Below are 70,931 nucleotides of genomic sequence, written 5' to 3' on the forward strand. Positions count from 1 at the left end.
AAGAAAGCCTTGAGATGGGCCTTGAAGGATGCACAAGCTTTGGATAGGTGGGGAAAGAGCGTTGTCAGGCAGGAGCAGCAGAATGTTCTCTAAGATTTGGTGCAGAAACCAGCCAGGCAGCCCCGTGGAGTCAGGAAGTATCTGTGAATACAAGAATAGAAAAACTCAGTCGCAATTGACTTTAAACGCCAAGCTGAATTATCCTCCAAATGACGGGGAGTCATCAAAGATTTTAGAACAGGAAAATGATGTGTTGGAAGCAATGTTCTTGGCAGATGAATCTGGTGCCCATACATGCTTCAAGGTGGGAGGGGAACTTCGAGGGGACCCAATCAACAGACCAGATGTGAGAGGAAGAGCCTGGCCTGAGGAGGATGGCAGCGAGCAAATAAAGGAACAAATCCAAGAGACATTTTTTTTTTTTTTTTAAAGCCCAGGACTTGAATTTGAGTTTAGAAGCAGCAGAGAGACGGTGAGGTGTCTTGGAGCCTGCTGGTACAGAAATGAGACAATCACCAGGGGAAGCTCATGGAACTGGGGGAGATGATAAATGCATGGGCCATTTTAGGGAGTTTTTACCACATCGTTCATGGTGACTACCTCTATAAGAGGGGTTGGAGGGGCAGGCAAGGTGGCTTTCCCATCTTATGATATATAATCTCCTTTAATGGAGGGATTTTGTATAATTTCTACTTCCTTTTTTGTGCTTTTTGAGATTTCTCAAATAATTATTTTAATTTCATACAGACTCCCAGAGTCTCGTTAACCCTTTGTAACACATCACTTGTGATTTCTTTTTCCCTCTCCCCTTGTGGGGAAGGGGAAGGATGGAATGATCCACAGGATCTGCCGGGGTCTCTGAAAAACACATTGTCGGGGTTCAGTCTCTAGTCCTGAGTCTGTGGGTTTCCCCGTGAGCGGGGGAGGGCTCTTCAATTTACCTCTTTCTGCGTCTCCCTCCTTCTCTCCTTACTGGCTCAAATAGCATCAGATAGCCGTCTGTCCCTGTCAGATAGCAATGCCAGGCTGGGAAAGACTGACCTTGGGATTTTTACAGCTGAGATCAGCCCAGCCCGGCCCAGCCCGGGGACTAAAACAACAGGCAGCAGGACCAAACCTGGAAGAGGACGAGCCTTGCACGCACAGGCATCTGTGTCCAAATCCCAGCTCTATCACCGGTTACCTCACCTCTCAGTATGTCAATCTTCTCATCTTGAAAATTGGAGATAATAATAGTATTTATTTCCTAGAGGCATTAAGTGGATCAAAGCATGATGAAAGGCATTTAATAAGCATGCCCTATCATTAGTATTAATATGAACAATAAAATAATAAAACTTTATGACCAAACTCTGTTGCCTGGAGACAAAGATAACCTTAACACACTTCCATCTTGGTTCCACTGGTAGCATGGATCTGCTTCTCCCCATCTCCATGCCGACTGGAATTTTCTTATGCCAAACCGACAACGAACGGAGAGAAAAACCTAAATCGGGGCCCAAGTTGCACGGTGGTCTGCTCTGCCCCTTGAAGATGTGTGTGACATTCGACAGATTCCTTAATCTCATGAGCCCCAATTCCCTCCTGTATAAAACAGGTATGACCATACCGACCTCACAGTGTGGGTCAAGAAGCCAGATAGTTCCTGGCACACAGCAGTCTTTCGGCTCAAGATGGTTCTCTGTCAGGGCTCCCGGGAGGAGCCGGTTCTTTCCTGCTGGCCCACCCCAGACCCTCTTTGGTGTGAGTCCCTGATGGTTTGGAGGGAATCTTCCCAATTACACCATAAGCTCCTGAGGGCACAAGCAGGGCCCAGGTCTCCTGAACAGTAAGGAGCCATCTTCTTCCCAGGCCTTGGTCCCAGCCAGCCTCCTGGGGCAGCCAGGAAGAGGGAGAGGACTGCCAGCCCTCTACAGGTCCAGAACCAGATGCACAAACTCAACAGCCTCCCTTTCTTCCCTTTTTCTCTCCGCTTTCCAAACCGCAGCACTGAGGTTGCTCGAAAAGAACTGGTCCTATTTAACAAGGGCCTAGAAGCAAAGTTGGCCCCATGTACCCTCAGGGTACATTCGGCTTGGTCAAAGAAGGTAAAATGTATCAGATCCAATCACCCAGCTTCTATGCTCCATTCCCATCCCTCTCCGATGCAAAGGCCTCTGGACAAAGGCAAAGGTCTCCCTTCACCACCCCCTGCCACCAGAGTCCATCCATCATCCAGTCGTGATCCAATGGTCAACTCTCCATTCACCTACGAGCCTCTCCAGCTGCCCATAGAACAGAGGTCCTGGAGTTCAGCTCTCACAGAATTTCAGTTCTGGGCTGGGTCCAACACCAAGGCAGGCCCCCCTTGTTCCTTCACCCAAGTAATGGCTCTGAAGAGGTACCTCTCAGCCTTCTCCATTGTTCCCCTTCCCCCACCCTCCACCTCCTCCAATCAAAGGAAGCAGTGTAAGAGGAGGACACACATCTCAGCCAATGAGGAAAGGGAGAGAAAGGGAAGCGGCAGTGCAGTTCTCTGGGCTGGTGGGTGAGACTGAGCAGGAGGGGAGGATGGAAAAAGAAAGAGCCCTGCCCAGAAGGGAGACTAGAAGGACACTTGGGACCCCAGACCCAGAGAGAACAGCCTGGGCAGTGAGAGCTCTCAGAGGCTACAAAGCCTTAAGTTTGCTAGGGTCCTGGAGGGCCTCACCCACTGACAGGTTCATGGAGTCATAATGGCTCACGTTTGCATCTTGGGACCCACACAGTGGAACTAACCTCTTTTCCAGAAACGAGTAGAAAGATCTCTCCTGAGTCACAGCTTTCTGTCTCTTTGTCTAACTATCTTTCTCAGGATTTGAGGCTTTGTCTCTGTCTCCCTGTATCTGCGTCATGTTGTCTTATCTTGTCTCTTCTCTTTCTCCCTCTGCCCCCATCTCTGTCTCAGATCGTTTCTTGGGGACTCTGCCTTGGGGCTCCCGCTCTCCAGTGTGTAGGAAACCTGACCTTCATCATCTGTTTTTTATATTTTGGAAAGTCAGCTTCACTTCCTACCTGAGGGAAGTGGGGGTGGGAGAGCCAGCTGCCTGACTCCACCCCTTTCCCTCCCCTCTCCTCTCCTGAATCCATCCCCTCCCCCAGCTTCTTGCCCCAGAGAGGCCTATCCTGCTCTCAGTCACTTTGGCATCAGTCAGTCCCTGATTCCTGGTCTTCTCCCCATAGCTCACTGTGGGGCCGGCAAGGCAGGGAAGCCTCTTCTGATCAATTGACCACTGGTTTGCTGATTTGGAAAAAAGTGAAAATTCCAGGCACAGTGAAAACCCAGGAGGCTGAGGGATTTCACCAGTGGAAGCCAGAATGGAAGTCAAGTCCTTTCTGCCTCTGGGCAGAGTTACAGCCAGCCAGGCAATGTGGTCACAGATGTTTATTTGTTTGATATGACTGTGAATCCTAGCAATAGATCACACATACTGAGAGCCGGGCACTTTACATGTCTTTGCGTTTCATCATTCAACAACTTCACATGGTAGGTACCAGAATTTTCTCCCATTTTCTTCATGAGAAAGCTCGACACAGAGAGGTCAACTGTCTTGCCCAAGGTAACTCAGCTAATGAGATTTGAACCCCGGTTTCTCTGACTCCAAGTCCCAAGTTCTTGACTCTACATCAAAGTTTCCGAGACCAGAGAGATGTGTTTTGTACATTTCCTTTTAAAGGAAATAAATCCACAGAACTCTGAGGATACACCGTCAAGGTCCCAGGGACCCAGGCACCACTGTTGAAGAAGTGTTATAACTTGCTACTTTCTGGGAGGCCTAGAAGAACCAGCTAGCAAAGACTACACGGAGAGGCTAAAAGAGAGCACTTCAGGAAGGAGGAGCTGGGAGGGCAACCTGGGAAAACACGGAGAATGGCTGCAAGTCAGGACACAGAGCAGGCACTGGGCTGGGGAAGTCTGGCTCTGAGCAGGGAAATAAAAAGGGGCCAACAGCACTGGAGGGAGGGCTGGGGAACCTCACAGAGGCCCAGCGGCCCAGTTCAGTGTATCCTCCAAGTTTTCAAGCAGGAGCAGAATACTCCAAAAGAGGTGTTTGAGATCTGGGCTGGAGGTTAAAGGGAGACGATGGAGAGGGCTTCTGAGAGGTTGGTATCACAATCCTGGCAGCCTGACAAAACATGCAGTTAGGAGCTATCTAAAAGACATTTCCAGAGAAATCTAGCATTTTGGAGTCTGAACTCTCTGCCTCCTTCCCAAGGATTGCTCTCCAAGTGAGCCTTTGGGTTGGGTAGGGGTGTGGCAGGCAGAGGGAGAATCAGGAAGACAGGGCCTGTCTGCAGCCCTGAGCCTTCACAAGAGCAGACACTCTGGTCTATGGGTGGCTGTGGCCCTGAGAGACAGTTGGAGGAAGACTCTTGTAAAGATGACATTCAGTGCTCAGAGTTGGACACTGGCCTGAAGAGGAGACTGGCCCTGCCAGCTCTCCAAGAGCAGGGGGGGGGGGGGGGGGGGGGGGGGGGGAGACACACTATAGGTGCTGAGCTTGAAACAGTATTTTGTGCCTTTTTCAACTCTTTGAAAGGATGGTTCTTCTCCCTGGGTGGCAAAAAAGAAAAAAGAAAAAGAAAAAGCAAACAAGCAGATTTTGGTTAAGAACTCAAGAACAGCCAATTCAGAAACTCTAATCTGTCCAAAAGTGCAATCCCTTTTTTTCAGAGGCCAAAAACCTATTTCCATCAAAGATTGTATATGTCTGTGTGTCTGAGGGCTGGCGGGGAGACAGAGTGGGTGTGAGGAGAGAGTTGAAATGCCTTTGTTCCTGTGTGTGGAGCTACTGCTCTGTGGGCTTCTACATGTGTGTTGTATGTACGTTTGTGCCTGCTTCTCAGGCCCCTGTGTGCACTGAACTTTCAAACCGTGATAGAAACACTGAAGCTTGGCAAAGATATCATAGGAATAATTATCTAATTTCAGAACATGTTATTATAATACCTACTTGATGTGTAACAAACTTAACAATGTTCGCTTTATATGCACCAACTCTAAGTCAGAGACTCACGATGCCAAGTCTTATCTCAGGGGCTTCTCCAAGACCCTAGAGCAGAGCAGGCCCCAAAGAAAGCTCTTAGGAATATCTCCCCCCCCCCATCCCCCATTCCCCACTCCATGGTGTCCTCCTGGATGTAGAGGTTTGGCTGGGGAGATATGAGGAGATGGCTGGAAGAGAGGCAGAGCCTATCTTGGGAGGCAACCCTGTTCTTCCCAGAATCCCCAGTCTTCACCAGTAGAAGAGAACAGCCTGAAACTGGGAAGAAAACAGCCATTTGGGGGTCACAGAGGCAGAAAGGCTTTCCCTGACTCAGCAGTGGGCGCCAGGGGGGCCTCAGGATCTACAAGCCTCCCTTCTTCCCCAGGGGCTGGGTTGGATTGAGGCTGTGTGAGGAGAATGTTTGCTGTTTGCTGCTGCTCCCTGTTGACTTTAGCCGGTAGCTCTGTTTACAAACCCAGGTTGGTTTTCCCAGCACAGTTAATTAGAACAAAGACATCTGGTGTGAGGGCTGGGGAGGGCATCTGCTCAGAGCATTCCCCCCACCCCCAGCAGCGGTGGGCCAGTAACAGGGCAGAGCAGCTAAACAGGACCAGACGGAACCCACCAAACCCAAGGTTCTCAGGAAAACCGTGGCTTTTCTCACTCTGCCTTTCCCATGCTTGCCAAGTTAGACTGGGCCCCAATGCTCCAGTCTTAGGGGACCCCAAGAGTCAGGCATGGATGCCCCTATGCCGGTAGAATGGCAGACGGGAGCTCAGAGACTCAGTCCTCTCCTGTGCCCTTCCATGTCCAAAAGAATCAGGCAGAGATTCCTGTCCCCTCTCTCTTCACAGGGATTCCCCATTCTGTAGGAATGCCAGACCTCTTCAGCCCCCTGGAGGAAAATCTCCCCTCTCTGACACCCCCTCACGGAGGTGTCCTTTTGACACCTCCCTGACTCCTCTCCAGCCAATCTCTGACACTGCAGGGAGGAAAGAGATTAACCAGCCTAGAACCAGAGGGTGGCAGGAAGGTGCCCAGGAAGGTGAGACGTTCTGGGTGGACAGTTCCAGGGCGGTGGGGAAGTGGAGGGCTGGGATGGGGAGGGGCAGCGGCTTATCTCTCCCAGGAGGGGGGAGCTCACTCCAAACAGCTAATGCACTGGCGTGTGAAAGCCCCTCAATTAGCACTAATGATGCAATCAGGGAGGGAGGAGGAGGGACCAGAAGTTCTGGCGGAGTCAGCACCAGCTTACACACAGGGTACACGCTCCCTTCCTCCGCCACAGTGGCCACTTCAGACACACCAATGCACACACTCCACAGACAGCCCGGACCACGCAAGTCCGTGGGTTACAAATGCACTCTACTAGCATGCATATGGTTCGCGATCCGCAGCTCACTGCGGGGACCCCGAGGAAAGGAGCTCGATCTGGGGCTTCAGAGTCAGGAAAATGAGAAACCAGAAAGACTTGGTGGTTGAGGCTGAGTAGGGCATCTTCGATCCTCTGATCCCAGAGTTCCAGACCCACACAGGCTCGCAGGTGCCGGCCTCTCTACGTCCACCTCCCCACATCACCCCCACCCCTTCGCCCCGGGATCCGGGACTGGGGCGAGGAGCCCTCATCCCCAACCCCACCGGAGGGAGGTCCTGGGCTCCCGGAGAGAGCTCTGAGATCACACGGACCCCCAGCACCCCAGAGCCAGCTGCTCGTCCCCTCCGGAGCTCGTTACCCGCCGGCCTCACCCCTTTATCTTCCCACCCCGCCCGGCCGGCTCCGTTATCCGCCTCCTGGTCCCGCTCTCCGGCAGCCCCGGCCCCGTTATGCGCCCTAGCGCCGGGACCCGAGCTCCCGCGCGTCGAGGGGTCGCCGCCGCCCCCTCCCCCTCTCGCGGCCCGAGTCCGGGGGTGCCCGCGGGCTGGGCAGGGCCGGAGCCGCCTCCGCGCCGCTTCCCAGGCCCGGACGGCCGCGGGAGGAGGTCCCGCTGTCAGTCAGCGGGGAAGGCCGGGCCGGGCGGCCGGAGGGGGCGGCGCCGAGGACGGGCTCCGGCCGGGAGCTGGGAGGCGGAGGCGGAGGGGGCGGGGGCGGGGGTGGGGGCGGCTCCGGGCCTTATAAGCGGCGGGGGCAGGGCGGGAGGGAGGCAAGTGTCAGGCCGATGTGCGGCCCGCGCGGGGCCGGGGTCGGGGCAGCTGGGGCCATGCGCTCGGACTGGGCAGGGGGCCGGAGGGGCGCAGAGCCGAGCCGCCTCGGAGCCTGAGCCTCCCGGGGCCGGGGCCGGGGAGCCGCGCGGGGCCGGCCGGCTGGGGGGAGGGGAGCGATGCGGCGCCGGCGGGCGGCGGTCGCCGCGGGTTTCTGCGCCTCCTTCCTGCTGGGCTCCGTCCTCAACGTGCTCTTCGCACCGGGGTCGGAGCCTCCGCGGCCAGGCCAGTCCCCCGGGCCCTCGCCAGCCCCGGGCCCGGGCCGTCGCGGGGGCCGCGGGGAACTGGCCCGGCAGATCCGAGCGCGCTACGAGGAGGTGCAGCGCTATTCCCGCGGGGGCCCCGGACCCGGGGCCGGCCGGCCGGAGCGGCGGCGCCTGATGGACCTGGCTCCGGGCGGGCCGGGCCTGCAGCGTCCCCGGCCCCCGCGGGCCCGGCCCCTGCCCGACGGCGCCCCGAGCTGGCCCCCGGCTCCCGGCCCGGGCTCCCCCGGCTCGGGCCCGCTCCTGGGCTGCGCCGCGCTCCGCAACGTGTCCGGCGCCCAGTACGTGGGCTCAGGCTACACCAAGGCCGTGTACCGGGTCCGCCTGCCCGGCGGCGCCGCGGTAGCGCTCAAGGCGGTGGACTTCAGCGGCCACGATCTGGGCAGCTGCGTGCGCGAGTTCGGGGCACGGAGGGGCTGCTACCGGCTGGCGGCCCACAAGCTGCTCAAGGAGATGGTGCTGCTGGAGCGGCTGCGGCACCCCAACGTGCTGCAGGTACGACGGCAGGGGTGAGGGGGTGAGGGTGCTGGCTGGACGTGCCCAGGCCCGGTCACTCTGACTGGGAGAGAACCCTCGACTATATAGATAAAGAAACAGAGCTCCGGTGACTGTGCTTAGGTTAAGCTGGGGGCAGAACCCCGACCGCGGCCGCTTCCCACCACACTACCCCTACTCCTGAGTGAGCGGCTCTTTACCTATGGAGGGACTCCTGGGTCTCTCATCTTACATCCCCATATCCTTTGAAGACAGAGGCCAGGACAGAGGGTCCCAAAACTCGAGGTAGGGATGGGAGTCTTTAGTACTTAGGACCCTGCTTCTGGCTGGAGCTGGGGTGTTGAGCACCAGGGAAATGACCCCAAGCCAATACACAGAGGTCATCCCTGAGTCAGGATTCCAACTGCAGTGATAGGGCCCCCTTTCTTGATGGAATCTGAACTCCACTTCTCTCAACTTCCAGTGGCTTGTCTGGCTTTGAAGATGGGATGGGACAGCAACACGGTGGGGAAGGGCCAGAAAGAGACCCTGTATCAGGCTTGATTCCCAGAGAGCATCCCCCATCCCCCATGCAGAAGCCACTGGAAGGACTAGAGGGAATTGGGTAGTAGGCCAGAAAATGGAGAGCCCTTCCCAGAAGTGACCCCACCATTCTCCAGGCCTTAAAAACAGCCCTTGGATCATTGAGGAAGCTTTAGGTTCTTAGCTCAGTGCTCAGGGGACAGACTACATGCCTGAGGGTCTCAGGATCACATTTTCAGAGCAGATTTAGTGGCTGGAAGACTAAAAAGGCCAAATGCCCAGGTTCCTAGTAAATGGGACTCTGTCTTTCCTGTTCACTGGGGGGCGGAGGGGAGAGATGAGACCCCACCTTGTCCCCTCCAGGCTAAACTAAGAGACTGGGCCTCTCACAGCCCCACCACTGCCTTAACACACCCACTTCCACCTCTCCCCCAGCTCTCTGTCCTTGAGTCGGCCCTCGGATTAAACAAACTCTTCCCTTTGCACATGTCTGAGCAGACTGAGAGGGGAATCCCTGACTGGTCTTGGCCCGCTGAACAGAGGGTGCAGGCGGACTCCCCAGCAGAGGAACCTGCCAGCAGAACTGACCAGAAATCTGGGAGTCCCTCCCTCCTTTTGTGAGGACTGAGATAGACCCCCAAGCCTGCGTGGGTATTGCAGAACAAGCCAGAGAGAGGCCAGAGAGCTATTTATATTCCTGCTGACTCCAGGTCTCCCCAGGCTCCCCCAACTACTGTGGGACACTTGTGACCAGGTCCTAGGCCCTGAGCTGGTGGCAGGAGGTCGGCCAGAGCCAACAGTTGCGGGCGACTATGCCTGGTTGCACCGCTGACACTGTGCCTGGAGCTTCAGGGAGTGAGCGACTGGTTACGTGGCCATTCTCACTGGGAGGATCTTGTTCTCTTCGCTTCCCAGGGGCTCTTGGGAACTTTTTGGCAACCCTGGGGTATCAGCCAGACTCTGAGACAGTGGAGAAGCAGGACCTTAAGTGTTAGTTAATTGACTCAAGAGCCCCCCCCCCCCACGCCTTAGGACAGGTTTGAGGTTTTGATGTGCTCTCCTGTCTCTTAAGGAATTTCTCCCTCCCTCCCTCACCCCCCCAAGCTTCCTGACCAGCATCTAGTTAACTGCCCCCATGCATCTCAAGGAATGGTCCTCCACTTTCATGTCAGGCCCCCGCCCGATTCTGAAAGCGCCCCCCAAAAATAACATCTTTATCACATAGGTAATACATACATATTACAGCTGAAGAGTTTTCACCCATTCCCTCACTAGACCAAGGCTGGGTCTGTCTGAGGTAGGCCGTGTGACTCTTACTAGGGACAGTTGCCCTAGGGCACAAATGTTAAAAGGTAGGGAGGGTCCCTGGCCTTCCCATCTGGGGAAAGGTAAGAAGCTACCATCAGCGAGAAGAAAGGGTTCCTGAGTGTGACTTTAGGAATTGTTTCAGGGCGATTTCCCTCATGTATCCTCTGACCGCCAGCCAGGATCCCTCTGGCCTCTTCCGCGGGGCCGACTCTGCTGCCACAGAAGCCTGCTCTGGGGTCTTCTTGCTCAGGAGGCTACAGTGAGGTTGTGCAAGGAACTAGAAATAATGTCTTAATACCTCTTACTCATTTAAAATTTCAAAACCATTCGACTGCTGAACCGGGGAGGAGCCAAAGAATGCTTCTTAGAGTTCTGGCTCCCCCAGGCCACCTGAGGCCCCGTTCCCATCTCTGGCAACTCCGAAGTTGGTTCTGTAAGTTCTAATTGAAACTGTCCAGGTAGATGTTTCACCGTGCACCTCCCAGCACTTTCTCTGGTCTCTGGGGACTGCCTGGGCAAGCTTGCTCTATCCTTCTTCCTTCACCCCCTCACACACACACACACACACACACACACACACACACACTCCTCACATGATAGATGCCTCTATAGCCCAGGGTCAAAGGGCAAAAGGGTCTTCCCTCCCCCCAACCTCCACAATTCCAGGATCTCAGGCCTGAGAGGGGGCCCCAGGCCTGCTTGGGCCCAGATTCTGGCCCTGCTAGAGTATATTTCTTCTCCCAAACGAACAAAAGATGCAACTGAAATGCTCAGCCTCACGCTTCCTGGGGGGGGCGGGGGTTAATGGTGTCTTTTTATTTTTTCCTGAGGGGTGTTGATTAATACCTCGTTAACAGCACATTTAACGACCTCCGGGTGTTTAATAACCTTCAGAAGTTTCCCACAAAGGCTCAGACTCTGGGCAAGAAAATGAGAACCAGGCCCCAGGGCTGCTTCCCTTACCTATCCCCCCCCCAACACACACCGGGGCCTGGGGCCTCCCTGGGCTGATGCGAGGTGGGGGAGCAGAGACAGAGGGAAGAAGAGAGGGTGGCTGGGACTGTCCCCTGATCCCCCAGTTCACAGCCCCAGTGATCTAATGGCGGCCCTGAGCCAGGCCTGCTCTCAGCTGGCTCCAGGAAGGGGGAGCTGAAAGGGCACTCCTGGGACGGAAGGGGGTCTGTGAGGGCCTGGAGTGGATCTGGGAGGGGTGTGAATGATGGTAAGGAGGGTGACAGTATGCAGGGACATCTAGCCTGTGGGCTTGGCTCCCCCCTGCTCCGTAAACCCCCCCACCCCAGCCCCCACATTGTGAAGCTCTTCCCTCTCCCTCCTGTGGCCTGGACAACTCGGCCTTTGTGTTCCTACCCCACATGGTGTTGGTTGTTTTGAGCAGCATCTGATCCCCGGCCGATGTGCAATGTGGAGGAAGCAGGGCTCTCTCTCTGGATGCCAGTTTAGGTGTTAATGACAAAGTCAGGCTGTGCTTCCCAGAAGTCCCTGGCTAACTGAGCTATACCGAGCCCACCCTCCGGCCCCGGCCCTTATGAGCATGCCCCCAAAGAACTGATCTTCCCCAGAAACCATCCCTTAACTACTACTGCCATTGGTGGGTATGACCACCCCCACCGACATATGCAAAGAACACCCAAGGCTGTGCCCCTTAGCTGCTTTGTTCTTATAAATGTTTGTTACCAGGCCTCTAGGGAGCTTCTTTTTCTGCCCACAAGACCAGAGCTGAGAAAAAAATGAAGTTGCCAAAAAGTAGAAATGATAAGGAATAGAGGACTGGGACGCCTGGGTGGCTCAGTTGGTTAAGTGTCCGTCTTTAGCTCAGGTTATATTCCCAAGGTGCTGGGATGGAGTCTTGCATCAGGGTCCTTGCTCAGCAGGGAGCCTACTTCTCCCTCTGCCTGCCTCTCCTGCTGCTTGGGCTCTCTGTCTTTCTCTCTGACAAATAAATAAATAAAATCTTTAAAAAAAAAAAGTTGGTGGGGGGATAGAGGACTAGAGCAGGGGAGGAGGTGTAATACCCATTTGCTGGCTTGTTGATTAACAAATGGTATTAGAAAGAACCAGGCTATGGAATCCAAGTGACATAAATTTGAATGCTAGCTTCTGCATTTATTAGCTGTGTGATGTTATACAAGTTACTTAACTTCTCTGAGTTAGTTTCCTCACCTGTAAATTGGAGAATAATAATAAGTACCTAGTATGTCTGTGTAAGGTTATTATAAGAATCAGGTTATACGTGTAAAACATTTAGCACGGTGCCTGGTACATGGCTGACACGTGGTGTCCGGACCTGCCCATTTACCTGAGTGGCAGGAGGTAAGAGGCAGGTCCATCAGCAGGAGCTATGGCTGCAGGGGCAGAGGGCAGGCTTCCCTGGGCAGTGCTGCTCTTCTCTTCTGGCCAGAGGCGGGTAGTGCAGAGGGAGGGGGGGGACCTCTGACAGCCCAGCCCTTCTCTGTCCCCATCCCGACGCTTTGACCTAATGACCTGCCCTGGGCCTCCCCCAGCTCTATGGCTACTGCTACCAAGACAGCGAGGACATCCCGGACACCCTGACCACCATCACAGAGCTGGGTGCCCCTGTGGAGATGATCCAGCTGCTGCAGACTTCCTGGGAGGATCGCTTCCGAGTGAGCAGGGAGGAGGGCCCAGTGAGCAGGGAGGAGGGCTGGGCCCTGGGCTCCTTGCTGGGATGGTTTTCCCTTAGAAGGCCAGTCCTCCAGAGTAGCTTGGAATCCTCCTCAGTCAGAAAAAAGGAGGGAAAGATGGAGCAATGCTGACTCGGCTATCAGCCAAAGGGTTAAAAAAAAAAAGAAGCAAGACATAGAGGATCCTGGTGTTTTGGTGCTCCTGCTCCCCTTACACACACACACACACACACACACACACACGCACGCACGCTCGTAGCCTGGCTGTAAGAGGGCCAGTGTCCTAGGACTAGAAAAGACCTTAAGGTCATCTTGACCCTCCCTCTATTTCCACGCACTGGACTAAAACCCGCTCAAGATGCAGCTTCAAGGGAAGAGACCCGGTATCCCCAGACTTCCATGCTGCCTGTTTCCTACCACATTACTCTCAGGTTAGGCCAGCCCAGGGTTAATAGAAAGTCACTGGCTTGCTCTGTGAGGCCCCTGGCCCTCAGTCCTTAGTAAGCACTGGAGCCTTTAAGAGAAAAGCCAAAAAAGCCAAAACCAACCCCCGCCCCTTCTCCCTACCCCAAAGGGGTGAGTCCTGGAGTCCCCCAGACCCCCTCCCAGGAGACAAGCCTATGAGCAGCCTTGTGTCTGCCCCTCAGATCTGCCTGAGCCTGGGCCGGCTCCTTCACCACCTGGCCCACTCCCCACTGGGCTCGGTCACTCTGCTGGACTTCCGCCCCCGACAGTTTGTGCTGGTGGATGGGGAGCTGAAGGTGACAGATCTGGACGACGCACGCGTGGAGGAGACACCATGTGCCAGCAGCGCTGACTGCATCCTGGAGTTTCCAGCCAGGAACTTCAGCCTGTCCTGCTCAGCCCAGGGCTGGTGTGAGGGCATGAATGAGAAGCGCAACCTCTACAATGCCTACAGGTGACCTCCGTCCCCCCCCCACCACAGGAAGTCCAGGGAGGGACAGTGGGCCCCAGGAGGGCATGGCAAGGGGAGAGCCCACATGGGGTCCAAGAAGCCAGCCAGGGTGGGGAGACTCGGCCTTGTCCAATGGAGTGGCAGGGGTGGGGAAAGTCTTCCACCCACTTAAGAAGGGAACTTCAGGCTCCTGACGATGATGCTAAAAATAGTCAGCTCCAAGGAGAATCTGGGGTGGGGGTGGCAGCTGGAGGCCTCTTAAAATAGTGTCAGATTCAGAGCGTGGTGCTGGTGGGACTGGCACTACCTCTTCTTCTCCTGGTCCTTCACTTCTGGAAGCTCCTCCCTGGGCCCTAGCTATGGGGCTCTTGTGACAAGGATCAGCTCAGGGGACAGGGTGGTACTGGGTGGTGGGGGAATCCTGGGGAGGTATAGGGCAAATAGACCTCAGATTGCAGCGTGGTGTAAAGTTAAGGGGTGGCCTTAGGATGTGCCCTGATCCCCACCCTGAGTCAAAGTGGACTCCTTGTTATGCTCTGGAGTTATGCCTAGGTGGTAGGCCTGAGGGATCAGGCTCCTTGGCCAGAGTACGGTTCTGTCCCAAGTTGGGGCAGAGGAAGGATGTGTCCCCAAGGCCAGAGCACTGAGCCCCTGGTTTCTCTCTGCCCCAGGTTTTTCTTCACATACCTCCTGCCCCACAGTGCCCCACCCTCACTACGGCCTCTGCTGGACCGCATTGTCAACGCCACAGGTGAGCTCTCCAAGCCCCATCTGCTACCGGTCACCCTCCCCCAGCAGGCAGGGGGACAAGAATGACCCAGGCCAGCGTATGGCCCAGAAGCCATCATTTCCCAAAGTGGCATTCTGTGGCAAAACCCCTTCCCAGTCCACTGATCATCTAGGCCAAGGGTCCAGAGGAAGAGCGGGAAAGGCAGCTGGTTCCCAACCTCAGGGAGGGGTAGGCGCCCAGGGACCCACTCATAGCTACACTGTGCTGTGCAGGAGAGCTCGGCTGGGGAGTCGATGAGACGCTGGCCCAGCTGGAGAGGGTGCTGCACCTGTTCCGGAGCGGGCGGTATCTGCAGAACAGCACAGCGGGCCGCAGCGCTGGTAAGTGGCTTCTGCAGGGCTCTAGAGGCCCGGGAGCTGGGGAATGGGTGGGAGGGCGAGTGACCCCCTTGATTGGGCTAAGCGGCCTGCCCTCCTAAGCTTGAAGAGACCACTGACCGTTTTTAGCCTCTACTTGGAGGCCTCTTCTCTGAGCCAGAATGACTGTAATTCTGCCTTGACCTTGAGGGGGAGTAAGGGGGCAACAACGCCCCTTCTCTAGTGGCCTCTGGACCCCACTCTGTATTGACTGTGTGACTTTGAGAAGCTTCCCTACACCTTGAGCCTCCCTTTTTGCTCTCGTGAGTTGGGTTTAGTATTTCCTGCCTCACAAAATGCTTATGGGGATTCAATGCCAGGCAAAGTGTGTGTGAGCAAGTAACTTGGTTCCTGTTACACAGCTGGAATACAATTTTTGTGTGGGCTTCTCTTTGTCTCCTCGGCCCTTCTGGGGCTAGGAGAGAGGCTGGCTGAGGCTGTGGCTCCACTCGGAAACCAGCTGAGGAGCCCAAGAGCTGAGGGAGAATTCCAGTCCCTGCTGTCGTCCCTCTGCTGAGGCCCTGGGGTTTATCCTGGTTGGCAGGGGGGCCAGGAGTGGGCAGCCTCTGTATTCAAGGAGCTCTGGCCAGTCTTAGGGGTGGGGGAGCCCTCGTTAGCCCTGTAAATAAAGTTTAACGAGGTGAACAATGGCTGGCTCTGTCCCTGAGGACGCCGTTTATGGGGCCATAAATCACAGCCAGCCCTGGACTTTGGTCTACTCCCTGCTAGAAGAAGGAGGCAGGAGGGCGGGGTGGCCAGAGGCCCAGGGCTTCTGCATTATCAGTCCCGGAGCTGGGGCTCCCCAGGAAGGACTCAGGTGACCGACCGGCCGGCCACTGAGCAGCTTCCTGACTAAGGAGCTCACACAGCCTCTGGGGGCCCTTTCTGTGTAATGGGAAGAATTTTCCTCCAGCCTCCTCCCCCCAGACACCTGATCTGTGGGGTCCCCAGTGGTCATCTTTGTGTTTCACAGTCATTTGCATCCCTTTTGAGAAATCCCCAACTGCCTGCTCCCGGAGGAGCTTGCCTCCTCTCTCTCCCTAGGGCCCGAAGGGAGCAGGGCCCAGGGGTGCTCTAAACTCATGCTACTCAAGTGTGTTCTGCAGACCAGCAGCGCCAGAAGCTGGTTAGAAATGCCCACCCCCATCCCCACCCCAGACCCCCGAAACCGGGATCTGCAGCTTAGTAAGAATCCCTGGAAATTCATAGGCACACTGAAGTTTGAGAAGCCCGGCCTTAAATGTTGAGAATGTCATCCCCTCAAGCTCTGAGTGTGCGTTTATCCCACTATGCGCCCACTGTCAGGTGCTATCAGAACCCACTGGGCACCCTTAGATTTGGGAGCTGTGGGTCTCCCAAACACCGAAGCTGAGATTTGCCTTTCCTGGGTGCTCAGGCCAGTTCCACAGCGGTAGCTGCCTTCATCTCCACGTGAGGGCGACCGGGCTAGCTCTCAGCTCTCAGCTCTCCGCTAGGCAATGAGTCTTAGCCATCCCAGGAAGCAGCCCCAGAACCTCCTGCCTGGAAACAGAGTTCTCATTCGTGCTCCATCCCCAAACCCGCAGAGTACCAGCGCCTCCCAGACAGCACCATCCCCCAGGAAGACTACCGCTGCTGGCCCTCCTACCACCACGGGAGCTGCCTCCTCTCCGTGTTCAACCTGGCCGAGGCCGTGGATGTCTGTGAGAGCCACGCCCAGTGCCAGGCCTTCGTGGTAACCAACCAGACCACCTGGACAGGTGAGCCCGTGGGAAGGGAAAGGACGACCTGAGGGAGGTGACAGGCGTTCCCTGGAAGAGATTGACAGGTAGTGGTCCCCTGTCAGAAGCCGGCTTTGATGAGAAGTCAAGAAGGCTGGAAGGATGAGAGACAAGTCTACATGTCCTCTAGGCAGTCCTATCGGGGACAGCAGCCCCCCTCCAGGGAGGGAAACAGCCCTGTTACCTCTCACCTCTGCCTCCAGGTCGGCAGCTGGTATTTTTCAAGACAGGATGGAGCCACGTGGTCCCTGATCCCAACAAGACGGCATATGTGAGGGCCTCAGGCTGACCTCTCTGGGGGCTCAGCTGCCAGCGGACCAGCCCTGCCCGCTGGGCTCGCCTGTGGAGGGAGGGTGTGCCTTGCACTAGCAGCACTGCGTGTTGCCTGCAAGCCCCTGCGGCGAGGCTGACATCCCAAACAGTGAGGTAACCAGGACAACGTGCAATAATGCCAAATATTAAAATGTGAGTTTACCGGTCTAGGTATGGGACTGCTGGCCCCTGGGGCCAGGAATCACGGGAGCTGGGCGGGGGCCTGACTGCCTCTCCAACCCTCTGGGTGGCCAACAAGGCTTAGGCTGATACCCACACTAGGGGCTTTGGCCCTCGCTGGGACAGTTCTGTGGGCAGCCCCATCACTGTGTTCATAGTGTGAGAATGTAGCCAGGGCTCCTCCTGCTGCTGCTGCTGCTGCTGCTGCTGCATGTCACGATCTGGTGGGGGCTGTGTGGGGACAATCAATCATGGAGAGTTCTCTCAGCTGAGCTCCGGACAGAAGACTTGATGGGGATGCTCTGGGATGTGGGGGATTCTGCACCTGGGGAGGCCGCCTCTGGCCACCCAACCCTGGGGCACCCACAGGCCAGCACAGGGGCAGGGACAGAGGAGCACACAAGGTATGAGCCAAGACATGGGGTCAAGAAGCAGGTTGCTGTTTGAGCCAGGACCTGGGGTGGGGGTGGGGCCGGGGCCTTTCTGCCTCATTTGCTTTCAGTGAAAGCCGAAAAGCAGCCAAAACCAGCCTCTCCCCGCTCCTGGAGTTTGTATCTCCAGAAGCTTTTGTACTTCTTGTTCATTAAAATGTTTATTTTTGTAAAAAAAAAAAAAAGAAAAAGGAAAGAAAGAAAAAAGAAAAAGTCAATCAATTAATAAACGACGTTTCACGGCAAGGACGCTCCCCAAGCCAGTTTCTTGGGCTGACTGGTCCTCAGTTAATGTCTTTGGTGTTTGTTTGGGGAAGTGGGGGCAGGAGGTTATGGGGGATGACCTTTGGAGGAGTGAAATCTCCGTGGCAAACACTGAAGTTGGCAAAATGTGTTGGCAGGCCCTGCTCCCACAGTGCCACTTCCCTCCATGGCCCTCACATCCATCCGTCCAGATGATCGACAGGAGGGACTTCTTTCCTCAGGGACATTCTTGCTTTAACACACACCAGTTCTTTATATATGGAGCTTTTACCCAAAGGACTGGTATCCTCATGGTGGGATGTCAGCCACGTTGGGGGCCTCTGAGCAACCTGTAGTCAGGTCAGCTTTGTCCCATACGGGGCTGGGCCTGGTCAATGGGCAATTTGTTTCACTGAGCCTTTCTCTGAACATGAAATATATAGAAAGTATGGAGAAAGGAAGGTCTATAGAAAGACCAGTCCCCTCTACCTGGGCTTTAGGAGGGAGGGTCTAGCAAGGGAAAACCCAAGTATGTGGAAGCCCAGAGGAAAATGAGGAGCTAAGTGTTCAAGATCAATCACACTGAGGCCAGAGGGAGTCCAACCTAACTGATACACATTTTCTAAGTTGAATCCTGCATCTTCTCTCCTGTGCCCTTATTCTGCTTCTAGAATATTTTCAAAGCACACGGACCTTTGAGGACTTAAAAAATAACCAAACTTTAACTCAGAACCCGATTTCTCCTCAACAGATATGGTTGTTGTAAGCTCTCATGTCCTAGATGGCCCTGCAGTTCTAAGGGATTGAGGAAGCAGTCTTAGTTCTGGAATCCTAATCAGGGATGCTACTCAGACCCTCCAGGTTGCAACTCCCTACCATGGTGCCCGGCCCACACATACCACGTCTTGCCCTTGGCTTCCTGGACTTGGTGACTGTGGGGAGATCAGAGCCACCACAGCAGCTCACCCCATGACCCAGCCAAGTCAGATCCCAGCCATGCTCACCCCCCTCAGGCCCCACCCTTCCACGGAGGACCTCTGCTTTCTTCAGCCTCCAGACCCCTTTCCTCAGCTGAATTCACTCGCTACAACATGTGTAGCCTGCCCCATGCAGTACAGTGTTAGATTTCCACTGCCCTCTGTTACTCTCCAGCTACCAACCAGCACATGGGGTCTTGAGGATAGGAGGACCCACATCACTACAGTGAGACCAAGGTGGTGTCATGGGACTAGGGCAGGGAAGCCTGCAGGGTCTGTACAGCCCAGAGGGAAGCAAAGACCCTGATTACAGTTAGCAGATAGGCCTATAAGGCCCAGGAAGTGTGTGGCTCAGGAAGGAAAGAGAAGGCTGAAGATGAACCCAGAACTGCCTTCTAGGCTCTAGAAGTTTCTAGAAGTGGCCCAAGGAGAGGGGCAGGTTCTGGCCTCAGCAAGGTACAATTGTCAATCCCATTTTACGGACCTGAAAACTGAAGCCTAGATGACAGCTAGTAAGGGATTTGGTAAGCATTCAAATCCCACCCTAACTTCCAAGCCTGTCCCAGACGGGAGAGTTGCAGCAAGAGCAATCCACGTGAAACTTGGGGAGCCCTTGCTTACTTGGAGTGGGTGACAAACTGAAATGGAGGTCCAGGTGCTCCTGGGTGGCTCAATCAGTTACACATCTGCCTTCAACTCGGGTCATGATTCTAGTGTCCTGGATTCGAAACTCTCAGGCTCCTTGCTCAGCAGGGAGCCTGCCTCTCCCTCTCCCTCTGCCCCGCCGAACCCCCCCCACCCCCCGCACGCTTTTGCTTTCTCTCACTTGTGCTCTCTCTCTCAAATAAAGAAAATCTAAATAAATAAATACATTTTTTAAAAAACGGAGCTCCAGAGCACATTTAACTTTTTCAGAAAGACTCAGGCACAGACGGCTGAGGGGATGGTGGATTGCTTCCTCCTCGGCGAGTGAAACTTGCCTCAGAACCTAGGAATCTGGGGACAAAAATGGCCAGTTTCAGTCCTGGTGAGTAGAGAAAAGGGATTCGCAGCTGGGAATGGAGACCTGACAGAGTGCCCTGAAAAGGAAGGGGACAGTGAATAAGAAGCCTGAGGCAAAATCATCCCTCCACCCAGATGGCCATTTACCATGTAGCCAGCCACCTGTCTCCCTGGAAAACGTTCAGTTCCTGGGTACATCTTGTCCCCTTCCTGCGGAAGCCAGAACCACACCCCCTCTCCCCAAAGTCTATGCTCTTTCCGCTCTGTGTGCAGACGGTGATCCCCGGGGCCTTGTGTCTGAGAGAAATACACTCACCCAACTGAAGCCTCAGGTGACATTTCCAGAAGAGGGAAGCCAGAGGTAGGTCCTTCCAGGGGTGGGCAAGTAGGAAACAACAGGAGAGGGGTCATGTGGGACTGATCCCCCAAGAGGCTCTGGAGGAACGTGTCCTGAGTTTTTGCTCTCTGTGTCATCTGGGCTGTGACAACTCCCCAAGCCTCTGTCTCCTCATCAGCAAATTTCAGATAAATAATACGTGCTTCACAGGAGCGTTATGGGAACCAAATGAAATCATGTAAGTAAAGGTCTCCGTCAGTGTCAGCAAACAGTAAGTGTTCAGGATGTACTGGTTGATCTGTTGTTGCTATGAGTGAGCTGAGCCCTCAGTGTTCACCTGCGACCTGGCCAGGAAGACTGTCATGTGGGCTGGGGAGGACTGAGGCACAGCCAGGCTGTCCCCACGCCCCACCTCCAGCACCCCCGATGGGGAGCACTGCCGTTGCTGGGAGGAGGTGGAGCTGGGCTCTCCGGGTCAGTGCCCTGGGAGTTGAGTGTGTGGCAGACAGGAGGAAGAGGATTAACATGAAAGCAGAAAATGGGATTAGGAGGCCTCAGGATAATGTGCCCACCCGCCCGCCATCCATGACAACGGCTTCCTGCTTTCACTCTCTGGCGTCTGGAGCCCAAGCATGTAAAGCTTGGTTGCCCCCTGCTCCCAGGGGCAGAGCCGGCAAAGGGCTTGGTAGACTTGAAGCATGAGACTACTCAGTCTGCTAGGAAGAGGGCCAGGCTGCCTTTAGGTGCACTTTCTCATCTAATCCCCGTGGCTGCTCTGAAGCAGGGGATGGCCCAGAAGATAAAGAGCCAGGATGTTAGCATCTGAAAACCTGTGTTCCTGCCCCTCTCCCCACTGCCTCACGGGGGAGCACAGGGTTCCCCCGAACCCAGATCAGTGATGTCTCAGAACTGCACTTCCCTTAGGAAGGATTCCCAGACCCACAATACACCTGCCTTTGATAGAAAACCCACAAGGCAATTTAAGGAAACAAGGTCTGCCTTTCTGGCTCATTCTGTAAGACTGAGAGTGTTCCCCAAAGACATTTTTTTTTTTTTCCAAAGACATCTTTGAGGCCTATCATACAGGACTTTCATTTCCCCTGGTAACTTCTTTGTGAATCCAGGCCAATGCTACACCATCAGGTGGAGAAAGTGCGAGATAAATCCCAACTATGGGAAAGACAGCGACCACACTATTTCCTAAAATTACCTCTCAAGTTCTAGAGGATCCCCAATGACCATGTCCAAGAGTTCATTCTCTCACCCCACTCCATAAATCAGAACAAGGCCCATCTCAGCCTCCTTTTTTAGGACTGTAATCCCTTGTCCTCCTGCCCAATCCTACCTCCTCCCACCCTCCATCACTCACCTACCTCTGCTGGCCTCCTCTCAGCTCCAGGGTCGTCTTCTGAGGTATAGTGATAAGACCTCCCCGTCTCTCATCCAGGGTCCCAACAGGAACAGGAAAGCACACTGAACATAAGATAGATTTATAAACATGTAGATACAGGGGAACCCCGAGGGATAGTGCCATAACTTGGGGCCAGTAGCAGTAGAGCCATTACGAACCCCTCCCAAGGGAAGGAAATATAATCTGTTACCAGAACCCAGAGAACCTAGGAGTCAAGTGACCAAAGGACACAGCCAGGCGGGGTGGCCTCACAAGGAGGGAGCCAGATGAATATGTTCTCTTGTGTTACTCTCCTCCCCACCTCTCTGTCCCATCCCCATCTCCTGTGGAGCTCTCCACTGGACAAACCCACCTGAAGCCAGAGGGACCTTGATGTGAGGTCCATAACAGTCAGGGAGTCCTCAACAGCCTGCATTCTTATGAGGGCTGTGATCGTCCCCAGGGAGACCAAACTGGGCTCTCGGGACATGAAAAAATCTTAGAAATCCCACTGGCTGGCGGCCCTCCAAAGGTCCACAGTATATAAACAGATACACGGTATATCCAAGCTATTAGAATTTCATGGGGTGGTGCAATTAGGATAAAAGTATCCACAAAAGGACTTGGTAAGGGAGGGGGCAATCATGAAAATAGGTTAAGCAGCACGGGATTATAGGGACCCAAAACCCTTCCTTGGGCTATCACTGAGAGCTTCTGTCACCCTCAAAAGTACAGTTTATACTACTCTTCTCAAAACTGATAGAGACACTAACATACATCTATATGTACTCTCTGTGCGATGTATAATAAAATGTATAATGTATAATATGTGCATGTACACATATTATATATTATATACATATATATTATATATGTATATATACATAATAAAATGTGTAATGTATAATAAAAACAATTCTGTATGTATAATAAAAACAAAAAATATATCATAAAAACAAAGTGTAATTTGAGTTATTTTTCATCTAATGCCTTCCTCAACTGGCCCTCGCCTGTGCTGAACACCAGACCACTCACCAGTGTCCTGAGTCTCCTGCAGATAACTTACAGCTTCTGGCTGAGATTTCTCCAGGGGGAGGACATCACTGGCAAGCCAGGCAATTTCAGTGTGCAGCTCCCCCCTTCTCGAGGGCTCAGGCCACAAAATGTTTCTTAAGTACTAATCACTGTCATGAATACTGAATTATCAGACATGCCCCCTGCCTTTCAGGACCTCACGATGTCACTAGAAATGTCACAAAAATGTCACTAGAGCTGTCACAAGCTCAACAAGGCGAGGGAGGAGCTGTGAGGATAGGGCAAGGAGGCTGATGCGCACATATGGCTTTGGGAAAGCCGAGCGCCTAATGGTCCCATCTCAAGTCACTAGAGGCAAGTTAACTGGGTTAACTGGGACACTCAGGAGCATCGGTTCCCCTCCCCCCCCCAAGAAGCCCTACCATGAACACTTTTCCATTCAGAGAGAGGCTTATTTATCCTTACTCCATCTTTCTTATCTCTAAGCCAGTTCCTTATGGTCCCCAGACATTCCTCCCTTCCCATGGCGACTCAACAGGCTCTGGGGTGGAGGCTGTCAGAAGCTTCGCGAAAGTGTAAACAGAGTGTGTCTACTGTTTCCCCCTTCTCCATACACTTACTTGGCCCTTCAAAGGGCTCTAGTAGATTAGGGAAGCACGATTTCTCCTCACCGAAGACAGGCTGCCTTTCTACAGGAGGTGGGACTTGCTCAAGTGCTCCATAATCCCGCCCTGAGAGGTGCTGCCAACCGGCTTGGCATGGGAACAAAACCTGGGCGCCATTTCCCAGAAGCCCCTGGGGCACCCTGAGGCTCTTCTGCACCGAGGAGACCAGTCGTGAGAAGAGACTCTCCTTTCGTCCTGCCCTTCCGTCAGGTCAGTCTCCTGAATTCCTTGGACACAGACGTGTAGGCAAAATGAAAATACAGTGTGCTTGCTTTCCACGACTCGGAGATCTAAGGTGCCGTTAGTCGTCTGAACTCCTGCAGAAGATAGTGGTAAGGTTATCTGTATCACATTTCATTTTATGACGTATCACCTTGTTTACACCCCTCTTTAGGTTGTTTATAGGATATAAAATACCTTTAAACGTTCTGGTCCTGTTTAGCTTTTTTTTTTTTCCTCCCATCAATAAAAAATTTTAAAGGCAGCCATTCTTCTAAGAAATGACTCTCATACTTAGGGCACAAAGATGCTTTAATGGGGAAAGACAGTTTGTCTTGTAGCTTGGCCTCCCCTATCGTTGTGAACCAGGCTTTGATGATCTCCGGAGTCTTCTGACTCCATCGTCGAGCTATGTGGCATTTTGCAGCTATTAAGAGCAAATGAGTTTCTTCTTTAAACACGGGCCTCTGCTTAGCACATTTAGTACTATTTGACTTGGGTCTCAAGATAGTGCTATTCCCGGAATGGACTTCACATGCTGAATTTTTTTATTTTTAATTACCCACAATCCTATCACAGATGCTGAAATGAACTTTTTTTTCCCTACAACCTCTCCAATGATTTGCTGAGATGAAGAGACTCATATAAGGTACTTGTGGGTTAGGAATTTCCAGGTTAACTCTTTAATTTGCAAGCTGTTTATATATATATATATATATATATACACACACACACACACACACATATATAGATATCCCATTCATGCTACTTCCGAAACTATATTCTGAGCAAATACTTCAAAATACAAAAAGATCCAAATGCAGGCGTATGTTATTTAGAATAACAAAAAATGCGGATTAGAAGGCAATGGTGTAAAATATGTAAATTACAGTGGTCGATGAAAAAAGCAGGATGCACACCCACATATGAAACTATGGAAAAATGTGTGTGAAAAAAAGACTGAAAGGAATGCACACGATGAAAAATTTTGCAGGGAGGACAATCCAATTAGCATTTTTTTAAATTTTTAAACTTTTCTTGCATGTTGTGATGTTGCTTAATAAAAAAATGATTTTAATTAGGTAATTGTTTCAGTGGATTAAAGGAGTAGCTCGATCTTTTCACCTAAAGTAGGAGCAAAATCTCTCTCCCATTTTGTTATATAACCTTCATTTAAATTGGACTTCTGGAAAGTCAGCCCTACTAACTCCCTGATCCATAAAACGTGCTTGATGGCTTAATACTAGAGTTGAAATCACAAATGACTGTAGAGGCCAGCAGGGCGGGAAAGGAGTTGTGCTGCCTGGTGCCATCTGGAGAACTTAGGCCTGAGCGCATAGGTATTTCAAGGGACTATGAGGGTTTTTTCTTCTTTTTTTTGTTTTTGTTTGTTTGTTTGTTTGGTGTGTGTGTGATTCTCCTGATTTGCACATTTTGGCCTCTCATTCAAATTCAAAAATAAAGACATTTGTGGGCCTTCTAATACATGTCTACAAGCTGGATTCAGCCAGCTGGCAGCCAATTTGTAACCCTCAGCATAAAACCCTTTTCTGAAGTTACAGCCGGTTGCCTGATCTCTGAGCATTCAGGCACCTGGACCTTCCCCGTGTGCTCCTGCTCACTCTTCTCCAGTGAGCCCTACACCACTTCTGGCTGTTTGATGGGGGTGATGAAGGCTAGTAGTCCTCAGAATTCTGAAGGCTTGTGAGCCCATCCCTGGCTGGAAGCCTTTCTCTTGCCAGACCGTGAAAGTCCGTGACATTTGTGATATTAATTTGTTTTTCTGTCTGTCGCTTACACTTAGCAGGCTAGGAGGAGTGGATTCGATGCCATTCGAATATGGCCAGTTTCATCCCAGAGCCCCATCAGAGCTGTCAGATGCTGCCAGCCAGACCCAGGCTGTTTCCAGCTTGTCGATCAGACTTGAGGAGTCACTGTGTATATTGTCGTGTCTTCCAAGACGCGTTACCAGCTTCAGAGGGTTGACCCAGGTAGGCTCTGCTTCCGGAAGATGGCCCTTTTCCCTGCAGTGACCGCGCTGGTTTGCCACACTGTTCTCTCCCTCTTCCCAGGTCCTTGGGTAATTTGACCCCGGATGTGCAGCAAGAGGCAGCTAACTCCTCAGGACTGACCATCATTCCCAGTCCCTACTGTGCCATGGACCATCTGGCCCCACAAGGTTCATGAGATGTCCTTGGGACCTGCCCTGAAAGCCATGGCACACTGTACCAGCAGGCCCCTCTAGGAGCTTGTGCACTGATCGACTAATTAACCACCCATCAAGAAACAAAGGAGTCGAGGCTCCGCAAGTAGCCAGCTTTGGCTTACACACAGTGAACCACCCCTTCCTTCCCTATCCAGGACCTGTTGTGGTTACAAAAGCCTCCTATTAGTTCTTGGTTTATTTGAGCATGGCAGATGCTGCCAGATGTTTACTTGTAACGTGAGGAGAATTACGCTGTTCTTGTGGTTGAGGGGAAAGAAGGGGGAGCTCAGGGCTGTGGGCAAAGCTGGCAAGCCCCTCTACGGCCCGGCCACCGGGAGCTCCTTCCCTCCCCCTCCAGATGGGGACCAACCCCCACCCCCATTTTTGCCAAGTTAGCAGATCCAGACTATTCCAAGCACGGAGGGCCCCGCAGGTTCCAGAGCCCAGGCAGCCGTACACACAGCCTACCATGTGGGGCACACCTGTGTAACTCGGATCGTGCCTTGGCTCCATGGGCCCTCATGGCACCCTCACAGTGGAATTCTTCATCACAGGGTCCCCTTCAAAACGGCTCCCTAATTGGCAACACCAAAAGGCAGAATTTCCTCTTGAATGTTTTGGACTATCTGAAAATGACAATTTGGGCAGTTGGGATGATGGTAGGACCCCAAGACCAACCACGGGAGCCCACAAAGCCTGATCCATTTTGCAACTATAACCCTGTTGCTGGATCCCATCACAGCCTGTAGAGTGCAGTAGGACATAGGGGATCTTGTGTTCCTAAGAGGAGCAGAAGCTGGTGGCAGAAGCCAGTGCAAATGCAGATTCTCCCCCACTGGGGGCCAAAGTCTTCCAAAAACATGGCAGGCAATTATTTACAACCCATACCTTTTGAAGGAAAGTTCCTGATCCCATGTCACCTTGCCACCTTCATCTAGACAAGGAGGAATGGTCTATTCATGTGCCCACCCTGTCCTCAGCAGAGACTTGTCCAATCCATCCTCCTCCCTTCTGTTTCTTGGGTCTTAATTACCTGAAGGCTAAAAATGTCCTCTCTTATTTTTTTCTTCCTGGTGCCCAGAAAGCAGAACCAAAAAGGAAAAGTGCCTAATCCTTACTTCATAAATTATGCCCTGTGGGACCTTCGCATGGATTCATTCGTATCATGCAGCCTTGGTTTCTTCATCTGTGGAATGGGGACATAATAATCCTTATTTTACAGGGTAGTTGTGAGGTATACATCCAGTGGGTAAATCACAGAGCTTGTCACTTCGTAAGTCCTCAAAAAACATGAGCTGTCGTCACCATTATTATCTTATACTGTTGGGTTCCACACCTGACCCTTTCCAAGAAGTCCTGAGGGAGGATGCCCATCTCCCTAGAGGTCAAGGTGGCCGGGCCCATCCAGGCTACTCAAGCAGTGTGTTCAGCCAGATGCAGCTCAGCACACGCAGCAGATGAGGCCAGCTGGGAGGGCCAGGACCAGACAGGACCACCCATCGGGCTGCGGAAGGTGCTGGCAGGACAGTCTCAGCTGCAGCTGCTGGGCAGCCATCCAGAGTGACAGGCAGAATGCAGTGTGCAAGGGTGTGGAAACACACAGCAGGTGGCAGCCCGGCAACCGTGGGCAGCGGGGGAGGGGAGTGGCAGATCTTCCCGCATTTGGTAACAGGGTGTCCCAACCAGCAGATGGGCCACACCAATGGGCAATTCCAGAGGAGTATTCTGAAATTGAAGCAGGCACGCAGCATTGTGAAGTTCCCTCCACAGATCCCAGCCCTACCAGAGGCTGGATCTAGTGGGGAAGAGGCCAGGGAGAATAAAGCAGGGCCCCAGACAGATTACTGAGACAAGGCTGCAGGCCCAGAAAAAGAAGGGAGAGGGGACATCGCCAGAGGTTGGTCTCCAGGCTTCAGAAGGAGAGAAGACCTGCATGGAGCAGGTCCTACCGTGGTCCAGCCTGACCCCTGACCCCTGGGCCCAGGCCAGGCTCCTCAGTACAGCCTTCAGGGCTGGCCTGAGATTGTGCTCTCACCATAAGAGGAATGCAGGCGAGAGAAGCTGAAGGTCATCATGGGGCAACTTCTCTCTCTCTCTCTTTCTCTGTCCAGCTCCTGCACCGGTTTTCCTGATTCTTTCCCCTTTGCTTGTTGGTTTTCTCTCCCAAATCCTACTTGCTAATGAGGAAGAACCAAAATAGATAGGGTCAGGCTTTTTTTTTTAATAGAAAGCCAGCCCATCAGGGACCAACAGCTCCCCCGACTGTCATCTGGCAAATGACTTGGCCACAGGCTTCTGCCATGTACCCAGTGGAGGGAGCTGCAGTGATCAACACCGTTGGAGGGAGCTGGACCCCAGAGAAGGAAAGAAAGGTCCCCATAGCCCCTGCCTTGGGTTCGGCTCCCATGTGTCTCTTTCTTAGGCCCAGCTAACAACTGCTTCCTCAACTCTGTTCTGGTGACTTACCAGTGACCCTGAAGACTTTGTCTTAGAGACCAAGTGACCTTGGGAACCATGCTCAAGGTTTGTCTATGCTGGACCCACATCCCTACAGATATGGAAACCTAATTCGTATTCATCCATGTAGGCCAGTCGGCCTCACACTGTGCATCTACATGGGCCCCTGAGCTACACTTTTATACTATTTCTCAACCCACACACATACTCTTAGTCGCTAGCTACCAAAGCATAGAAGCACAAAGAGTGAAAGTGGGCACCAGATGAGGGGACCTCATAAAGGTGGAAAGCAGTCACCGGAGCACACCTTACCCCCACCCCGGCCTCTGCGCACATCAGCCATACTATGCCTTTCCCCGCCATGGCTGGGCCTCTTCGTCCTGAGCCAGGTGGTCCAAGGAGCACTAGGGACCTGGACTTGGTGGGAACCGGCCAACTGCCTTCTCAGTTTGCTCTCAGGATTAGAATACAGTTACTGGTGTGCATAACATTTGGACCCAGAGCTAAGGTTTGTAGACTCCATCCAGAGCCAGGGTCACAGGACCCTTCCTCACCTCTAGGGATTCCTGGATACATAAAAGGCAGATGACCAGAGATAGCTGTTGGAGGAAACAAAATCGATACCTAGTGATGAAGAGCTAAGAAGCCACACAGGGATGATAAGACAATCCAGACAGGAGCAAGGGAGGAAGTCACTTCCACTCTAGGGCCAGAGGGAGAAAGAAAAGTGAGAAAGCCTGTCCAGTGGGAACTGCAACCACAGAGAGAGGGGTCATCTGATAAGAGCTGGAGCCATGAAAAGATCTAGATTCTCCTGAAGACACCAAAGGAAGCAGAGAGAAAGAAATGCTCTACCTTTCCCCCTCCTTCCTTCTCATCTTCTGCCAAGGACCACCCCAACCACCCCACCCCCCACATTGAGTGAACTTCCCTGGAAGCCAAAAGGCAAAGAGACTGGGAAATGTAGATCCTGTAGAGCAGCCCACCAAGGTCAAGGACAAATAGGCAATTACCAACTAAGAACAATGACTGACCAGGCCTTGGATGGGCCAGTTGCATGTGTCTCTGTTTTAGAGAAATACTGGAACCGCCTTCCCAAGGAGCAATGCCCTCCTTAGACCTCCCAGCCTTACAAAGATAGAAATAAATCATTAGCCTCTGATGCCCTGTTAGTGTATACACACAGAAGGTTATCTTGTACACGCATCACAGCAGGAAGATCCCCCTGGAGGAAACTGGGCAGTGTTGTAAAGAGGTGGTGCCCTCCCTCGGGGGCTGTCTGGCTTTGTGCCCTAATTAGGGGCTGGGCTGGGTCCAGGCCTCTGAGCCATTTCCTACCCTGGGGAAAAAAAAGGAATGCCCTGTGCTTTGCTGAATGGTGAGGCATCTGCCTGAGGACTAAGAGGGAGGCATTGTCCAGGTCACCAGAGAACTCACCATGCTCCCTAGAGGAGACCAGAGAGCTCTCTCTTCTCTTCCCTTCCCTCCATCGCCTCCTCCAAAATCTGACCACCTTTGGCCCAGCTTCCTTCTGGCATCTTCCAGTGACTCAGGATTTTAAGCTTGAGCTAGGCTTTAGGTTCATGTGCCTCTGCATCTCCTTTTCTCCCTTATCCCCAACCTAGGAGCCAGTCCTCAGATGGAAAGCCCCTCCCTGCAAAGCCTTCAGCACAAGGGTCCTAGGAATAAGGGTAAGGGACAAGGCCCAGCGGGAAGAGTAAGAGGACATTTCTGAAATTCCTAGAAGAGAAGGAAGGCTTTACCCAACATGGGTTGAGAGTCTAAATATAACCCAAGACAATAAGCAAAATAAGAGGAACCTCCCCGGGATGCCTGGGTCTCTCAGTTGGTTAAGCCACTGCCTTCGACTCAGGTCATGATCCCAGAGTCCTGGGATCGAGTCCCACATCTGCTCCTTGCTCAGCAGGGAGCCCATTTCTCTCTCTGACAAATACATAAATAAATAAAATCTTTAAAAGAAGAAGAAGAAGAAGAAGGAGAAGAAGAAGGAGAAGGAGGAGGAGGAGGAGGAGAAGGAGTAGGAGAAGAAGAAGAAGAAAGAGGAGGAGGAGGAGGAGGAGGAGGAGAAGAAGAAGAAGAAGAAGAAGAAGGAGAAGAAGAACCTCCCCAATGCCATCTTGGCCCTCCTTTGGAACCACAGCGTAATTTCTGCTCAGATATTGTCATTCACTAGCTTCAGTGTTTCCTGTAAGTCTCCTATCCTCACCTAGTCTGCAAGTTCTCCACGGGCAGGAACCCCATCTGCAGAGCACAGAGCCCAGCACAGGCCTACCCCTCACCATGCTGCTCAAATATTTCACAATGTGGCTTATACTGGACAAGCTACCTAATTTGCAAGGCCTGTTGCAAAATGCAAAGAGGAGCTCCTTGTTAACAATGATTAAAAATTACAAGATGATGACAACAGAGCATTGGACCAAGCACAGGACTCTTCTAAGTGGTCCTACATAGTGTGAGTGGTAGCTTGCCTCCCAAGAGTCCACCATCAATTCCTTACCTCCCTCTTCCTTCATGTCACTCCCACGTTAAGAGGTAGAGTCTAATTCCCTTCTCTTGAACCTGGACTTGACCAACAGAACTCAGTAGAAATGACATTCTTAGACCTGCAAGACCACGTCATAATGCTGGGACCTCTTGAACACTTGCTTTTAGGACACTCCCTCCCTCTTCAGAGCCCAGTCAACATGCTGTGAGAAATTCAAGTCACACGGAGAAGCGACATGTAAGTCCATGGCCCCTGGCTGAGTCCCAAGTGGACAGCCAGTCGCATGAGTGAACCACCTCAAACGCCCAGCCCCACTGAGCCTTCAGAGAACTGCAGTCCCAGAGACATCTGACTGAAACCAGATGAAAAACCCTCAGTGAGAACCACCCAACCAAGCCCCATCAATTCACAAGAATATGAGCAATTATCATAAACTGTTGCTTTTAAAAGCTAAGTTTTGTGGTGGTTTGTCATGCAACAATAAATAACTGGGACACGCTCCAAGGAATGGCATTCACTTGGGATACGATGTGAACGGCCTAGGTTGTGTGCCACAACACACTCACCGAGCACACAGCAGGAGCTCAAGAAACACTGACCGACCGCCATTCCTGACCACCGGTGTGTTGACACCAGACGTGGGAAGCCCTGGCCCAGGACGTGCCCTTCCACTGACGGGTGTCCTTTGTTGTGACCTACTGGCCATCTGGTTTCAACCCAACATCCTGGCTGAGGAGGGCTCGGATACTGCTGTCTCCAGGGATTCATGACCACTTCCTCCCACCCTGTTCCTACCCTTCCTATCTCAGGAAATGAAAAGCAATTTTTCCCCAGGGCCTGTTTACCCATAGCAACAGAACAGGATTTCCAAAACCAATCTCACAGCCAGTTCCAATATCTGTCTTCACTGTAATAATAATACAGATGCCGCACCTGCCCCCAGATTCCATTTTCCACTCTTACGTGTTTTTTTTTTTTCATTTGCTTCTCTAGGCTCTTCAAACATCTGATTACACTTCATGCTTCAGATGAAAAGTTGTGAAGATGGAAGATTATCAGACTTTGTAATTTTCATCAGCCATCCTCTCTGCTCAACAGTTTCTCGCAACCCTTATTCTCTCTCTCCTCGCCCTCTGCCTCCCGTGAGTTCCTCTCGTGCCCAGTGAGTTCCTCTCCCAGTTGTGGGTCATACTGGCCTCTCCCCTGAAACCTATCACGCGCAGCAGCCCAAGGAGGATACCAAGTCAGCATGTGGCTCGAAGCTGAATGAAAGTTGCTGTCTGGCTCGGGCTGGGATCCCTTCTGTGTCAGCTGGACACAACAGAGTCTGGGACCCCAGGCTAACATGACACTCCCTCTCTATGAGGCCCCCAATCACATGGCCCCACTTCTTAGGACACCAACTCCTCCAAAATTCATCCTTCCCTGAAATGGGCTGACAGTGCAGGCAAAACTAAATGACCCAGAGACCCAAGGCAGAGAGACTGCGACATGTAACCACAGTGGGGTCCTAAGTCAGAGTCTCCCACCAACTGCTCGAGAAAAACAAAAGTTTCTGTGAAACCCAGGCCATGCTTAGTCCGCACAGCCTCATGCTTATTTTCATTTTGGGAATATAAATTGCCACCTTGGATATCTCATTTGCAAGATGGGTCCCCAAGTGATTTTCATTTACTACATTACTTGCAGGTAGCCTCTGGGCTACCATGTGGGTGGTGGCCTCAGGACCAACTACTAAAACACAGCAGGAAACATTCTGGATATAATGACCAACGGGTTTCCTCACAGGAGCTCTCTGCTGCCCCCACGCCCCACACTCTATCCCAGCTGAACAGACAAGCAGCTTCTGCCGCAAGGGAAGGATGTGATAGGGAGAAAAGGAAAAATACAAGCTTTGATGTCTGGGCAAGATTAAAATATTTAGGAGGAACATCTTGAGTGAGAGCAAAGCTTCTCTCCACCCTTCCTCTACACTCCCCAAAAATAAACAGTGAAGATTCCTCTGAGACAGTGAGAAGAAGGGAAGATGATGAGAACTGAAAACGGAGACTTGTGGGCCCCTGGAGTCTGCTTCAGATTCTCTCTGTCTCCCTCTCCCTCTGCCCCTCCCACTTGTTCTCTCTCTCTCTCTCTCAGATAAATAAAATCTTTAGCGGGGGGGGGACCTGGACTCAGACCTGGCCCCCCTGCCAAGCCTTCTCTCAGAGCATGGCTCTCCCATATAAAGAAGCTACTCTTTCTTCGGTGTTACAACTGCAACCTTTCCTTCTCTCTGTCAGCCCTGTATTACACAGTATTGTGATTCTTGACTAACAACAGGTCTGTATCTGCTGTTGGACGGGAGCAGCTTGGGATGGGGGCCCAAGTTCTCCTTATTTTGGCATGCCTTGTAATCAGCACATAACAGGCACTAAATTAATGCTTTTGTAGTTAAACTGAATTGTCCACCCAATTCTCTTTCTAAAATTAAGAACAGAAATCCTCATTAAGGCACCTCCAGAACAAAGGAGATTGTCCTAAAGCAAATAAGAAAAACACAATTGGATAAACCATCATCAGGTCTCCCCTATTCCCATTCATGGCTTAATTTTTCCCACAGCAGCAGCTCTGAGTCTTCTCACTTCGATTCTTCTCACCTCCTCCACTCTCCTTGAGCCTGTCTTACCCCCGAGTCCTTCATTCTGAGCTCCGGCCAGGATCTCTTCTCTTCTCTTACTGAGAAAAAGAAGAATGTCAGATACGAATGTCCTCAAATTTTCATCCTTCTGCCTCATCCGAAATGATTGGCAAAAGGTATAGGGACAGAGGGAAACACACACGACCTGGGTGAGAATGGTAAAATCTTATTGGAGTGCAATTTGGTGATGTGAATCAAAATTTCACAGAAACTTTGACCGAGATAGTCAACTTCTATAACTTTATTCTAAAGGAAGTATTGAACAAGTGCACCAAAAAGTCCACAAAGTTGTTCTGTAGAGTGTTATCTCTAAAACACATGCACCTGGGGGTGCCTGGGTGGCTCCATTGGTTAAGGGCCCAACTCATGATTTTGGCTCAGGTCATGATCTCAGGGTTTTGAGATCGAGCCTGCTTAAGACTCCCTCTTTCCCTCTGCCCCTAACCCTCTGCCTCTCTCCCTCTTAAAAAATAACAACAATAGTAATAATAATAATAAATTTTTTAATGAAAACCAAAACGCACTCTCCTAGCCTTTTTTTTGTACCATTTTGCTTTCTGGGCTTCAGCTACTCAGGCTTTTAGCTTCTCTTCCTCCTTTGCCTTTCTCTAAAATCTCAAAAGTCCCCACATCCCACCCTAAAGTCTACTCCATGTCTCTTACCCCATCCAATTGCTTCAGCCTGGCTCAGACACTCCCTAAGCCACCTATAGAATATCAAACCAGCCACCTTGAAGACAGAGCATCCTTGTGAAGGGCACACAAAGTAAGGCTAGTGAAGGACCACTCCAGAGGTGAGAAAACAGTGGCTTATGGGTGCTTGCCAACACCTGACTTCTGAGTTTCTCTGACTCTTCTCATGGCTGCACCACTCTGCCTGGTAAGGGGAAAACCTTTTTCTCCTAGTTCAAGGAGAATTTTTCAAAAGGGATTTTAATTCTCTTTGTGGGTTTGTTTGTTTGCTTGCTTTAAAGAAGAAGGGAGATAAATTGGATATATGGAACATTAAAAAAAAGAGAGTTTGCATGTTTCCTATCTTAAAATAATGTCCACCTGGCAAGATATCTCTTCCCTGGTCAAGATTACCGTACTTCCAAGCCCTGGCTCTCTGTCCTCAGTCCTGTGTACAACCCCACAGCACAGCTCACCTCTTCTGCCCATTGTAACCAAGGGGGTGACAAGCTGGACATTGCGTGAAATGGAAACCACATCTTCCCTTGCGGTTTTTGTTCCATGTAGCACTATATTTTATTGTAAATTTGTATCTTTGAAAACATGATCCCTGAACATGTTAGAAATGTTTTTCAAGGGAACGCCTGGGTAGCTCAGTGGGTTAAAGCCTCTGCCTTTGGCTCAGGTCATGATCCCAGGATCCTGGGATCAAGCCCCGCATCGGGCTCTCTGCTCAGCAGGGAGCCTGCTTCCTCCTCTCTCTCTGCCTGCTTCTCTGCCTACTTGTGATCTCTGTCAAATAAATAAATAAAATCTTAAAAAAAAAAAAAAAGAAATGTTTTTCAATAATACCAAAACATGCATAGTGAAAAGACCTGTTCCCCTTCATCCCTGACCCAGACACCCAGCTCCCCTCCCCTGGGGCAGACACTGTCCACTGGTGAGCGTAAATACAGATTCATAAGCTATGGCGTGCTCTATCCCCTGTTATCCTTGCCTTTTTTACTGAACATATCTCAGAAATTATTCCATAGCATACAAATAAGCCTTATTATTCTTGCCAGTCTTATGGATGTACCATAATCCATACACCAAGGTCCCTACTGATGGATAGGTAGCTTGTTCCCAGTCTTTTGCTCTTACGGATATGGCACAATAAACATCTCTGTATGTTTCCCTTTGTACATCCCTTAGAAAAATGTTAGAAATGAAATGTCTAGGTCAAAGCAAATGTGCATTTAAAATTTTGATAGATATTGTCAAATTGCCTCCTAAATTACTTTTTCCAGTTCATACTTCTACCAACAATACGGGAGTGTTAGCTCCCTCCCAGTTTTCCCAATCATCCACCAAACTTTTTTATCTGATATATAAAGAATGATGTTTTGTTATACTTTCATTTAGAATTTCTTTTAGAATAGGTGATATTGAGCAAGAAGTGTAGCATGAGTTTCAGAAGACAAACTCTGGTCCTTGACTGCTTGGGTTCAAATCCCAAATGAATCATTTATTAATTGGGTAACTTTGGCAATTTACTGAACATGTGTCTTTGGTTCCTCATCAAAAAATGGGATTCATGATAATAATACATTCTTCATATAGTTATTGTGAAAAGTCTAAGTGAATATAAAACTATATAAATGTTAATATAATTATTATATTTTCATATGTTTAATGACCATCGTATCTTTTCCTGTGAAATGTCTGTTAATATCCTTTGTGCATTTTTCCACTGTTTGGTTTTTTTTTATTTCTAAAACGTCTTTGTATATATTCAGGAGATTAACCCTCTGTCATATGTCTGGCAAATATTTTTCCCAGTTTTTCCTTGCCTTTGACTTTATTTATGGCATTTTTAAAATGTTCAAGTTTTATGTAGTTAAATATATCAACCTTTGCTTTTATGACTTTTGAACTTTAAGCTGTGCTCCAGAAATCTCACAGTTCTTAAAGTAAGAATGAACGGCAACTAGAACGACTTCCTGTTTTTACTCCCTGCCTTCCCTCCCCTTGCTTTCTCCCTGCCCTATGACTGAGCCAAGGTTATCTCCTAATACCTCCTCAGTGGTTTTTCCGCATTCGGTCTCTCCCTCTTCCATTTATAGTCAAGAGTAAGTCCAATCAAGGCACAGCCCTGCTCAACAGTGTTCAATAACTCCCCGTTACCACATGAGTGAAGAACAAGCTTCTCATTCGAAGAATCTACCTAGATGACACCAACTTACGTTGCCAGCTGCTGATTCCCGTAAATGTCTCCTGTCCTCCAGTCTAACTCCACTTTTCTACATTCCCCAATAGTCTTTCCCTCCTCCCTGATTTTCGTCACACTCTTTCATCTTTGTAAAGCCTCTGCCCATCTCTGCCTACCAAAATCCTCTTCATCTTTCACGACTCCTCCCAAACACCCCTTCCCCATAAAGTCTTCACTGGTCCCCAATAATCAGATGTGAGTTTTTCTTCCCTTGCACAGTCAAAGGTACCTTCTTTGTTCTTTTCCTGAGATGTGCTTCTCAATCTGTCCTAAATAAACCAAGAACTCTAGGGGAAACATGAGCTGTATTTCATTCATCCCTGCATTTGCCCATTTCCTTAACCTTTTGTTGAAATAAATTCTAGACACAAGTGATCAGATTGATGGGGGGCAGGGTGGGACAGTGACAGGGGTGAGTGGGGGATAACCAAGGAGTTACTGTTCTCTGGCTAAACTACCATACTCAAGCAGCTGGGCTGGAGGCTGCTGGAGCTGACTTCCCCTGCTAGGTCTCCCCCACTGTGTCAGATGCTAGGTATTGGTTAATCTTCTTTCAGGTGCAAGTGAAAGGATACCTTTAAACAAAAAGGGGACTTACAGGGTGGAAGAGCCACGTCTCTCTCTTCTCTCTCTCTCCACCCTCAGCCCCACTGTGTATCGGCTCCATTATTGGAGAGGCTGTCCCCTATGGAGGCAGGATGCTGGCAACAGCTCTCGTGGTCTATGATACTTGCACATCCTCTCAAATTCAAGTCCAAAGAGAAGGGGTCTCTGCCTCCTTCCTAGCAGCTCCAGCAGAGGTCTCATCGCCGTTCTCTTTCTTTTAAAGGGTTACATGTCCACATAGAGCTAATCACTATAATCACAGCAATGTATTGCCGTGATAGGTAGGGCTTGAACACGTCTCTGCTCTGGGAGCCAAGGATTGAGTGGATTCTAGGAGCCCCCCCCCCCCACATGGGATGCATCCTGAAATCACTCCACAGGAGGAAATTGACATAATGTTACCAAAAGAAGGAAGAACAGATGCTATTGACCAAAACCACCCAGTAACCACCAGGCAGAATGCAGAGCACTGCTGCCCTCCTGGGAGAGGGGGATGGGCCTGAAGCCTCAACCCTGAGCCATTTCTCTCCTGCCTGCCACTCTCCCCTGCCCGGTAGGCAATGCATCTAGCTTCCAAACACAACAAGGCCCTCCAAAGTTTGCGGCTTAGCCGCAGGACCAGTGTGAACAGATCCTAACCAAACCCCAGACCAGGCGATGGCTGGCGTGGTCCAGCCGGCTCCAAGTTATTAGAACCAGGAGTCCCAGCTCCAGTCCCAAGAGTTGTACAATTGTTTATCTTTGTTGGGGAAAAACTGCAGCCAGAGCCATAAATCACTGCCCAGCTGGATGGCTTCGCTGAAATGTTTGTTTAAACAATGAAATCTCCTGACGGACTGAAAGTAGAGGATGGAGCACCCCGTCCTTCTCAGGCCTACCCTTGCAGTCTGGAGCTTGAGGCCTGCAAGAGGGACTCAAAAATTGGTTCCCTACCCCCCACTCCCCACCCCTCCCACCCCCAATATCAGCACTAAAGAATGAAGGCACAGCCTAGCTAATCTGAAACAGCAGATAATGCAAAAGCCATGTCTATCAATCTTTGAAATGCAATCTCTCGAGTGGTTTGCATTGGACGTGCCTTCCTAATGCAAGTAGCATTGCTTGGCTAATGGCGCTAAGAGGCACTTAAGGGGTGGTCTCTGGGACACAGCAGGGCGCATGGGAGATCTGGCTCTGCCCAGACCACTGGGAGGTGTGGGCAGATGCCTTCTGCTCTCTGGACCTTGGTCTTCTCGCTTGTTACATGACACAGTTACACTTGGACTTTATGTTTTCTTCCAGCTCTCACTTGCTAAGTAAAGCAACCATGTGTTTACATTCCCCAAAGAAAGACTAGATAAACAGGAGGGGGCGGGGAAGGGAGGGGGGGAGAGGAGGGTGTCAAACTGGATGGTTCCCTGAAACCACTTTCCGCTCTGGGGTGCTCCTTCTTTGCTTTGTGGCCCTTCAGAGAAGGAGGGAAGGTGAAGCCTCAGACAAGGAGCGTCCTTGGCAGACCCATCAGCAGGGCCTGGTGCCCTCTGGAGGTAAAATGGTCATTCATGGGTGTGGGTGACATAGACCAAGTCAGCCTGCAGGACTGGGCCAGTGCCCAAGCAATACCTAGCTTGTGGAGGGAGGGTGCCCTTCCAGCCTGATGGGGCCTGATGGGGGCAGGGGAGCAGCTTCCTTCACAGCCCCCTCCTATAGAAAGAAGGTAGCAGAGTCCTGAGCCTTTCCAGTCTGGGGCCTGAGACCCTGGTTCTGTGATAAGAGCCATGACAGGGCTGTGATAGAGTATGTGAGGTAGGATATGGGACCATCTGGTCTGGGGCTTGCCAAATATTTTCAAGAACATATTATCTGTCCCATACTGTGGGAGGCTTTGAGATGCCAAGCTGAGTAAGACCAGGGTCTTTGAGGGTTTGTGAGGAAATATACCAAAGGGACGAGTGGTGGGGTTTACAAGGCTCATGGTGGAGATTGGGAAAGAATTGATAAGGGATGTGTTAAGGGTTGAGGGGTGTGGGTGTAAGGGGTAAATAGTGCCTCTAATTGCTGTGGAGTCCATGATGGGATTTTATGATGGGATGTTGTTGGGGGGTCCATAAACTATAAATTGAAAATATGAAGGCATACACGCCGGTGGGGGTAACAGGGTATGTGAAGGGGTGAATGGGGTACATGATGGGTCATTAACAGAACAGCCTTCTTTCCCAGCAGCCCTAATGAGATCAAATTTTTCCTCTTAATGTGGTCTCAGTAACACTTTTTAGTTATCATTTACAACACTTACTGTAATTGAAAGGACTTCATTGCTTTGTAATTATTTGCTTAATTCCTGTTCTCCCTTACTAGGCTCTGAGAGCCGCAGAAGGGGTAGCCTCGTGGGCTCTTCACTTCTGTACCCCCGCCTACCCACCCCCATCCCAACACACAGCCCAGGGCTGGACACATAGCAAGTCCTCAGTAAATGTGGTCGGACAAGCAACTCTGTGATAGTCAAGAGTGGCCAAGCCCTTCCCCAAATTCTTCAGGGCAGCTGAATGTCCTCAGAGTAAGTAACAATTCTGTGTCCCGAATCAGATGACTTTGGTTCTGTTTGAAGGGAGGTGTTGTCATCTTGTGGCCAAAAGGGAGAAATACACTGAGAGGAGGCTGCCATCCTTCCCAATTCAGCCCCTATGTAAAGGGCCCGCTGCCAGCAGCCACGCCTCAGCTTGTGGTCCAGCCCCCAGCCACATAGAAATCAGCCCCAGCTTTCCACTCTGCCTGCGGACTGGAGCGAGAAGAGGCCAGGAAATGGAGATCATGAGCCCCTGCGCTGGACTGCCCCTTCGTCAATCCACTGACCCTCCTTCAAATCTGAGGGGTGTTCAGATCATGGTTACCCTGTGACTGCTTCCGGCTGGGCTCAGCCCCACTCCTCCCTAACTGTACCCAGCCCTTCATCCTCGAAAGCAACTAGTCCAGGGAAAGGGGGCACATGCAGACATCCTTGATGAAAATTTGAAATGAAAATTTCTCATTATCTGAGGTTTCACTTGGGACTTTGACCAAAACAGATACAGAAATAGGATGGCATTGGGAGGGGGGTGGATATTTTAATTAGGACGCAGTCACCATCATGTAGAGCAAAGATGCTGCCTTTTTTTTTTTTTTTTTTTGAAACTGGATTGACCCGCTATGGGCAGTGGTAGGGCTGCTAGTAATACACAGTTTCTATGACTTCTCCTTGACAGATGAGTGCCTTCCTCTGCACTTACTCTCTTCCTCCCCTTCCTCTCCTCTGTCCTTCCCTTAAAACCAAACATCCCTTGGCCAACATTAGCATGGTGCCCAGAATTTTTTTTTTAAGATTTTATTTATTTGTCAGAGAGAGAGCGCGCGCGCGTGCGCGAGAGAGTGCATGAGTAGGGGGAGGGGCAGAGGACGAAGCAAGTGTCATGGTGAGCAGGGAGGCGGTGAGACTTGAGATCATGACCTGAGCTGAAGGCAGGCACTTTACTGACTGAGCCACCCAGGCATCCCATGCCCAGACCTTTTTTTTAAGTTTAACACTCAAACCAAGTTTATAAGACAGAGAAAATGGAACTGTACCTGCAACATAAAGGATTAGTTGTTTTACAGTGTGAATGACTACAGTTCCACTCATTCAACAAATGTTTGTTGCACACGTACTTGCACTAAGTCCTGCTACAGACACTAGAAGAATGAGGTTAACTAGGCAGCTCCCCAAGGGAGCTTAGATTCTAATGGAACATCCTTTAACTATACAATTTTTACCATGGAGTTCCTCAACCTCAGTAATAAACTGGGGTAATGATTTCCTGTTTGCTACCTCACAAGGCAAGATACATATGAAATATTAAGAGAGAATTGAACATCGAAAGGACTGGTTCACAGGAACACAGCCACCCTATAAATTGCGTTAATAATCATACTTGTATGTGTTTTGTAGTCGTCCTTTTATATTTCCAGGGAACATGTTTTGTTTTCCTTACTGCAGTTGGGTGAAGGAAAATGGCAGTGCCCCCGCAAGACCATCCCATATTAGCAGGCCAACTGAGCACAAACAGTGCATTCACTAAGCAAACCCCAGTGTGTGTCCCTTTGCCACCCCCCTCTGGCCCCTAACTCATTCTGTATGGGAATGCTGAAGCTGTCATGGCCAGGAGTGTTTCCCTAAGGAACTAGAGTTCCTCTAAGGACACCTGAGTGTCATTTGTCAGAATGCTGCTTCCCAGTGGACAGCTTGCAAGTAATGAAAGACCTCCTTCTGCTCCCACAATACCACTCCCTGCTGGAGCCCAGAGGGGCCTGAGACAGACAGCACTGTTCCAATGCTGCGTTCTCCCCGAGGTGGGGAAAATCTCCCCCACTATGCTTGGCTCTTTGCGTTAATTTTCCAACGGGTGGCCTGATTCTTTCCATTTCACTACAGAGCCCACTGTTCCATAGTTTAAAACGTTCCCCAAGGGCAGAGTTGAAGGGCATATAATACAACCCGCTAATGCCCCAACAATTTTAAAGACTTGAAATTATACAAAGCACGTTCTCTGACCAAACTTGAGTTAAACTAGAAATTAATTTTTTAAAAAAAGATGCCTGGAAAACCCCCAAATACACTGTTTGTACATTGTCTGATGGGAGTATTAACTAAGTCCTTAACAGCTCTTCTCTACTGTGCCTCATCGAAGTCCTTCGTAGCATCTGCGCAGCTTACTAATGCTTTTGTCCACTAGGTGGCAGACTAGGGCCCACAGGACAAATAGGACACGGGCAGTCTTGCTCTGGACGGAAAGCTAAGAATGGCTTTTACAATTGTAAAGGATTGTGAAGAAGGAATAGAGGAGGGAAGAGGAGGAGGAGGAGGAGGAAGGGAGGGAGGACGAAAACAAGGAGGAAGAGGAGGACGAGCCAGATGAACAGCAGCAGCCTAGAATAGTCTAAAATATTTGCCAAGCCCTCCTTGAACCTCCTAAAATAAGTTGAGAAGTGTTTTCTCTCCTATCATCTGAAAAAGTCTGTGACACATTGGTATTATTTTTTACTTTACCTGGTTCACCAGAAAAGCCTGGAGTTGGAATATTCTTTGTGGGAAGGTTTTGAATTACAAACGCAATTTCATGTTTTATTTCTATTCATGTTTTTATCTCTTCCTTTGTCAGTTTGATAATTCATCCCTCTCTGTTAAAGTTTCCACCCACTATCATTTTCCTTCATTTTGAAGGATTTCTTTTAACATTTCACATTGCACATTGTGCCAGTGTTGAGTTCTCGCAACTTTGAGGGATTTTTGTTTTGTTTTGTTTTAAGATTTGATTTATTTATTTGACAGAGAGATCACAAGTAGGAAGAGAGGCAGGTAGAGAGAGAGGGGAAGGCAGGCTCCTTGCATGAGCAGAGAGCCCGATGCGGGGCTCGATCCCATGACCTGAGCCAAAGGCAGAGGCTTTAACCCACTGAGCCACCTAGGTGCCCCTTTTTGTTTGTTTTAAAAAAGAAAAAAAAAAATGTTTTAAGAGAAAAAGAGCAGGAGCAGGGGAGGCGCAGAAAGAGAGGAAAAAAGCAGACCCTCCATGAGTAGGGAGCTGGATATGGGGCTTGATGTCAGAACCCCGATATCATGACCTGAGCCAAAGGCAGATGCTTAATTGATTGAGCCACCCAGGCGCCCCTGGGTTTTGTTTTGTATTGTCTGAAAATGCCTTTATTTTCATTTCATTTGAAGGATTTTGAGTGACCTTTTCATTTTGGAGGATATTTTTTTCTGGATAAGGAATTCTAGATAGACATCTTTCTTCTTATAGAACTTGAAAAATATAATTCTTCTCTCTTCTGGCTTTCACTCCTTCTGATGAGAATTCAATGTTCATTCCTACTTTGGTTTTTGTATGTAATGTATCTTTTTCTTCTTGCTGCTTTTATGATTTTTCTCTTCATGATTAGATTGTAGCAACGATATGATGTGTCTTGGTGTGGTTTTCTTTGTGTCTATACTGCTTGGGGTTTGGTGAGATTCTTGGATATTTAAATTTTTAGCTTCCATCAAATTTGGACATTTTCCAGGTATTTTTTTCTAATATGTTTCTGCCACATTCACTCTTTTCTCTCTTTCTGGAATTCTAACTACGTATGTATTAGACTCCCAATATTATCCCACAGGACACTGAGTCTCTGGGGGCTTCAGACAGGAAAGTTGCTATGCTTGCCCATTCATAGATATTTTCTTCTGCGATTCCTAACTTATGTGCTGTTGAGTCCATTTAGTGAATTTTTCCCTCTGGGTATTGTATTTTTTGGTTGTAGAAAATTTAATACTTTGGTTCATTTTTAGATTTTCTATTAATCTTCTCATCATATTCATGTTTTCCTTTAAATCCCTGAACATCTTGGGGCACCTGGGTGGCTCAGTGGGTTAAGCCTCTGCCTTTGGCTCAGGTCATGATCTCAGGGTCCTGGGATCCAGCCCTACATCAGGTTCTCTGCCCAGCGAGGAGCCTGCTTCCCCCTCTCTCTCTTCCTGCCTCTCTGCCTACTTGTGATCTCTGTCTGTCAAATAAATAAATAAAATCTTTAAAAAAAAAAAGATCTCTGAACATCTTTATAATAGTTCTCTTAATAGTTCTTTGTAATAGTTCTTATAATAGTTCTTTGTATGCTAATTCAATAATCTTTGCCATTTATAGATCTAGTTCTCATCACTGATTTTCTCTTAGATACGGGTAATGTTTTCCTTCCTCTTTGCATGCTAGTAAGTTTTTATTGGATGCGGCTGGACAATGTGAATGTTACATCATTGAGTGGCTGAATTTTGTTCTTTCTTTGAAGATTATTGAGACGGGGGTGGGGGTGGATAGTTGACTTATTTGAAGATCATCTAAAAGCTTTCAAGGCTTGTCTTTGTGCTTTGTCACCGTGGGTCTAGAGCAGTGGTTCTAAATCAGGTATAATTTTCCCCCAGCCCTATCTCCAGCATATTGGCAATGTCTAGAAACATTTTTGGTTGCCACAACCAGGAAAGTGCTACTGGCTTCTAATAGTTAGAGGCCAGAGATGCTGCTCAATATTACACAGTACACAGGAAGGCCTCCCAAAACAAGAATTATCCTTCCCCAGAATATCAATGGTACCAAGCATTAAAAACCCTGATCCGGATTACCTTTACTCTAGGGCCAGTGTTAACCCAGCGACCAAGATATCTACTGAAAGCCTCAGATAGTCAATGTCTCTCCACACTCCGTTCTGGTTGGCTGGAACTCAAACATCTCCCAGCCTGATGTGAGCTCTGGACACTGTTCTGCCTATAGCTTCCTGGTGGTAGTTTTTCTGGTAGTTGGCCCTTGTCTGACTTAGAAGAGACTTCGCCCACACATGCACAGTTTAGTATTTAACCAAAACTCAAGAGAACCCCATGTGCATGGCTAGCGTTCTCTCTCTGCATAGCTTCCTCCTCTCTAGTACTCTGTCCCACAAGCTCCTGCTGCCTCAACCTCCCGGACTTCTAATCTGGCATTTCAATTCAGCGAGCCCTGCAGACTGTGTGTAGGTTGCACCCACCCCCATCCCTGTGCTGGGTCTGTAAAGGGTGCCAGGCAGAGAGGCTCGACCTAGGCAGAAGGCCTCAGTGATCAAAGTGTTCTCCATGCATATCTCCTCTTTCTGCATATGTTGCAGGCCAAGGCACTGACTTCTTTGTTCCTGACCATCTTTTCAAGCATGTTGGTACAATGAACAGCCTTGACAATTAAAGATAGTGCCTCCCTGTGGAGCAAAGGGCAGGTTTGTGTATTATCTAGCGTTATAAAGATAATGCCTCCCTGCAAGGCAAAGGTCAAGTAAACTTACTGCCCATTAAAAATGATTCCGGTTCCCTAAGCTCAGTGTTCCTCTTCTGTGATGTAACCCACTGGCTTTGCATGTGTCACCTGGACCTCTTCACATCACCCTGTGAGAACTGGGACTCAAGGAAGCAGTGCAAAATGCAGATGCTCTGACCACTGCTATTGCTGTGAGTAATAAAGTCTTTTTTCTTTGACCTCAGAGTCTTGTGTCTTCTGCCAGCATCCATGAAAGAGCAGCAAGCTAACTTGTTAGCTTGTAAGTAGAATTTCAGCCTCCTTCGCAGTTCTTAACATACCTATTCTACACTAAGCACTATGATGGGCTCCGATCACAAGTGAACCACACACGAAAAAGTCCTAATCTGCCCTTCTGCAATCTATAGTCTGGAGCAACAAAGATTTTAAAAGACAAGCATACTTTTCAAATGACAATAAGCATTTAAAAAGAAATCAGGGACGCCTGGGTGGCTCAGTTGGTTAAGCGGCTGCCTTCGGCTCAGGTCATGATCCCAGCACCCTGGGATCGAGTCCCACATCCGGCTCCTTGCTCGGCAGGGAACCTGCTTCTCCCTCTGCCTCTGCCTGCCTCTCAGCCTACTTGTGCTCTCTCTCTCTCTCTCTGACAAATAAAAATTAAAAAAAAAAAAAAAAAAAGAAAGAAATCAGAAAGTTACAAGAGAATGACAGGGGTGGGGGGACAATTTTAAATGAAATGATTAAGGGAGGTCTCTCTGAACAAGAGATAATGAAATTGAGCCGGAAGGATGAAAAAACAAGTGGACATAGGATGAGCAGAAAAAGAGCTTTCCAGGCAGAAGGAACAGCAACCACAAAAGTCTCCTGAAGCAGAGCAGAGTTTGGCACATCTGAAGAAACAAAAGAAAACCAACACAGAGAAAGCATAGTGAGCCATACACATGCGTGGTGGTGTTAGGTGAGGATGGAAAAAAAGTCAGGCTCTGAATCAGAGGTTCTAACCCCTGACTCTACTTCAGCATCTACTTTAGGAATTTGTAAAATTGTCCATGTCCCAGACCTCATCCCATATGAATTAAGTCAGAATGTGTAAAATGGAGCTCAGCCACTGATCACTTTAAAAATACTACTGGAGGGGTGCCTGGGTGACTCAGTGGGTTAAGCCTCTGCCTTTGGCTCAGATCATGATCTCAGGGTCCTGGGATCGAGCCCCACATCTGGCTCTCTGCTCAGCGGAGAGCCTGCTTCCCCCTCCCTCTCTCTACCTGCCTCTCTGCCTACCTGGGATCTCTGTCTGTCAAATAAATAAATAAAATCTTTAAAAATACTCCTAGGTAATTCTAATGTGAGGACAGGGTTGAGGACCACAGATCTGGACCCTGAAGATCTTTGTAGAAGTTTGGGTTTTATTGAGGAATTTGGGTTTGTGTCAAAGAGTAATAAAAAGCCACTGAAGGGATTTAAGCATAAGAAAGACATTTGATTTGAATTATTTTTAAAAAGATCTCTGGCTGCTGTGAGAAGAACAGATTAAAGAAAATCAGTAGTGGGAGCAAGGAGCTAAATGGGGAAGTTACTGAAATTGACCAGCAAGAGGATAGAGCCTTGGGCTAGGGTATGGCCACGAAAAGAATATTGGAAATACTGGAATCCAGGCCAGGTAAGTAAAATGGGGCCAGAACATGAGTGCTGTGCCTCAGGACCTTTGTAGATGTTGCTCCTTCTGCCTGGAAGGTTTTTTCCCTTGTTAACCCTATGTCTCCTCATCATTTAGGCTCAGTCTAAAAAATACTAGGTTGGGATGCCTAGCTGGCCCAGTCAGAAGAGCATGTGACTCCTAATCTCGGGGTAATAAGTTTGAGCCCCACATTGCATGCAGAGATTACTGAAAATAAATAGATAAAATTTAATTTTTTTTTAATTTTTAAAAATAAAAAAAATACCAGTTTAAGGAAATTTTACTTAATCCTGTGGGTATTGGAGGAAGGGAAAGGTATTTAAAAATCATGAATTAGGATTGCATCCAGATGAGCATAACAAAAAACATGACTTGCAATAGTTTAAACAGAGGTTTATTATATATTTTTAAAGATTTTATTTATTTATTTGACAGAAAGAAATCACAAGTAGGCAGAGAGGCAGGCTGGGGTGGGGGTCGGCGGGGAAGCAGGTTCCCCAATGAGCACAGAGCCCGATATGGGGCTCGATCCCAGAACTCTGAGTTCATGACCTGAGCCGAAGGCAGAGGCTTAACCCAGTGAGCCACCCAGGCGCCCCTATTATATTTTTTTCATATAAACAAGGAAGTGGCAGCATTTGTTCAGCTACTCGGCGAGGTCAAGAGCTTGGTTTCTCCCTCATGGTTGCAAAGTGGCTGCTGCAGCTCCTTTGTAACCACATTCAAAGCAGTAAGGAGGGAGGTCAAGAGGCACCAACCACAATTATCTCTTTTAACAGGCAGTGACAAACTTTCCCAGATACCACTTCCACTCATTTTTCACTGGTTATAACTGTGACTCCCTTACCTGAAGGGAGAGTAGAAAAGAAAGGATTTGGGTTGGGTTTTTTTCCCCAGATTTTAGCATGCAAAGCAAAAGAAAAGTTGAGTTTAGTTCCTGAGCTAAAGAATAATATCCTCAAAGAGGTGTTTTAGGAAGTACAGTTTGGGGACCATGGAAAAGTGGAAAAGAAAGAACTAGAAATGGAAAGAAGTGAAAAGGCTCTTGCTGTTAGCTAGTGGGATTAAAATCTGGATTAGAATCAAGACAGCAGAAATAATAAAGGGCTTCATGTAAACAGCGTGTTTACTCACAGCTGTAGGCATAGGTACATGTGTTTCTGTGCTATCACGTAAATGTGTATTATTTCTGCAAGGATAAAGAAATATATGGAAATAGATGTTCATTTCTGTGTATTACCTTTGCCTTTCCCCGTGTCTATGACTGTATCATTTATTCATTCATTCAACAAATACGTACTGAGCCTCAACTTTGTACAAAGTCATCTACCAGGCACTACAGGGGGACACAAACACGAGTCAAGCACAAGTCAAGTGCCCTCGAGGAGCTTACAGACTAGAAAAGGAGAAACACATGTCCCCGTAGCTAAAATGCAAGTCAGTGAAATGATAAATATCATAAAATTATGAAAGTCCAGACGAGAAAGTCATTGCCTTAGCTAGAGAGGTAAGGCAGGGGAGGGTGGCATTTGAACTTGGCCTTAAAGAATTAGTTGGGGGTGGGGGGAGAAGGAATGTAATGACAACAGAGCACTCTTAGCCAATTGGCTAGAAAGGGCGATGAATAATAAGCCTGAAAGAACTCTGATCTGAAGAATTTGGATTTTATTTTATAGACTACCAAGTACTGTTGATCCTCAAATGACACAGGTTTGAACTGTGAAGGTCCACTTACTGGTGAATTTTTTTTTAAGGTTTTATTTATTTATTTGACAGAGAGATATCACAAGTAGGCAGAGAGGCAGCAGAGAGAGAGGAATAAGCAGGATCCCCGCTGAGCAGAGAGTCCCATGCAGAACTCGATCCCAGGACCCTGAGACCATAACCTGAGCCGAGGGCAGAGGCTTTAACCCACTGAGCCACCCGGGCGCCCCGTCCGGTGGATTTTTTTCTATAAATACAGTACAGTATGGTAAGTATATTTTCTCTTCTTCAATTTTCTTAATAACATTTTTCTTTTCTGTAGCTTACTTTATTGTAATAATACAATATATATACATACAATAAAACCAAATATGTGTTCATTGACCATTAATGTTAATGGTAAAACTTCCAGTCAACAGTAGGCTATTAGTAAGTTAAGATTTTAGGGAGTCAAAAGTAATGGGCAGATTTTCAACTATGCGGGGATAGGAGCCCCTGACCAGCCCCCAACCCCACCCTGTGGGGTTCAAAAGTCAACTGTATTGAGTGGAGTCCTACCAAGGGTTAAGTACTGTGCCAGATCCTGAATTTCTACCTGTGATTATATGTCTATGTTTCCATATATATCAGTTTGTGAACACATAGTGTTTGAGGTATGTACACAGCTGTGTTGCTCTCTATTTTAATAGCACATTTTTTTGAGCACCTTTTTTTTTTTACACCTAACCTGTCTACGTGTTTATGTGTGGCCAGCAGATGGCGCCATAAAATCATAATTAACGAGGACCTTTCTGCCTCTTCTAGCCAAGTGGTATCTCAGACCCCATTAGGCTGTGCATGACGGATCCCAGGCCCTTCTAGGGCCTTTATCTGTTTCCATCATTAGCATTATTCACCATTGTGTTCCCATGTCTACTATGGAATCTGGCAAACTGAAATAATAAATATGTATGGAATGAATTGATGAAATGCTAACATGCTCCATGGGAGATACAGGAGATACGGGAGATGGGGGTTGGGGACAGGGGGAGCCAGGGAAAGCAGAGAAGTACAGAGAAAGTGGTGGGGTTTCAGGCTCATAGAAGTCACAGAGGGGCCCAGAGGGGGATTCGTGATAAAACAGTAAACTCAGCCATTGTTGTCACCCCCAAGACTTCCCCTCATAATGTGGCATCTGATTCTGATTCTTCCCTTTTGCTTTTTTGAGCGCCCAGTGAGTACTAGGACCTGTGGGAAATACCACCTCTGCTCTCTAGGCGATCACAATTTAGGAAGATAAAGTTTATCTTAAAAAACGCAACAGCCAGGGGCACCTGGCTGGCTCAGTCAATGGAGCATGCTATTCTTGATCTCAGGATCGTGACTTTAAGCCCCACATTGAGTGGAGCGCTCACTTAAAAAAATGCAACCACCACCAATACAATTGTCTCTGCCTGTTGCTGAGAAAATTCCTTCCCATCGCACGCACGTGCTCTGGTAAGGAGAGAGCCCCAGAGCCAACTGGGTCTATTCAGAGATCTTTTGACCCAGAGACCTCTGCCCAGTGCCCCTCTGGGCCCCAACACCTCCTCCCAGATTCCTCTCTACCCCAGCTGCTTCAGGAGACTGTCTCTCCCCCAGACCTGGGCTACCCCAAGGGCTTGCCCTTTTCAGGGACTCCTACTCCAGCCACTTCTTGTATTACTCCTTTGTACCCACTTTTGCCTTATGCTCTCGGTACCTGACGTGCTTGCACTTTCTCTCTCCTGCACCTTTGCTCATGCATGACCTTCCCACCCTGGAAGGTCCTCTGTCCCCATCTCTACACGGCAAATCCCCACTTGCCTTTCAAGGCCCACCCTAAAGTAAGCTTCCTCCTGAGGCTTTTATACTCTGCCCCAACCTGATGCGGCCTCTCCCTCCTCTCTTGGCAATAGTTACTGTCAGCTTCATTCTCTGAATGCTCTCTTATGTGAATCCCAGTTCCTTTGATTCAGGTCTAAGATCGGTAACAGAAAAGCTGTCTTTGTTTCAATTGATACCTAGCAACTGGCTTGACATGCAGCAGGTCTTCAATCAGCGCAGAGGAAGTGAGACAGGTCAAGGTGTTTGCTGTCCCTCAGTGATGTGAAATACAGGACCAAGGAACTGTGAGCTCTAAGAGAAACACAATATGAATGCTCTTTCCACAAGGAGATGAAAGTAACACCGAGTGTCTACTAGGTGCCTTCTGGCCCCGACCCCATGCCCATCAGGCTCCTGGCCTCCTCAATCCTCAAGGACACGCCACTTTAAAAAGATCTCCCCTTCTTGGGGCGCCTGGGTGGCTCAGTGGGTTAAAGCCTCTGCCTTCGGCTCAGGTCATGATCCCAGGGTCCTGGGATCGAGCCCCGCATCGGGCTCTCTGCTCAGCAGGGAGCCTGCTTCCTCCTCTCTCTCTGCCTGCCTCTCTGCCTACTTGTGATCTCTGTCAAATAAATAAATAAACAAAATCTTTAAAAAAAAAAAAAAAAAAGATCTCCCCTTCTTCCCTCTGCCATGCCTATCTCCCTTTCCCTTCCTTCCTCGACGGTTCCATAAAACCCTAGGGCTCCTGTCCACAGAACCCTGGGCAGAAAATAGAAGGCCTTAGGGAAACACCCCCTTCTGAGCACGAAGATGAGGAAGTGATCATCAGAGGTCACTGTCTTGGTCAGTTCCTGTTTCTGGAGCAAAGATGCCAAAATTTGTTCCTTTTTCTTGTGAAAAATTGTAGGGGTTTTGACTTCCAAAATTCCCAGAACCAACACTGTCACTGTGAGCTGTCCGTGTTTCTGTCTGCCTGTGTCTGTAGGAAGGGTCTGCTAAGGCTTTCTCAGCCTGCTCCTCATAGATGAGTGTCTGGGGCAGCCTTGGAAATGAAACCTCATACCCTACCCCTCCCCGGTTCTGTACCACCCACCGGGGACTGCGTGAGGAGGGGCAACAGCATTAGGACAGGCCTGCCTCTGGCTCCTGTTTCCTCCCAGGGACTTAAAGGAAGTCCCTCCCCATGCTTTTGTCTGGCTTCTCAGAAGCCCCTGGAAAGGGTGAAAATCTAAGCTGGTAACTTGGAATCAGAAGTGACATGGGTCAGTTTGGGAAACTCTGTCCCTGCCCTGCTTCCAAGCTTGAAGCCATCCCATTCCAGGGGCAAGTCAAGTCACCATTGTCGCTGCTGCCAGCCTCGGGCCAGGACATCACCTTCTGTGCTCTAGATCTCTGAAAAGGTGGACAGCATCGCTCAATGTGGAAGCAGAGAAATGAGGAGGGCCAGCATGGGAAGTATTGGATGTGGAGATAGGGAAGGGTGGGAGACAGAAACATGTTCATCTCAACAAAGCCAAGCCCAGAGGCTAAAGCCAGGGGAAGAAGGAGTGAGAGGGCGCCTGGGTGGGATCAGGCGTCATAGGGCTTCCTGCTCACCGGGGAGCCTGCTTATCCCACTCCCTCTGGCCCTCCCCCTCTTCACGTGCTCTCTCTCTCTCTCTCTCTCTCTCAAATAAATAAATAAAATCCTTTTGAAAGAAGACTGAGAATGGGCATGAGGATAAAGGTTTGGATCCTCTTATGAGGGTCAGAGTGGTTTGGGGTAAGTAATGCGGTCAGGTCCTCTGGACTGGGCCCACCTGGCAGTTGCAGATCAGAGAGGACAGAATGGGGGGCGGGGGGAGGGGGCTAGATAGTAGGTTCCCTCTATATGTGCAGGGAGCAAAGATTAAGCCTTCTATCAGGATCCTTATCTTGACTGCTTTTCCTTTGATCTCTGTTTCTGTCCGTACCTGTGCACCCAATTCCTTCCTCCTTCTCTCATTCAATCATTCACTCACTCATTCAACAAACATTTGAAGTGTCTTTCCTGTAAGGCAAGCACCAAAAAGAGAAATAAGATTCGCTCAGTCTTCCACCTTGTGGAGCCACTGTCTAACTGGGAAGATCTATTTATTAACAAACTGATCGCAGTCCAGTGTGAAAGGTGAAATAAGGCAGGCAGTGGAAGCAGATTGAGGGAGGAGAATAGAGTGGAGAGTCAAGGAAGAATTCACAAAGATATGTGAGCTGAAAGCCCAAGTGGGACTCGCCAGCCAGAGAAAGGAAGTGTCGATCTTCCTGGAGAGTATATTAAGTGCACAAGTGGGGGGGGGGGGCAAGTGCCATTCCTGATTGAACGATCCCGAGTCAACCAGCCCCTGCTCAAGCCCCTAGGGCCTATCCTCCTAGCAGAGGTTACCTGAACCCCAACCTAAGGTCCTCCATCCAAATCCTCCCCTCCCCCCAATTACGTTTTGGTCCTGTCCAGGGGAAGCACAGGAGATTTTCCAGGCTAGACTGACCCTAAGAATGACTCCACACTCTGGAACAGTCTGCCCCTCATTACTCCGGCCAATTCAGTACGCAAGCTGTCTCTTCTAACAGTGCACGCCGCCCCCCAACTTCTCACCCTATACCATCCAGCGGCCTGCTCCTGCGGGGACAGCCTCTCCCTTCAAGCCAACTGCTGCCTTGCTCCCAAGGCCGGTAGTAAAGAAAGGCCTGCGCAGCAAAGCCACAGAAGGTCGGGACCTAGAACATTGGGAGATACCGGGCCAGGGCCTTCCCAAAGTGTAGGCTGGGACTTGCAGAGGCCTCATGGCGGAGAGCTTTAGCACGTCCGTCAGCAGGGACCCGCGCCGGCTCTGTGTGGTGCGCGCTGCTGGTCACCCCCCAGGCTGGGGGCTCGATGCCTGATCAGCATGGGGTGCAGCAGTCCTCCTCGCAGGGCCACCCAAGACAACCTGAGTCAGGGACACGTTGATGGGACAGGAGGCTGGGCCGACCCTCACCTCTCCATGGAGGCCGGGCCCGTGCCCCTTCTCGAGCTCCCGGAGCGCTCCCCGGGGAGAGACCCCCGCCCGGGCCAGGGCTGGGAGCTAGGCAGCCCGCCCCACCCTACCGCCTCCCGCTTCCCACCTCCCTACCCCCTACCCCTGGCCCCGCGCCGGCGCCCCGCAGCGCCTGCGCACGCTCCCTCGGGCGCCCCCTCCCCGCCCCGCCCCTGGCCCGAGCAAGGCGCCGCGGGAGGAATTCCAGCCATTTCCTCTGCGCCGCGCGGTATGTGGCCTGCTCGCTGCCCGACCGCAGCGGGGCCGGGAGGTGGGGGCCGGGAGGCGCGGGCCAGTCACCAGGCGCGTCTGGCAGCTGCCCGGGCCTCGCTGCCCGGCTCGGGATTCCCGGCCAGCCGCCCCTGGTCCCGGGCCACCAAACCGGCCTTTCCGGCAGCCCGGGCCTGTGCGGCATCCCCGGCCTCGGCTCCTCCCCGCGCGGCCGCCGCCTCCGCCACCTTCTCCCCCGCCTCGCGCGGCCCCCCTGCCGCCTCCGGTGTCCCTCGCTGCGCCCCCTCCCCAGCCGCCGTCGACCCTTGGGAGTCCCTCAGAATCCGAGTTTGAAACAAGTTCGCACTTGCTGGGTCACCTTCAGGCAAGTCCCTTAGACTTTCTAAGCCTCAGTTTTGCCATCTGTGAAATGGTGACCGTAACAATAGCGCACCCTCCTTTGTGCCGCCTGGGGTTAAATGAGGAAAACGACGTGCTGGATAAACATCAACGAGGTTTTGTTTCTCTAGGTATCGCTACTGCCCTTCGCTTTCGTAGATCTTCTTACCCACCCGGCCGCGGCCTCTTCGCCAGTCAAATTTGCACTCAGGGCCGGCTTCACAGGTAGGCACGGTAGATGGCTGTCTCCCAGCCCAGCCTGCTCATGGCTGCTCCCTCATATATGTACAGAATGCCCGAAGGCCCAAAGGTAGAGACTTCCTATGGATTATTTGCCCTCTGGGTTCTTGAGAAACATAAAAGACAGAAATTTACATTTTTTAAGATTTTTTTAAATTTATTTATTTGACAGAGATCACAAGTAGGCAGAGAGGCAGGCTCCCCGCTAAGCAGAGAGCCCGTGGGGGCCTCAATCCCAAGACTCTGAGATCATGTCCGGAGCCAAAGGCAGAGGCTTAATCCATTGAGCCACCCAGGCGCCCCAGCAATTTACATTTTTATTATTATTATTTTTTAAATGTAGTCTGAGAGCAGCCAGACACATACTGGTTAGGGAAAGATGAAGATGAGGACGTGGAGGATGGGGCTGCAAACTTGGACTCCAGTTTTGCTGTTCTGGAACTGAGAGGATGGGCCACCACGTGCTCTCTGGGCTCCTCTTTCAAAGTGCAGATCCCCAGAGAGGGAGAACATTCTTTCAGGCTTTAACCCTTTGGAGGAAGAGCGAGGAAACAGAGCCACAGCCCCAGGCAACTGGGAGGATGGCCGTTCACTTCCCCCACTGCCTACACCTGCCTCACCCAGGCCCACAGTTGCCATAAATAAAACAATAGGTGGTGTTGGAAAGCCCCGGGTTTCGCCAAGCCTGACCGCCTCCTGCTCTGCAGACACAGCACAGAAAAGAGCCATTCTGCCTCCGTGTTCCCCCCCAGACGGCCCCTTGTTTTGATTTTATAACTTTCTTTCCAGCCAGAGTCCCAAGGCCAAGAATCAGCCCTTTGCAGCAAGATGTGCCCCCTCATTCCCCGCACATGCTACGGCCGCAGACTACATAAATCCAGGTGGAGACAGGTCCAGAAACACAGGTGCTAAAAATACCCTAGTCCAGCCAGGAGACCAAGCTATCGAGCAGCCCCCTTCCCACCCATCCTTCTCTGAACCTGGCACTTTCAGCTACTGCCTTGCTGCAGGCTGATGTCCCAGGGTGGGAGGGGTGCACATCATCTGTACCAGAAGCCCGTTCCCCCTTTCTGTCTCTGACACCCCTCCCCCACTCCCCAGCCTGAGGGTTTTCCCTCTACTCAGGATCTTTTCCCTAACTCCCAAAGGTAAGCACTTCCTCTCTCCCCTGAGACCAGTCTTCAAGAAAGGCTGACTTCTCTTTCACGATGGATGAGATGCTGCCTTTGGCTGGAAAGCAACAACCTCAAGCAGATTTTACAATTTACAGTTTGATTCTAAATTTTCGGTAGCACTTTTTGTTCGTGGGGGAAGAAACAGGCTGGAGGCAGAGTAGGTCTCAAAGAGGGGAAAGAAGAGGCTAGGAGTCTGTGCAACAAAGTCCCACTAGAATAGAGAATTGCTTTCCCAGCAGGCTGGTTCCCAGGAGTTCAGTGGGATGTTCTAAGCCAGTCTCCTGGGTCTGGGACTCTGAGGGATGCAGCTCACTGAAACAGAGCCTGTTGGGCAGCAAGAGACTCCACTGGGGGGAAAGTTACTAAAGTTCTACCACCTAAGGCTAAGGGACTCAGACATACACACAAAAAAATGTCCCCAGGAAGTTCAGAGACCCGATGGCTTGGAGAGAGCGTAGCAGGTTTGAAGATGAAGCGTGAAACAGCTTTAAATGTCAGCATAAGAAAGAAACTTGAACTAGATAATGCCCCATGTTAATACATAGTAGGTAATCCTTCTAAAAATGTGGTCACATTCCTCTCCCACTGTGGGAGCACACTCTTCAATCACTGTTCTAAAGAAGCACTTTGCCAGCTCTAGCGCAATGAATCCTATCTAGAAGGTACTGTGAACTCTCCGTGTTACAGCAGAGGAAGCAGATACCCGGCCAGCACCAGAGAGGTTTGAATCCAGGGATCTGACTCCAGTGGTCATGACTTGAACTTCTGCTGTGGGATAACCAACTCTGATGGTCTCTCTGACCAGAAATGGAAACAGCTCTGCCGCAGTCTTTAACTGCCTTTCACAGTGAGGAAGATGTTCCTGCAACACTCACCCATCCCTAGCAGACCTGAGTGATTGCAGCCTCATTGAACTTGGTGGCTCTCCTGAGTGGCCCAGGCAGCCAACTCTAAGACCTTGGTGTATAGAGGAGCAAACTGTCCATACGAGCAGGATTCTAAATGGACTGGATGCAAGTCACCCAGATCAGGGTCAGCCCTGGACCAGCCCTTCCTATGTGATTTCAGGAGCACATAGAGGCCCAAGTGGCCTTTTTACTAAAATTCAACCATAAGAGAATCAGATGTGTGCTTAAATTTGTACAGGTTACTGGTATCTCACTTTGGGCCATGGTCCCAAGATATATTTCGTCTGGCTTCCCTAGCATTTTGTTTTTAAGTTGAGTTAATTGCCAAACATTTAAAATTGGAAGATTGCACAGAAATATCTAGGTTTTTAAAGGTTCTCTTTCCAATCTGAAGATCTGGTTGCACTAACAAGTGCTCTGTCTTCCACCACAGTCCCAACTGTCCCATCTTGTCTTCCCCTCTATTGCCTGCTCCATCGGCTTTGGAATTTGCTGGCCCTCATCGCCTTCACTAAAGTACAAATATTCACTAAAGAGGTGATTGTTGAACCTGCCTAGTCACATACCAGTACGGACATTTTACCATATTTAGAGTGTTAGGGAGATTAATTGTGGTAAACTAAGGTGAAGATAGGAGAGAAAGCGGGGCTCCCTCCAGACAAGGCATCAGGTCATACCAGAGCAGAGCAGAGATTTCTAGGGTCTTAGCGGACCACAAGATGATAAATTGGTGTTCAAACAGCTGTTGTGGGTGTGTAACAAAAACATCACCTGTTTCCCAGGAGCTCATCCTTTCTCCTAACTCAGCGAACACCAAGTTTTTATTAGCAACCTGGGCTGCCTTCCCTGATCCTCCTTCTGGAAGTGCCTTGGGTAATGTCTAGAAGCAAACCCTGGAGATGATTAGAGGGCTGCCGATTCAGGCTGTGAGTGAGCCCAAAGGAATGGGTCTGGCTTTTGACCAGGAGAGAGCTAAGCCCAGAAGAGGAGCTGAATGAAGATGAGGAGTGAGTGATTCACTGGGGCCTGGGCAGCCAGGGACTGAAGCACGATCCCATTCACCAAGATGGTGAGCAGATGTGTTCTCTGAAACGACCACATGAGGGAAAACCATCTTCCCTCAACTGGGAAGCTCTTCTTGCCAAAGCGATTTATTGTGCAGGCAGAGAGGGGAAGAGGCTTCATATGGAGATGTGGGAATTGATGACATAGCTTTAGGTGGACTGACAGATATTGAGGCTGTCCTGCCCTTCCCCAAATGCCCACCTGGGAGGTTGGCAGCTCCATGACTATTTGAACTCAGACCTATTTGGGAGCAGCAGCCCACGTGACAAGTGTCAGCGGAGCCCTGGCTGTATGCTCAGGGAGGGGGAGAGTGGTGGATGTGATGAAGTACTTTTAGGACTTTTAGAGAAAAAGGAAGTTCTGGAATCAGATGGAAAAGTCTATCCGATTTCTTTCAAAACCACTGGACAACATGGCAGTCAGAACTCTCGTAACTCCTGGGTTCAGCCTTTGGAGAAGGTGAAAAATTACAGAGGGCAGAGGTGATTGCCAGGCTGGGTCAGGGGCACACTCTATTCAGAGATCTTCCCTAGACTTCCTCCATCATCTGGAGCCCCTGAAATCACTCCTGAACCCCAGCACTCAGTCTTGCCACCATCATCCACTTTCCATCCAACAGCACTAATCTCATTGCATCCTTGTACCTGTTTGTGTCAATTCTACAATTTTCCTGGCTCCCAAGTCACCTTGTCTCCAGGCTTCTGATCCCCATGAGGCTCTGTCTTTTCCCTATTCTCTGGCTACCTTCTACCCTCCCTAACTCCTGAAACTCTTCCTCCATGACCTCTAGAGTTCATAATCTGTCTTGGGGCACATGAGTGGCTGTCGGTTAGGCAGCTGCCTTCAGCTGAGGTCATGATCCCAGGAGCCCGGAATTAAGCCCCGTGTTGGGCTCCCTGCTCAGCAGGAAGCCCACTTCTCTCTCTGCCCCTGCCTTCTGCTCTGCTCTCTCACTCTCTCAAATAAATAAATAAAATCTTAAAAAACAAACCAAAAAAACCCGAACACTACTGTCTTCTCCTGACCCCCAGGGATCATGTTTCAATTTATTCTAGATCCTGGTTCATTGTCACTCTTCCCCTCACTGTCTTAACTATTGGTGATTGCCATACACAAGCAGAAGACCCTTCCAACACCCAGGCCACTCAGTCCCCTTAACGCCTTTCCTCTAATAATTTTCCCTCCATGATTATGATTATGATTGTTGTGATTACCCACAATTGCAACCCCTCCATCATCTTGGTTTCACACAGCCCTCTCACTGACCCCAGCCTTCTGCCCTTCAGCTCATTTCCTTGCCTGATTCCAACCACCTTTGATCCCACCAGAACCTCCACAATCTTTTGAGCCCACTAGCCTTTGCTGTGGTCCACGCCTGTGATGTTCTTACTCCCCTCTTGACCTTGTGTAAATTTCTGATCAGTCTTTTAATTATATCCCCACCCCCTCTTTCTTCTACACACTCTGAATTCTTTGCCTCTTTTCTCTGTCATACTCACCTGGCCTGACGAAAGACCCAGTGAAATCCAACTCTGACTACTCCACATCGGCAGCTGAATATGGCTTGAGAAAAACACAGCCATAGAGCTCCATCTCACTTTAAGTCCCTGCTAATGGCACTTCAGTGGGTTCTCAGTGCTGCCCGATGGTCATACCTATATTTCCCTGATCTGTTCACTCACTTAGGCTCCTCGATGACAGTTCCATCCCTTCTTTTCTCAAACCCTGAACACTTCCTTCCCGATCTCACTCTCAGCTACTAATTGGATTCTTTTTCCAATGGATAAATACAAGCAACCAGAAGAGAACTCTGCAGATTCCCACCATCACATCTCACCTATTCAAGGACATTACTTCAGCAGCGCTTCCTTTTCTCTCCTACACCAAACTGTCACTCGCCACTGGACCATTTTCATGAGTACATAAGCATGCCATTGTTTCTCCCAAATCTTAAAAAACAACAAGGTCTTTTAATGGCCATATTTCCCTTGGCAGCCTGTTTCATGTGTTTGTTCCCCTTTCGAGCAAACACCTCAAAGAATCCTCTGCACTTGCTGTGTCCAATTCATCTCCTTGAGTTCTCTCTGAAACCACCCCCCAAGTGAGGCTTATAGCCCCACCACTCCCCAGAAATTGTTCTTCTCAAATTTACCATGACTTACATGTCAACTAGATCCAGTGGTCAATTCTCAGTTCTCATTGTTTAATAGCATCTGATAGAGTTGACCACATTCTCCGTCTTGGTACACTTTCTTCACTGGGCTTCAAGGACACCACACTCTGTTGGTTTTCCTCCTATCTCACTACTCCTACCTTCTTGGCCTCTTTTTCTGGTCCTGTCTGTTCTGCCTGATCTCCGCATGTTGACATACCCAGGGCTCAGACCTCAGTCCTCTACTCTTACTCATCCACCTCTTTTGTTCTCATAGAAGTATGTGGTTTTAAATACCATCAATACGCCCATGACCCACATTTATGTCTCTAGCCCAGACCTCTTCTCTGAACTCTAAACCCGTATTTTCAACTGTCTGCTTTGTATCTCCAAGCTCAGGATGTCCAAAACACATCTCATGAGTTGCTTCCCCAAACTTGATCTGCCTGCAGACCTTCCCATCACAATTGATGGCAACTCTCTTGTTTCAGGTGCTCAGACCCAAAAGTGAGTCACTTTTGACTCCTGTCTTCTTATTACATAAACATGAGATCTGACAGGAATTAATTCTGTCTTTGAAGTACATCCGAATCCACATCTCATCTCCATCATTGCTGCCGAACGGTCCAAGTCACCATCATTTGTCACCTGTATTACTACTGTAGCCGTCTGTCAAGGCTCCCTGCTTTTACTCTCACCTTCAACACAGAAGCCAGACTTACCTCTTTAAAACATACCTTAGATCATAGCACTTCTCGAATCAAAACTGTTCAGTAGACACCCCCTCCATTTCTTTTAGGATAATTCTTAGTAATTAATTCCCTATTTCTCAGTATTAATTCCCTATTTCTCCCAGTGTAAAAATCAAAATCTCTACAATGGCCAGAAGAGTCCTGCATCATCTGTCCAGTCCGCTCTCCCCTTCCCTCTCTGTCTTTCTCTCCTGATTCTCTCATCTTTGCTCATTCTGGGAGTCCAGCCTCCTTGCTGTTCCTGTTCCCTGATGCACGAGGCATGTTTCCACATGGAGGTCTCTGCTCTAGCTCTACCCTCAACCTGAACACTCCTGCCCCAGAAATCTACCTGATGGATGTTCTCACTCCTTCAATCTTTGTATCTTACCTTTTCAATGAGTTCCACCCTAACCACCCTTGAATACTGAAATTTGCCCTTTCCCCTATATCCTGACACTCTTGGTCACCCTTAACCTGCACCAATCCTTTGGTCCCCATGGCATTTATTACCTTCTAACATACTGTGTAATTTACATCTGTTATGTCTATTACCCATCTCCCTCCCCCAAAACACACAGGAATCTTTGTCTGTTTTGTTCACAAATATATCCCAAATGTTCAGAATATGCCTCACACATGGTAGGGAGACTATGTTTTTATATATATATATATATATATATGATGAAAAGAATCCAAACAGAGGGGAACTTATTTCCTTGGTCATCAGAAATGGCTAGCCCAGGAACAAAGAAGAGAATGGAACTAGCGAGAGCAACTGGACCTGACTAGCAACACGTGAGGAATGAGCGAAGTCAGTCAAGTTGCAGTTGAAATGAACAGCCAAGCTGCATGCTTATAATTACAATAGAGAGAGAGAAAGATCTCCCACGTGGTAGGGAATAAAGTGACTTTATTTACTTAGCACATACAGAGTAAATGCAGCCCTGGGCCAATGACACTGACTTACCCAATTGTCATTCGTGGATAGTTGCTTTTTAGCTGCCTTCCTAGCCTTATGTGAGCCCTTTACACAGTTTGACAGGTGCCAGAAGAAGTAAAGGCAAAAAGAGAGGATCCTGTGAGTGAGGTCTTAGGGACAGAAACTCCTCTCTCTTCTCCTGTTCTCCTAAGTCCCTTTGTTGAGGATACTGCAGTATCAGACGTTTCTTGGGCGTTCTCCAGGCCCATTTCACCAGAATTCTACAATCATTGGATGCAGATGGGTTCACAGTTCTGCGTGTCTGGCCCCCACCGTGTCCACTGTTAACACAGGCCTTCTGGAGGCCATTCCTTCCTTTCCCTCAGGGATTGCAGCCTCGAGGCTGACTGCCAACATATCCTTTCTCCAGAGATGCCAGTGTTATGCAAGGAGCCTATGCACTCAGGATAAACCAAGTCAAATGAGGCTTCTAAGGTCCTCCAGACTATTTGGTTACAAACACTGGAATTTCAGCCATGTTTCTGCCCCAGGGGCTTGAGGCCAGAGTAGGGTCTGGGGCAGGAGGCTTTCCTTGTCCTAGAGAGAAATAGAATTTCAGAAGCCTTTACAGTCTTGAGACTTCACCTCAAAACATACCTAAAGCACCCCCAAGCATCGCTTAGTTTCCAAAAGACTGTGGGCAGAGGCTCTAGAGGATGTCTCTTGACCAGACACGATAACAAGACCCCAAGGCACAGGAGATACTCAAACCACAGAGCAGCACCTCCTGCAAAACAGGGGCATGCTCAGCTGCACCTTTCATCGTGTAAAATATATGTGCATTGACGGAGGCCACCTGGTGCTAAGAGAGTAGCCAGTAGGCATTGAAGTAGGGTAAGCCCATGTCATTTTCTCCGTGGAATTCTTCCATTCTTGAGGAATGCATTCATGTTTGTGTAACCCAAGTACAGTAGGGAACCCTGTGTTGCTCAGGGTAGAGCACAAAAACACAATAGAAGAAACAGCACTCCTGTAGAGAAATGTAATTTAAGGCAGTTAAAATATTTACTCAGTCTCATGAGAATAAGTCAAAGGGGTTAAGTGTATTCTCAGTAGACAAACGAACCTCTCTTTTTTCCATTCAGAGCTGCCCCATTTTTTCCCTCTTCACTCTCCCAAAACTCAACCCACACCCCTCTCACACCCCCTGCACCTTCTTCTCTCTCTCAGTCTCTCTCTCTCTCTCACACACACATACACACACACACACACACACACACACACACACACACAGCTCTTGATGCTTTTGCTCTTTCCCTGCTTCCCTGGATCTTTTCGTTTCTTCATTTCCAACATAAGGGTTTCTGGCTTGCTCAGGCTGCTTCCAAGACTTAACTCTTTCTGGTTATTATTCTGATCAGCACAATGATCATTATTCTGATCATTCCAGCTCAGAGCAGCTGAGCTGGAATCCTAAGCAGTAGTAGGTAAACCTGTACTCTTGTGGATATATTGTGTGACCCTATGCCTCTCCTCCATGTTTCTTTTTAGCCCCCAGAAGTGGGTTCTAACATCCACATCTGTCAGTAATTTATTTCTAGGAGAAAAGAGAATGAAATAGGGAGGAAGGAATAAAAGGAATCAGAACATGGCTGGGGAAGGAAAGAGGCAGAGGTTATTTGATCTCTCTATACTTGGATGCTGACCCCGAACAGTGTCTAGATTACCAGTGGATTCTGAGACATTCCTGTATTAGCCCAACGCCTAGCAAAAAAGAAAGCTGGCCACAGCCAACAAGGGGTTAAGGCACAAAGTTAAAATAGGATTCTCTGGGCTTCTGGTCCTGACTTAAAATGTTCAATGTGAAAGCAAGTGCTGGGGAAAGAAAGAAAACATGGAGTTGTATTTTGGATAATTTTTTTTTTCCTGATTATAGAAGTCCTATATGTTTAACGTAGAAAACCAGAAAAATACAAGAAGGGATTTTAAAAAAATACTTGTGATCCCACCACCCAGATAGAACCAGTGATAACATGCTAGTTCACCTTCCCAATGCTGTTTCAATGCCTAAATAAACAGGCTACCGTTGAATGGATGAATGACCGTGAAGCCTTGCAGCTTCATTAAAGAATGTGTGTCCTTGTCCCTTTCCCAAACTCCTTCAGCTTCCAAGTCCTGAAGGTCTATGGATGAGGGAAGCTGGAGACCACAGTGGTTAAGAGCACATGTGCTGGAGTTAAATTGTCTGTATTTTGGATCCCGGCCTTGAGGATTTGAGTTGTATAACCCGCCTGAGCCTCTGGTTTCTCACCTGTAGAATGGGTATCATGGGAATTAAATACTTGATGTATGTAAAGTGCTTAGCGTAATACCTTCAATGATGTAAGCAACATAATTTTTTATGAAAACTAACTGATTGGGGCTGAAATGTTATCAAGAAAACCAAATATCTTTGATAAACTGGGAAAGGAAAGATGAATTGGCATGGCAAGTCGGTCTGCTTCGTTCTCCAGATATCCCCAGTGCGTGGCCTCTGGGATGGGGGTTGGGGGGGAGAATAATAAGGCACAGAGATCTTGTGGCGCCATTGGGGACTTCAGAGGTCACAGGTCATTTGGGCCAGTCACACTTCCTTTTGTTCCTAGAGATTTAATATCTAACTGCCTATTAAATGATCGTGATTTGGAGGAGAGAAGACAAGCAGAGGAATTGCTTTCAGCTGGCCCTTGTCTTTCAATAACCCGGGTACAACATCTTTTAAACACAAAGGAGACCATGTGTAAAACATTAGTTAAACTCAGATATAAATCTAGTCTTTGACCAGTCCAGCTAATCAATATGCTTTCCTACTCTCTTTGAACTTTGAGTTTGCTGGCAACAACAAAAATCCCAAACCCCATCCAAAACCATCGTCCAGACAGCCCTGCTCCTCTGCTCCCCTCCCTCATGTCCCGTCTTGTTGACAGAGCTACTCCCGTTACCACATTCATTCCAGTGGTGATTCAAATTCTTCTGCAGAAATGGACTTGAAAGACAGAAAATTGCTCTTGTAATCAGCAAATAAGGAATCTTGGACAAGGAATACAGAGCCGTGAGTATGGATTTACTCTTCGCTTTTACAGACGTATTTTTCTCCATTATTTTCATTGAAAATTACAATGGACTTATTTAAATAGCAAGGTAAACTGAGATGGAAAATCACCCATAATAAGAATTTCAATGAAAATCTAGACTGGCCTGGTTTTAAGCACATCAAGGACACTTGGTTTAAATTGCAAATTCACGTATATTTGAAATGTGTTTGTTTAATGTGTCAGTTTTAGGCACAACTAAACTACTCTGTTCCTTTCCAAAAAATCAAGAATTTGCTTTGGAAAAAAAATCATGTGGCTTGATGTACAAAGCAGAGGGGGAAGAAAGTAAGTAGTGGGTGAGAAAGACCCACCCAAGGGCTGCAGCCAGCTTCCCTAAGAAGATTCATGACCAGGCCTCAACACCGTCCTGCAATTCGTTCCAACGGATTTTACTATAACTCTAAATCATCAGAAGCAACTGCTGCTGTTACCAGAACTGTCTTTGCGTTAACAAGAGGAAAGTTCAGGATATGCAATATAATCCTCTCACTATCTAAGAGAGAAACCAGCCCATTTGTCATAAGAACTGAAAACATCAGCTATGCAGCATACTACACATTCAAGTTTCATACCTCAATATTATATATCCTTTGTAAAAAAAAAAAAAAAAGGTGGAGGGAGAGGAGCCCACATAGGGGTGCTTGGAAGCATCAATGATAAAATGGCTTCCGTTGGTTAACTATAACATACAAAAATCATTCTACCTATGGGGCGCCTGTGTGGCTCAGTGGATTAAAGCCTCTGCCTTTGGCTTGGGTCATAATCTCAGGGTCCTGGGATCAAGCCCCACATCGGGCTCTCTGCTCAGCCGTGAGCCTGCTCCCCCCACCCCTCTCTCTGCCTGCCTCTCTGCCTACTTGTGATCTCTGTCTGTCAAATAAATAAATCTTTTAAAAAACCATTCTATCTATTGCAAATCCTCTTCAGAAAAAGGTAAGAAAATTCAATCAACAACATTTTGAAAACCTTCTGAGATATTCACAACAAATGCATCCTTGCACTCACCAGATGTATAAACATTTATGTAATGTGAGGGTTTCATAACTACGAGCGTGTCATCAAACGCAGTGCTAATACTTTGTTCCTCCCTTTGACTTGAATGACCTCTTCCCTATTAGGATCATTATTGCTTCATAGTGTACCAGGGATGAGAGGACTTTGAAAGGTTATTCGTCTTGCAACCCAACTAGCAGCATTGGCATGACGAGGGAGAAGCTGGTTAGAAATGCACAATCTTGAGTTCACCCTGTCTTACTGACTCAGAATGTGCAATTTTAAAAAGATTTTATTTATTTATTTGACACCGAGAGAGAGATCACAAGTAGGCAGAGAGGCAAGCAGAGGGAGAGGGGGAAGCAGTTCCCCACTGAGCAGAGTTCGATCCCAGGACCCCAAGACCATGACCTGAGCCGAAGGCAGAGGCTTAACCCACTGAGCCACCCAGGTGCCCCCAGAATCTGCATTTTTACAGGACCACCAGGTGTTGAAGGTTGAAATAGGCTACTGTAGATCATTCCCCTGCCTCTGAGCAAACTGGAAACAGTGGACAGACTGGTCTCATTCAGCCGATTTCAAGTCTTTATAGTTCGTCCTATTTGCGTTATTGAGAGGAAAGGGGAAATATACTTATTTAGGGAAGTCTTGCATAGCATAACAAAGCAACTTTTTCAATACATTCAAGTGTCTATTCTTGGAAGCCCTGCAGATGAAGTCAAAGGAAAGAGAAGCAAAAACGGATTGGGTTCAAGAGACAACCTCTAATAAAGTAAGGGTATTTCAGAAGCTGAGTCTGTGAGGGACGGGAGAAGCAACTTCATCAAACCACCAGTTCCAAAACTATCTCTGCACTATGGGTGATTTATAGCCCTGAACGTTTAAAGGCTTGAGTCTCTTGCTGTATTTCATTTCAGATTAGTAATTTTTATCTAGTACTTCCTTACAGATTAAGATGAAGGCTCTGGACCTACCAAAACGAATCTATCTGATGATTTGTATGCTTGTTCTCTGGCTATCCTGTAGGTTTCAGATTTGTAGCTGGCTGGAATCTGGAAAACAAAAACTGTGTGGCTTAATGGTAGTCCAACCCCTAAGCCAAAGGCTGAAGACTAAGTGTAGTTATACATGTGTTCCAGGGGTCCTCAAACAGCTGCACATTAGTCACCTGGATCACTTGGGTTTTTTTGTGTTTTTTTTTTTTAAGATTTTATTTATGTATTTGACAGAGAGAGAGAAATCACAAGTAGGCAGAGAGGCATGCAGAGAGAGAGGGGGAAGCAGGCTCCCTGCTAAGCAGAGAACCCGATGCAGGGGCCGATCCCAAGACCCCGGGATCATGACCTGAGCCGAAGGCAGAGGCTTTAACCCACTGAACCACCCAGGCGCCCCTGGATCACTAGTTTTTAAAAAAGCTTTCTTGAGGTGTAAACAATGTACAATAAGTTGCACATACTTATTTTTTTTAAGTTGCACATACCTAAAGTGTGTAATTGGGTAAATTTTGATATATGTTATATACCTATCACCACAATCAAGCTAATCACCCCTAAAATTCTTGTGTCCGTTGATAATCCCTCCCTTTATCTGGCAACAACTTACTTTCCTGCCACTATACGTGAGTCTGCATTTTCTAGAATTTTACAGAAATGGAACCCTACCTTTTTTTTTGTCTCCCTTCTTTCACGCAGTGTAATTATGGTGAGATTCATCCATGTTGTTGCATGTTTTAATAGCAAGACCTTTTTATTGCTGAGAGATACTCCATTGTACGGGCATGCTACATTTTGTCTAACCATTCACCCCGAAGGATGTTTGTGGTGTTTCCAGTTTTAAATAATTATGAATGGCACTGCTATAAACCTTACTGTACAGGTGCGAATATATAAGTTTTTACTTCCCCAGGTAAATGCCTAGGAGTAGGTGTGGCAAGCATACATTTAACTATGTTTAAAATAAGCTGCCAAACTGTTTCTCAAAGTGGTTGTACCCTTTTAACTTGTTCACTAGAAATGTGTAAGAATTCCAGTTGTTCCACATCCTCTCCTGCGTTTGATACTGTCAGCATTTTTTACTTTTGGCATTCTAATAGATATGTAACGGTGTCTCCATTATGGTATTAGTTTTCACTTCCCTGATGACTACCGATGTTGAGAATATTTTATGTGTGTATTTGTCAGCTGTATTTCTTCTTTGGGGGACTCTCAAATCTTTTCCTTACTTTTTTTTTTTTTAAGATTTTATTTATTTATTTGACAGAGATCACAAGTAGTCAGAGAGGCAGGCAGAGAGAGAGGAGGAAGCAGGCTCCCTATGGAGCAGAGAGCCCAATGCAGGGCTCGATCCCAGGGCCCTGAGATCATGACCTGAGCCGAAGGCAGAGGCTTAACCCACTGAGCCACCCAGGCGCCCCTTTTCCTTACCTTTTTTTTTTTAATTTTTATTTATTTATTTACTTGACAGGCAGAGAGGCAGGCAGAGAGAGAGAGAGGAAGGGAAGCAGGCTCCCTGCTGAGCAGAGAGCCCGATGCGAGGCTTGATCCCAGGACCCTGAGACCATGACCTGAGCCGAAGGCAGAGGTCCAACCCACTGAGCCACCCAGGCGCCCCTTCCTTACTTTTTTTAACTAGACTTCACACCCAGTGTGGGTCTTGAACTCGTGAACCTGAGATTAAGTCACATGCTCTACTGACTGAGCCAGCCATGCTCCTCCTCTTTTTTTAATAATACATTTTGTTTTGTTTACTTAATTGTTGGGTTTTAAGAGTTCTTTATATATTTTGTATACAAGTCCTTTGTCAGATACATAACTGACAAATATTTTCTCCCAATCCTTTTGCTCCCTTAGCCATGTCTTTCAAAGAGAAGTTCTTAATTTTGATGAAGTCAAATTTATTAATTTTGTTTTGTGGATTCTGCTTTTTGTGATATATCTGAGAAATATTTACCTAACCAAAAGGTCACAAAGATTTTGTGCCATATTCTTTTTCCAGAAGTTTTATAATTTCAATTTTATATTAGGCCCATGATCCACCTTGAATTAATTTTTATATGTGATGCAAGGTTTGGAATGATGTTTACTTTTTGGCATATGGATATCCAATAGCCGCCATGCCATTGATTGAAAAGACTGGTCTTTCTACTGAATTGCCTTTGCACCTTTTTTGAAAGTCAATAGACCATATATTTATGGATGTATTCTAAATTCTCTACTTTTTTTTTTGTTGTACATTCCATAGAATTTTCTACATAGATAATTATGTTATCTGATAATAAAGACAGTTTACTTCTTCTTGTCCAATCTGGATTCCTTTTATTTTTTTTTTCTTGTCTTATTACACTAGCTAGAAGCAGTACAATGTTAAATAGAAGTAAGGAGAGCAGACAAGCCTGCTTTGTTCCTGATTTTAGAGGAAAAGCAGTCAGTCTTTCCCATTAAGTATGATGTTAACTTTATGTTTTTCCTAGATGCTCTTTCTCAAATTGAGAAGTTCCCTACTTTGCTGAGAGTTGCTTTTTAAAAAATCAGACATGGGGGCGCCTGGGTGGCTCAGTGGGTTAAGCCTCTGCCTTCGGCTCAGGTCATGATCTCAGGGTTCTGGGATCGAGCCCCGCATTGGGCTCTCTGCTCTGCAGGGAGCCTGCTTCCTCCTCTCTCTCTGACTGCCTCTCTGCCTACTTGTGATCTCTGCCTGTCAAATAAATAAATAAAATCTTTAATCAGAAATGGATCTTAGATTCTGTCAAATCCTTTTTCTGATTCTACTGAGATAGCCATATGGTTTTTCTTTTAATTATATGCAACTGTAAAATATTCGTATGTTAATATGGTAAATTAAATTGATTTAAAAGTATCAAACCATCCTTGCATTCCTGAGGTAAACCCCCCCCCCTTGATTTTTATCTATTCTGTCTTTTATATGTTTTTAGATTCTGTTTGCTAAAAATTGCTAAAGAATTTTTGCATCTGTACTAATGAGGAATTTTGGTTTCTAGTTTTCAGGTGATATTATTGTCTGGTTTTGGTGTCAAAGTAATGCTGGTCTCATAGAATGAGTTGAGATATATTCCGTCCTCTTCAATTTACTTCAAGTGTTTGTATATAAAATCAGTATTATTTCTTCCTTAAATATTTGATAGTAGGGGCACCTGGGTGGCTCAGTGGGTTAAGCCTCTGTCTTCGGCTCGGGTCATAATCCCAGGGTCCTGGGATCGAGTCCTGCATCGGGCTCTCTGCTCCCCGTCCCCTCGCCTGCCTCTCTGCCTACTTGTGAGCTCTGTCAAATAAATAAATAAAATATTTTTTAAAAAATATTTGATAGTATTTACCATCTGGGACTGAAGTTTTCTCTGTGGAGAGATTTTTATCCACTAATTCTATTTATCTAATAGGTATAGAACTATCCCAGTTATCTTTTTCTTTATGAATACGCTGTAGTAATTTGCATTTACCAAAGAATTTTCCATCTTCTCCAAGTTGGTAAAATTTATTGGCATAAAGTTGTTCTTAATATTTTTATAATGTTTTTAATATCTGTGGAATCTGTAATGATATCACCTGTCTCATTCCTGATACTAGTAATTTATATCCTTTCTCCTCTTCCTGATGAATCTGGCCACAGCTCTGTCAATTTGATTGGTCTTCCCAAAGAAACAGCTTTCAGTTTCATTGATTTTTCTCTGTTTTTGTTTTCTATTTTGCTGACTTCTTCATATTTATTGCTTACATTTTTCTGCTTAGTTTGGGTTTGATTTGTTCTTTTTCTTGTTGCTAAGGTAGAATCTAAGATCATTAGTTTGAGACCTTCCTTCTTTTCTAATATAAGTGTTTGGTTTGTTAAATTTCCCTGTAAATATATGTCTTGGCTGAATCTTACAAATTTTGATATGTTGTGTTTCCATTTAGTTCCAAATATCTCCTAATTTGCCTTTTGATTTCTTCTTTGACCCATGGATTACTTATGGATATTTCCCAGATATATTTTTGTTAATTACTCTCTAAATTAATTCCACTGTGGCCAAGAACATACTTTGTCTCATTTGAATATTTTTTAAAATTCTCAAAGCTTATCTTATAGCCTAGGATATGGTCTATCTTGGAAAATTTTCTGTGAGCACTTGAAAAAAAATGCACATTCTGATGTTGTTAAGTGGAATGTTCTTAGAATATCAAGTAAGTCAAATTGGTTGATAGTATTGTTCAAGTCTCCTTACTGTTTTTCTGTGTACTTGTTCTATCAACTATTGAGACAGGGTATTAAAACCTTTAATTATAACTGTGGATTTGTTTCTTTCTCCTCTATACTTATAAATATATCACTGCCAAGTCCACATATGATACCAGTTAATTCAGAATCTCTGGGGGGAGTGTGATTCAGGCATCAGTATTTTTTTCAAATCTCTGAATGATTCCAATGTGCCACCAACTTTGAGAACCCACTGCCTATGCAGTCCGCATTATGGATTCAACAGATTCTCAAATGTATTGTCTTATTTAAAACCTTTGAGGTAGGCATTATTCATTCCCATTTTGAAAATGAAATTAAGCTGGGGCACCTGAGTAGCTGAGTCAGTTAAGCCTCCGACTCTTGATTTCTGCTCAGGTCATGATCTCTCAGTCGTGGGCTGGAGGCCTACATCAAGCTTGGTCCTAAGCCTGGAGACTACTTGGGATTCTCTTTCTCCTCTTCCTTTGCCCCACCCTCATGCTCATACTCCCTCACGCATGTGTGCGCTTACTTTCTCTCTCTAAAAAAAACCCCAAAAAAACAAAAACAGAAAACAAAAGAAATTAAATTAAGTCTTGGATACTTGTCCAAGATGACACAGGTGATCAGAGAGCCTAGCTGGGATTTAAACCCAGGTTTCCTAACTCAAAGTTGATTGCGTTGAGCTACTTGTGTTTTTTCTGTGAGTTATGTTTATTGACTTGAATTCTATCTGTATTTCTATTCTGTCCCTCTAATACAATCTTCTGGGTTGTGGGCAGGAGCCATGTCTAAGCCAAAGCTTATAATTCACTGGACCTACCACAGTGTCTGTACTCTGGAAATGATTCTAAGGTTTTTCTTTTTCCTCTTGAAATATCTAAGTATCTGGGGTCATCTGACCACAAAGTAGTCATCAATCTGCATTTTTCATGGTCCATCCACAACCTAAGGTTTAAACCAGGCTGTAATTAACCCTGACATATGGGCTTTTCTCCAAAAACCTTCTCAGGCTGCAGATTATCAGCCTGCTTCACTCCATTAATACATGACATTGGCTGCCAGGTTTTGCCCAAAGTCACCCATATGAGTTTGAGGCAAGATTATAAGGGCAGGTTGGGGTGGATGCATCTCTTATGTGTAAAGGCTGTTTGTTTGAGTGCTTCCAAGTGCTGGTACACTATGATTAATTATGTTGGCTAAGGATTATATTTAAAATCAGGAATGATTTGAATCATTCCTCCAGGTGACTTGCTCAGCTGCCCCCAGGGAAAGGATCAATCAAAAAAAAAAAAAAAAAGACCATT

General features: G+C 48.5%; 1 protein-coding gene and 1 long non-coding RNA gene across 4 annotated transcripts; both read left to right on the forward strand.

The window, feature by feature from the left end:
* Positions 1 to 7,146: 7,146 nt before the first annotated feature.
* On the forward strand, positions 7,147 to 17,386 carry PKDCC (protein kinase domain containing, cytoplasmic). Its single transcript, XM_032882013.1, has 7 exons — positions 7,147 to 7,963; positions 12,316 to 12,438; positions 13,104 to 13,375; positions 14,044 to 14,123; positions 14,375 to 14,482; positions 16,084 to 16,257; positions 16,482 to 17,386. Exons 1-7 carry the CDS (start codon positions 7,325 to 7,327, stop codon positions 16,565 to 16,567), a joined length of 1,482 nt encoding a protein of 493 aa, XP_032737904.1. The 5' UTR covers positions 7,147 to 7,324; the 3' UTR covers positions 16,568 to 17,386.
* Positions 17,387 to 22,979: 5,593 nt separating this feature from the next.
* Positions 22,980 to 31,579, forward strand: LOC116881878. Of its 3 annotated transcripts, none has more exons than XR_004385510.1 (3): positions 22,980 to 23,060; positions 24,877 to 25,060; positions 31,232 to 31,579. It is a non-coding gene; the product is annotated as an uncharacterized LOC116881878 (long non-coding RNA). The 3 variants fall into 3 exon arrangements; XR_004385508.1 differs by having other exon boundaries at positions 22,996 to 23,182; positions 24,874 to 25,060; XR_004385509.1 differs by having other exon boundaries at positions 22,996 to 23,060; positions 24,874 to 25,060.
* The last annotated feature ends 39,352 nt before the right edge of the window (positions 31,580 to 70,931 follow it).

Source organism: Lontra canadensis, unplaced genomic scaffold (assembly GCF_010015895.1).
Source record: "Lontra canadensis isolate GAN:19392208 unplaced genomic scaffold, GSC_riverotter_1.0 scaffold78, whole genome shotgun sequence".
Taxonomy (NCBI): domain Eukaryota; kingdom Metazoa; phylum Chordata; class Mammalia; order Carnivora; family Mustelidae; genus Lontra; species Lontra canadensis.

What these genes read in the sequence shown, in the direction of transcription:
- PKDCC (XM_032882013.1), top strand. Translation starts at nt 7,325, where the DNA reads ATGCGGCGCCGGCGGGCGGCGGTCGCCGCGGGTTTCTGCGCCTCCTTC. An exon ending in GGCACCCCAACGTGCTGCAG is followed by an intron (nt 7,964 to 12,315) that starts GTACGACGGCAG and finishes GGCCTCCCCCAG; the next exon opens with CTCTATGGCTACTGCTACCA. An exon ending in CCGCATTGTCAACGCCACAG is followed by an intron (nt 14,124 to 14,374) that starts GTGAGCTCTCCA and finishes TGTGCTGTGCAG; the next exon opens with GAGAGCTCGGCTGGGGAGTC.